Genomic DNA, 72,089 nt, shown 5'->3' on the forward strand with positions numbered 1-72,089 from the left:
CTGTGTCTGAGAGAAAGATGACGTCATTAGGAGAAATAGAAAACTCAAAAAAAAAGTATCTTAGAAAGTAAACATTAAAAAATGGTTTTGAATATACAGTATTTATTCTGAAGTACTGGATATATAATAAGCTAGACATGTATTGTAGATGATTTATAGGACTAAAGAATAGAGAAAGTTAGAGCTGGAGATCATTCCAGTATCACCAGAACTGTGCATCCTTCTGCAACTGTCATTTTTTTTAATGTTGAAAAAAGTTTACAATTGATATTATGGGAAAAGTTGAACTGTCAATTAAGAAATGACCTAAAAAATAAGATTTAATCAAACTCAATTATAAGTTATGCTTGCTTTGCAAAACAAAAACAAACAAAAGGCAGTGTTCATTTGAAAAATTCTTAGACTCCCATAGCTCCATGATACTAATCTTCATTGACTATTATAATAATCAATGAATAATGGTTTAGAAATGAATAAAATTCCCCTCCAACTTATAAGCAATAAGTAAAAATAAAGGATGATTATTGAGGTGCCAGAAACTACAGCAATTCTTCAAAGAAAAAAAGAAAAAAGAAAAAAAAAATGTTACTAAGATATACCCTGTGTTTCATTTTCTCACGTATATGCTTGAGCATGAAGTTTCTTTGAGAGTAATATAAGTCTCTTTGGTTAGTAAGTTTACACTCTCTACCCACTCCTCAGCTGACTTAACTGACTTCAGTTAACAAAATCTAACAGCACAAAATAGATCAAATAGATTAGTAGCTGCATTCTCTACTTGAAGTATTTGATGTATAGAAACGATGATTTAGGGATCCTCCAAAGTACATTGTGGCAAAGTTTTAAAAACTGTCCTTTGTAACATCAGATGAATCACTCTCTTTAGTTTTCCCAATGGCAAGTGAAAAAAAAACATTAACTGTTTAAATGGAAAGAAATTAAGAAATTAGTGTTCTGAAAAACAAAAATGGAATTTACGTTGTCCTGAAAGGTTCTCAAACTGAACTGTTGGAGATTTTAGGCTCTACTTTCTGGCAGAGAAATCACTATTGAAAAAATTCTGTGGAAATATTGGAAGGAATCATAGTCTCCAATTGATTTAAGATAAGGAAATAAATGTTTTATGCTGTGTTACAGTAGATAACAGGGTTAGAAACACATGCAAATAGATGACATCAGGTGATGAATTTGAGTAAGACCCTTCTTCTTAACTAACCTGGCCTCATCACCTCCACCTAGTCTCAGCTTCATCTGTAAAATAGGGACACTTGACTAGCTGATCATAAAGCCCTCTTTGAATCCTACCATTTTATTAAAATATAAATTGTCAACATACGTTTTCTTCATTCTTGAAGAACTAACAAAGAGGGATTGAGTGAAGGAATTTTATATTATCTTGGTAAAGCTCAGAAAGGTTGAAAAAATCACATGGCTTTGATTTTTTACCCAATAAAAAAATAAAGCCTGTACACTCTCGAAGTTTCATTCTTCATGCAGTTTGGATGCTATGAAACAACATAGCTCGTAATCTTCATTTGAGATCCTGAGTGATTACCTCACTCTGAGGCTTTCTTTTACAGCACTTGGTTTATGGAAAGTATCCCTACTTCTTTGAAGGTAAACTATTTTTTACAAAACATTATAATAGAATCCCAACCAATAGTTAGAAAAATGCACAGAACTTGAATACACACTTCCTTTTTATTAGCTCCCCTTATAAATTATTTCAAGCTATTAGTGGGACATCGCATTCATTAGTACTTTGAAAGGCTATAGACAATGTGACAGCAAACTTCAGAAACACATAAAAATTGATTGATACTGCTGTTTCTGTATGGTGAATAGAAATTATAGAGAAAAATTCATCAGATTCTCACTAAAGGGAGCTCTGGCTATGCTAGGGTAAACAGCATAGCCAGATAAAGTTTAAATAGTTCAGATAAAGTTTAAAACCTGAGTATAATATCCACCAGAATAAGCAGGTAAATACAGTAACATTTCATGGTAATTTACCCTAAGCACTGTTAGGAAATTTACACATAATTTTTAAACATCTCTAGAGAAGATGTTAGATCCTACTCTGTAAATTAAAAAGAAAAACAAAAATCAAAATCTGTCAGAGAAATTAAATAAGATGCAAAAGTCCAAACTTCTGTAAATAGCTATGAGGGACATGGATTTGAGCCTTGGGGGTTGTCTGACACCAAAGCACTTCTTTGTGGCTAGTTCATCTCACTACTGTAATACAGCATAAATGTTTATTTTCTTATCTTCTTAAAGAAAGGGGAGATTTTAATTCCTTCCAGTTTTTCCACAAAGTTTCTTTTCAATACAGGTTTTCCCTGCCAGAAATTAAAACCTCATATCCCTCAACAGTTCAGTTTGAGATCCTTTCGGAAAGGTTAAATTCCTTTTTTTGTTCTTCAGAACATTGATGCCATAATTTCCTCTCATTTTAACCCATTTCCCGTTTAGAAAAAAAAGTGCAGCTCGCTGCCAGCATTAATTTAATTTTACATAAACACGCTCTTTGAGGTTGAAGCAAATCTTACTGGTTTTCGGTGTGAAAATAAAATATAAAAACTGTTCTTTGAGTTATTTCTAAACAGAACTTGTCTCTAATCCTGACGTAACAGAAATGCATATGACGATCAGTGTTTAATAATTTTTTCGTGTGTGGTAAATTTCAAAGCACAGAACACCACAAACCGGATCATGTTCTACACAAAAATATCGCATTTCTCTCCGGACCTTCTTGCCATCCTTGTCATGTGAGCAGCAAACTTTGCAGCGACCAGTGGATTCTGTTTCCCTGATGTTGTTGTGCTCTTGGGGAAATGTCTTCCAGATAGGCGAAGAGGTGTGACATCATCAGAGCACGGACGACCTCGAAGTCGTTGCTACCCTGGCCTGTGATGCTTTTCCAGCATTCTTTCGGTCAACGTCAGTCTGAAGTTTACACGGCTGATCGTGTGCTCAGGATCGTCCCCCTTGAACAGGATGGAGGAGTTCAGCACTATAAGGTTTAAAAGGTGGTGAAAGAATTTCTTACACCAAAATTTGTGCCTTTTGCACTCAGTCAGATAAGAAGTGAGCATCTGCTCAGCCGAGTCCATTGCTCCCATAGTCTCGTTCTAATCCACAATGACACGTGGCTTCTTAGTTTTCTTTCCATTCCTGTTGTCTCCTTCAGTCACCGTATCATTGTGGAATGGTGACAACATCGTCACCTCCTTCTTGTCACACCATTTCAGTGCCATAATTTCACCACAGAATCTGGCTACAGTCATCCCCTTGGCAATTCCTTTTTTCCAGATCATGTGGCATCTGTTTTCTGTTCAAACGAGCTGTCCCAACTGCATCAGTCCTGTTCTGATGCAATTCTCTGAAAAGCATGGGAGATGTACAAAAGTTATCAAGGAAGACACACCATCCTTGGCCAAGATGGTCATTGACTAAAGTACAATGCACGACGATTTCAGACTGCCAGCTGGATCTTTCAAATTCACACTGGGCCCTGTGTGAACAAGCGCATTGCACACGTAGCCAGATTGACTTTCACAAAGTACAAACAGCTTGAGATCAAATCGTGCTTGTTCCGTTGGGATGTCCTGCTTCATGGCTAACCGCCCCTAGACCAGCATCAGTGATTCATCAACTGCAGTGTTTCTGTTTGGAATACATACAGTTGAAAACTTATTTATGAGAAAGTCGAACATGGGTTTGATCTTTTGCAGTGAAATCTGGGCCTTTGATTGACCAGTGAATATGGAAGAATTATTGACAAAATGCAGGCATCAAAGAAAAAGTAAAAATCTTTCACCAGTCATAATTCGCTTGAAGTAAGGTATATACGAAAGGGGCCTTGTCGACCCAAATGTCTCCAGCTCGGGTTTCTGCACACTACCTCTCAGTAACGTTACTACAAAAAAGACTCTCAGTTCGTCATCATCCGAGCCTTTCCATTTATCCACTTGCAAAAATCCTTTTGGACCAGGTGGCTTGGGAGCCAACGAGGCAGCTTGGGCATTCATTTCCACGGTAATTTTTTTAAACTAATTTGTCAGTAAAGAACCATTCAAAATACTTCAGTGGGTCAGCAGTATCATTGACATTAACTTTTCTGCCAGATGTGCCAGCAAAGTCATACCTTTCACATGGAATCATAACACGAGTGGAGCATTTCGGAGCGTGACCCGAGTCAGCTGACATAGGGCTATTTCCATCCGATTCCGAATAGGTCAAAGGCCTGACCGTATAGTCTCCCGAGTACTATCTGAAAAATCATCAGAATCATCTATTTTGGAAAAATAAGATTCATCAAATGAATCTTCGGCTAAAACTGTTCAAGAATGATATTAACATCACATGTAGGAATGCTACGTTTTCTAGGATTTGACATTTTCAGTAATCAAGAATTATTATTATTTTATAAATAGAAATGTGACTAGTAAAAACAGAATGCTATAAGTAGAAAGATGTCATTTGTTTCCAAAGACTATTGGTATACTAGAGCGAAGAGAAAATAATAATAAAAGCTAGCTATTTCTTGGCTGACTTTGGGGGTAAGGTTAGGACTGTCAGCCATGAGTTATCTCAGGAAATGGTGCAGTTGCAAGTGCTGCCCATGAGTATTCTCGGGGCAAAAAGGAACTAAGTTAAATGATTAATGTTCATCTCAGTTGCCATCAAGGAGTCTGGAGAAAGTGATTTGCCTGATGCTACCGACCAAAGACAGTTCACTGGGAAGTCAACAGGGAAAGTTAGGATGGAGAAGGTGGGAGAAAGCGGGCAGGACAAGAGCCTAGGGACTCACCCAGGCACCCAGCACAGAGGTTAGCAGCATAATATGCCTGTCACTGCTGGAGCCCTTGGGAGCTGAAGCCTTGGCATCAGTGAATCATGATAAGAGGATGCGGCAAGTGTAGTAGAGGGACATATGGATTCTTCAAGTTGTGTGTGAATATTCTTGGCAGTACTCAAGGAGTTCAAGTGGGAATTGATGGAAGATGGGGTCAGAGGACAACATCAGGAAGAGGAAGGGAATTCAGGGCTGATGACTCAGCTAGTGGGAGTCAGGCCTCGGGCTACTAGTTTATGACCACTTTGCACCCTAATTATTCCAGTAGGCCAGGGTAGCCTTGAGGAAATGCAAAATTTGCAGTCCTAGAGTTGTATTTTTGGGGTCCCTGAGACAATCGGTATTAGGGCCGTGGCCCACTGTAATAAACCTTTTTCTTTTATCACCTGATCATTCCCTAAATTAGATCATTCCCTAATAAGTCTAGGAGTCTTAGACCTAAAGTCAGATGTGCAACTCAGTTGTGATGCTGCGGTTTGAGTAAAAGTATTAATTCCATGATTGAAATGTAAGCATGTGATCTGCTTTAAGTTGCACATTTCAAAAAAGATTGGTGACTCACTGGAAACCAGGCATCCTGGGTCTGAATACCAGACCACCCTCCATTGATGTTCTCTAAGCAGGTCGGCCCCATAGAAAAGATACTTTGGCCATTTCTCCAGGGCAGCTCAAGAGAATGAGAAAGGACCATTTTCTCTGGCTCCCTAACTGCAACATCTTCTGGGGCCTGAACCTGGAAGGGTAGGGAACTGCAGCCCTACAGCTCTTGTGTCTCTCCCCTCTTCTCCCCCTTCTCTCTGGTCTTAGGAGAACAGGAGCTGACATTATACTTGGATTTATTCTACTCATGCTATGGATGTTGGTGATCTTGATGTAAGTAAAGGTCCACTCATTTAGAGAGAAGGGAACCTTCTCCTAGTTTGACTTCTAGAACTAGAAACAGTGACAAATCTGCATAGCCCAAGAGAAAATACATAAAAAACGTCTTGCATAGTAATGCAAAGTTATGACTTTTTTTATTTTTATATATTATTTATTATGTTATTATTAATTGCTGCATTATTATAAGATGTGCACTAAATATGTATACTCTGTAGGTCAAATATTATATAACTTTGATAAGAGAACCATAAGTCCATATAGGAAATGAAAGAAGATAGAAGTTAGGGAACAATCTTATGAAATTATAATAGGAGCGAGGGTGAAGCAGAAAGATAGGGCACGTCCAGTTTCAGCATGTTCTACTTACCAGATATCCTGAGAGGTATGGGACAGAAAATTACTACAAGAATGCAATCCATGCTCAGCGAGTGCCCTGGGAATCTGGTGGAAGCGTGTGCTGTTATGGCTACTATTTGTGAACACTGTATACAATAAATAAGGGCATAAAGTTACTTCGGTTTTAGTTTTTGTACTATTATCAATAAGTTAACTCTATGGTGCCCCCATAACTTGTTTATTTGGCAAGTATTATCTGCAATTTAATTCACATCAGTCCAAGATCTGCCAGATATTTCTTGAAGCTTCAGAGATGTGGAACGGCCTAATGAAGTGCCAAGGTGGCTTCTTTATTGGTGACAAATGCACTAGCGCATCTGAGGAATCCTATTCATTTTGATTGCTGCATTGAGCTCCAGTGGCAAAAAATGGGTTAAAGTCAATTTTTTTCCTGCTTAGCCAATTTTTCTTCATATGTTCAGCCGTGCAGCAAAAGTTAATTCATTCTAAAGCACATGGTTTTCCAGCAACATTGTCAATATTATAATGTTCCTTTGCAGCTCTGGCCTAGCCAGTTTATTAGATGAAGGGAAAATACAGATGGGCTGACAAGCAGGGATGTACTTTGTTGTAGTGGAAAAAAACTATCAAAGAGCTCCTCTGAATCATTTTCTTTATTCCAATGTATAAGCTTCTGCTAAAGTTCAGAAGTTAGTGCTTTTATTATTTTTTTTGCCCACCCCCTTCCTATTAGCTGATCTGTTTATAGATCTTTAAAATAGGCTAGAGCATTTTTGCCCCTTAAGATAGGCAAAAAGAAAGCCTACCAATTATTCCTCTATTGACTTCAATAAAATCTCTTTAAAAGAAAGAAAAAGAGTTCAATATGATTTCTTTAAAAAATGCCCTCCTACCAATATAGCTACGGCCAAGGCACAGAAAATGTCTGCTGTTTCCTACAATAGGAAATGAAACAGCCTGATCGTTCCTAAATGATTGATGGGAAATATAAAAAGGGCCTATATTATAGTCTATGATGTCTGCATTAAAACAAGCTCAGCCAGAATCTTCATAGGTGAAGGACAGCTTGCCTACATACTGGGTGCCGGGGAACTTGTGAGGGGGTGGCTGCCATCTTTGTTCCTTCCAGCTGTGCAGCGGGAGATAACCCACAAGACATTTGGCAGAGGAGAAGACTCAAAATCAGATCACCCAGATAAACATCCAGAAACTTGCAGTTGACCAGGACACTATTCTTCATTAACAATACCTTCCACAATGAAAGTCCCTGTCCTTTACTCTGTACGCTGTTAAATAATGTAACAACAACTCCAACTTAAAATACCTTATCTACCCATTTTATTTTGTATTGCATTTTGTTCTCTACCCAAACCCTTCTTTAGCTGAGATCCCAATAGAGTAGCAAACTGGTGACTTTTCTGTCTCAAAATTAGTTTAGATATCACAGCCTTTCAAATGAAAAACTCCTTTTATCTTCTTTAAGGCCCAAGCAGACTAGAAGTCATTCACTGAGGGATCCTTTTGTCTCTCTATAAAAATGTTTAGACATTCTCCAATTTGCTATAAAAGAAGATAAGGTACTTGGTTTGAATAAAGTGGCTGCCCAGGTTGAATAGAATGTTGATAAGCTAATCAATGTTGATAGATATCCATTACAAGTTGCAGAGAGTTGGATTGTAGAACCCGTGTGCTTGGTCATTCTCGCATATGAAGCACAGCGGGAAACCACGAGCCATTCAGTGCCTCAGTGCCTGCTCTGTGCTGAGTGCCACAGGACATATGACAGAGCTCCATACGTATGCCCTGCTTTCAGTGTGCTTATGTCCTTGAATAGGCGAGGAAATAAAATCATAACAGCTCCCACTAATGAGAATTAACTATGTGCTAAGTACAGAGCTGAGTAATTTCAGACATTATTTTATTATGTTTCATGTTCTTAGACGTGAAACAATGGCTTTGTAACTTGCCTGAATTTGAATCCTTGCTTCAGGATTCAAGTTGGCTCCAGGCCTGAGGAGCATTTGCTGACTTAATGAATGATACGAGGCAGAATTAAATGTGTACTGGAACACAAAGTCAAGGGAAGGCTGTTAGGTCATTACCGATATGACACAGGTTCAGAATTAGTTTTCCAAAACAATCTTACAGCAATGAAAGTTGGTGTGTGCCGGGACACCTGGAACAAGCCCCCTAGCTCCAGTGTGTACTTATGATAAGAACAAGACAAGATAGTTGGCTGGGTTAGATGTGCAGCTTGGGCTCTGGAACAGTGATTCTCAGAGTGAAGCTAAACACAACCATAGACGGAATCTTGCTTTTGTCTTTATTCATACTAAATGAACATGGCATAGATGACATGCTCTGCTTGCTGTTACTGTTGTTAGCAATAATCATGCTTTCATATCACCAAAAGCAGAAGCCAAGAAGCAATAAGAGTATCCTTGGATAATTCGAAAAATGAGGCTGCTTCATGAAAAAAGAAATGCAAAGTGGCCCCAGATAAGTAAAAAACACATAATTTTTGCTTTGTTGATGGCAAATTACAAGATAGGTGTGCTTTTTGTTCTTATTTGTTTTTTGTTTTTTTGTTTTTTGTTTTAAAGAAGCGTTCTGTTGTTGACCTAAATCAAGTACTGGGGAGGCAGGATGTGGTGTAAAGTGCGTAGGCTTAGGAGTGGGAGAGACCAGGGTTGAAATTCCAGCTCTGCCACTTATTGTTTTCATGACCTCAGAGAAGATATTCAATCTCTTTGAGCTTTTCTTCTAATATTTAAATGGATCTTTAAAAACTACCTAGTAAGTTTTTAAAAATATTAAATGACATAATAAACCAAAATGGCTTCCTTTATAATAAAAAAGACTCCTTCCTTCCTACTACATAAAGGCTCAAAACTGCCCCTTTCACTCAAGACAGAGAATACTAGGTTCTTAAACAATGGAAGCCAGTTTCATATTCTTGCCAAAGGCTGAAAAAGATGAAAGAAAGAGAAAATAGCACACAAATGTAAAGAGGACGCGCAGGAAATATAAAAAGTGAAAACGAAAAAGAAAAAGAAGTTACTTCTAAGCGCCAATGCAACCTGACTCAATTCTGAGATATTTACAATAATGATGACTAAGCCTTTTAATATATGCTACTGTGGAGCCAAAACTGACATACAGCAACATTTAATTTAGAAAGTAGGGAAATGCTACAATCTGGATAGGCATACACCAAGTTATCTCAGGAAAATTTATTTCCACATATGAAACTGGAATAAATCTATTTTAATGAAGGGTTCAATTGTCCTTTTCTAGATTAAACCATATGTAATTTAAAGAATTTAGATGCACTTCATGTTAAAATATCTGTAAGGCAACTCCCTAAGGTATCACACACTTTCCGAGCCTCCACAAGTGAAGTGAGATTCACATTAGCCCTCAAGCTGTTCAAATGAGGAGCTAAGGCTGAAAGTGAAGCCGTTCGAGGAGGAGGTGTAGGTATTCTAAAAGTTATTTATATCTTAGCGATAAGCCTGACAAAACGGATCAGAAAGAGAAATCTGAATGAACAGGTTTAGATTAACCAACGAACGTCTCTAATTCTGAAGAAAACTCACAATTACTGGGAAGATAAGTATTTCTTGTTCCAACCTGGTGGTTGCTGCAATCAACCTACCTGAAAGTGATCCTCAGGAAAATGGTCTTAGTCTCACGCACACTGCCATCAGAATCCAGGATGTGCTGCTTGACTGGAATCAACTTCGAACTGGCCCCACAGCCATTGCCATCTTCCTTTTCCCCTTGTGCGGTCCGCCTTAATTCCATAATCAGAATATTCAAATGATAGTATCCTTAACTTGCAATCGTTTTTTCTAAAGCTCTGACCCCTAGGAAATCGTTGCCGCTGTCTCCATGTAACTAACGGAGGAATTGTTACGGTGGCGTGGTCCTTCAAACTTAGGCATCGGGACACTCAGTTTTAGTAGTCCTCTAACCTTCAGAGGCACGTCACTTAACCTCGCTGGCCCTCCTCTCAGAGTGAAGGGGTCGACTAGCCCATCTGCACGCTCTTTCCTGCTCAATCATCCTATGATTCCGTACCGTACTTGCTAAGTGCTTTGCCTAATCACACAATTACCCAGTGGTCCTCCTGGACTGGAAGTGGATGATCACTTGTCAGGGGCGTTGTAGAGGGTACTCATAAATTAGCTAGAGGTCAGATTATAACCTCCAAAGTCACTTTTAATTCTGATTCTGTCCTGGCGCCTGGGTTTGCTGACTCTTAGCCCAATGTACTATCCATCAGAAGGACATTACCTCTTCTTGGAAGCAGCCAATTTCTAGTTCATTAATAGAGAGATTGCAAGCATTAAAAGCAGGCTGAGTGAGTGAATAATAAATATAAACCATTACCAACTTGTCCTCATACAAAAATAATTGCATACGGAATTCTTTTCATCTCATTGTAAAATAATTCTTGCCATGAGAAATAAAGAAAACAGAGGCATCATTTTGGTGCCCCCAAGTGGGGAACTCTGATGGCTGCAGTTAAATTACACCTTTCTAAGGCATTTAGGGGCATCCTGTAGCCACTTGAGTAGATCCGTTGGCTATTTGGCTATTGTCCATGCCTATTTTTGTTCTATAAGGTCTTCTAGAAACTTTTAGTGTCAGCCTAGAGAGCCTGCAGTAATCAAGGAAGACAAAAGCTGTTGTGAATATCCCCAGAAGTCTGGGGTCTCTTCAGGCATTCCAACGGACTTGGATAGGTTCCGAAGGGTCCACGCTGATCTAAGGAGTCTTCAGATGTCCATCTGAGCCTGTATGTTTTAAGAGTTTTGGAGCTATTTAGTCCTACTCATGCCCAGAATAATGGGCAGATAGAACAGTTGTCTCTTGGAATAGTTAAATTCCAACCCATTTCCTGGTTTCCACAGTTTGCATTCCAGAGGTGGAGCTTCTCTACTAGAGAGCTATAGGATGAAACCATGGCTTTATTTTGCTAGCATATCATCAGCATTTGAGAATGTTGGTTGTACATGCAGAAACCCCAGTGTCATTTTGTCACAAGAGCCAATGACCAAAAACAGCACTATGAGATAGCTCCTGAGTAATAGGGTTTTGTTTAAGAATGAGGCACGCTTTTCCATTTATTTTTCCAATAACAATCTTAGGACTTCTGACCTTCATTTGGAACAAGTCTCCAGCAATTACTGTCTGCATAACTTACCTTACCTAATTATTTTAACTTTAATATTTTTAAACCTCATAGCTTCTGTAAAACTTAGATACTGTAGTATATCATATAAGACTTTTACAAGGATTAAATAAGAATGCAGTAAAATGCATAATGAACTAAGAACTATCTATTAGCATTTGTAATTTAAACCAATATGTCATGAGCATCTACTATGTGAAAGGCAATTTTTTAGGAGGTAAATAGTTCCTCTAGCTTTGCAGATTATTACACATAGTAGGCAAGTATAAGCTTAACATAGGAAATGAAAACTGATACTACAAGAAGCATAATAGTTCACACACACACACACACACACACACACACACAAACAGGAAATATCCCAAGGTAGTATGCCTAAATGCCAAATGAACAGTTTAGATAACCTCTATCATAGAACTTCAGAAGACAGTGTTCTGGATTAAAATGTTCTGGGAAGGCTTTATGAAAATAGATGGATTTAAATTGAGAGAGAAGGGAGGTAAGAAGATTAGAGGAAGTTCTAAATTGGGGTAATATATAAATATCCACAGCATGAAAAGTTGGGAGACTTGTTTGAAGAACAAAGAATTTTCTGAAGCAAAATATTGAAAATATTATACAATAAATAACTAACACTGTTATTGAAAGCAAGTGTGAGCCATAAACCAAAGGCTTTAGTTTCTTAGGCTAATAAATAGAATGTTTATCTTGTAGGCCAGGAATGAACATAACATGAATGTTGCATATCTATCTACATTTCTTCTTCCCAGACCTATGACAACTATCACTAAACAATCATCACTCTTGTTCCTCCTGAGCCTTAATGAGACCTCAGAATCCTTCTTAATATTTTAGGTAGCAATAACCATCCTCTAGGGTTAGCTCAAAATATAAAACCAGGTTGCCATTTCTGCACTAGTTGATACAATGAAAATGGAAACATATCTTAAGGCAGGATGAAGAATCAATTGGATAGGAGACTGTTTGGGAAGATGGTGACCATTTAGAGGCTTATCATACTAACCTGTCAGCAAGATGATAAGATGTTCTCATTTAGCTCATTCAATGAGCACTCGTAGCATACCCATTGTGTGCTAAGTAATAGACTTGGGGCTGAGACCTTGCAGGAAATAAGGTGTAGGCAATACCAGACTAATTGAAGCTTTGTGTGGAGTGCCTGGAAAGATCATGATGACATAAACAAAATGGGAACTCAGGGGAAAACTGACCTGGAAGGAACATGAGTTCAATCTATGTTAGAAGTATCTATTTTTTCTTGAGAGATTGTACAAATAGAAAATCCAATGAATAAGATTTATTTATGAAGAAATACACACTAATAAGATAGTAAAATAATAGTGATCTCACGAAGAAGACAGAAAATTGCTGATCCAGGAACTAGAAAAAGAACAAAAATAATCTAGAATTCTGAAATGTAACCTAGGAAAGTTGTTATCAGTTGAGCACAATAACCTATGGATTGAATTGGATTTGAATTGAGGATTCAATTGGATTTGACAATTAGGAAATTATTGGTGACACAAAGAAAATTTTAACTTAAGAAAAAGTATATTTCGCTTGCAGGGGTGTAAAGAAAGAAACAGTGCTGAAAAATTAGAAGAAATGGATGCAGCAGCCAATCAAAACATTTGGCAACAAAAGGAAACAAAGAATAAGATGTTAGCCAAGTCAGCATCACAGGATAGCGGATGTCTGAATGTGTCAAAAAAAGAGAAAAACCGTGTAGAGGAAAAGAAAGCGAAGATGTCGGGAAGAGAACAGTAGGTAGAAGGAGCCAGACCACGAGACGGTAGCAGAAGGCAAGTTTCAGAAGCTATGGGGAAGGTTGGAGAGAAGAGAAAGGTGAGAAATAAGGGTGTGGAGATAGAAATAGTCAAAGAAAAGGAAATATTGAAAGATTTTATCGACTAGTCTCAGTGAAATCGAAAATGTAAATTTGCAAGAAGGAAGGAATGGAGTGGAATGCAAACAAGCATTAGATTCAGGTGTAGAATGTTTGGGCAAAACATTACGTTTTTTCTTATTTATTCACCAAATGTTTTTTGTATACTTATCATGTGTTAGACAGAATATTAGGTGCTGGGAATACAATAATAAATGGAACTGATACTGTCTCTGCCCTCAAATAGCTGATATTCTAGAGAAGAAGATATATTCAAATATAAATTAATTAATTAAGAATAAAATAATTGGAAGTTGTAATAGGTACCACAGAGAGACACGAGGACCAGATCCTATAGGTCTTTGTATGCCATGGTACAACAGTTTGGCTGTTAATCTAAGTGCCCTACAAAGCTTTAAGGGCATTAAGCATAAAAATGATAAATAAAAAAAAATGTTTTTTTTGTTTTAAGTGTGGAGAATGAATAGGAAACTGACAATAGGGAAAGCAGGGAGAGATGGTAGGAGGCTATGGGTAGCAGCAATGAAGACACAGAGAATAAAATGTGATTCAACATATTTTTAGAGAGAAGATGGATAGGACCTACTGAAGGATTTAATGTGACAGTGAGAGAAAGACTTCTGACCTAAAGCAGTGAGAGGTTGTGTCATATACTGTGACAGGGAAAAATATACTGTGACTGGCCAAAGAGGAGATCTGGGGACAACTGAGGACATATTAAGTTTGAGATGTCCGTGAGACAAATACAGACAGCAAACTTGCGGCTTAATATAAAAGGAGGAGCTCAGAGGATAGGTCTAAACAGAAGATATAAATTAGGGAGGAATACACATGAAGAGGTTTTTAAAATCCATGGAAATAATTGAGATCACAGAGTATGAAGAAAAAAGAGAAAAGCCTGAGACCTCTCAACATGTGGCTGGGACTTTGGAGAGACTAACGTTTAAGTAGGCTCGGCTGGATTTCAAGCTGGATTCTAAGTAGATAGACTCCAGATTTCACCAATATCCATTTATTAGAGGAGACGGAACATCCTTAAAACTGTTCAAGGGATGCCTGAACTCAGAGTTAAGAGGCTGGCCATGGCAGGAATTGTAATCCTGGTTATCTAGACATCGTGATGATATTCCTGGTGATTGCACAATGGACAATTTTATCCTGCCGGGGTCTTATGAAATGTTAAGTACTAAATTTTTCAGGTGGAGAGGAAAATCACTTTATCACACATTTATTGAGCATCTGCTGTGTGTCAGCCACTTGATGAGAGCCTAGGAACAGGGAGAGTCAGAAGAAAGATCCCTACCCTGAGTGAGCTCACAGTCTCATGAGGCAGGCAGGGCAGGTGTGGGTCCTCAGCATCTTTTCTTACAGCTAGATTCAGATTAATATCAAGGCTGTGATAGGACCACCTAATTTTGCTTTGTATAAAATGCACTGCAAGAATGATCGAAGTAAAGATGACAAAAGGCTAAGTAAAGGTAGAGGCCCTCGAAAATTTACTGCGAAAATAGAGCAGCTCTTTTAACAAAGAACTAATAAAAGCAAACCTCCCAATATTAAAAAAAGAAATTTTCCATATCCCATGGTTACGAATTTTTATTTAAGATTTTACTTGTACTATATATCCAACTATAATGGCTTTACTCTAGCTATTATATCCAATCCCAATACCCCAAGGTGTTTTTCACACTATAAAGCATCTTCCTGTATTATTAGAGTAAATTAGTTAGCAAAAGAATGAGATATTAATCCTGTAAAGGTCACATCATCTTGATTACAAGAAGCCAATAAAATGGAATTCTTGCCTTTAATAGATGAATGTCACAAGAGGGAAAAAAGAGAGCTTTGCACTTCCCTTTCTAATAGAGAGATTATTTTTTCTCAAAATTATATTTCTCTAAGTGTCGCTGGTGTTTTGTTTTTTTGATTTTTTTTTCCCCCAAGACAACTGAAGCAGCATGGTCCCTAGAGAGGTTACATTATCTGGGGACGAAAATCTTATGGCCGCCAGCCCTAAGAAAGACACTACTCTCTCTCCCTCATTATAAAACACTGAACATTTACATAACATTTTATTTGGGCTTTTAGTAAACTTCCTTTCTTCATTTTCTTTCTTCATGCAGACAAGGCAACCGGGGAGAGAGAAGTAAACTATTTATTCAACACCGCAAACTAACGGGACCTGAGGCCTGAAGTCCAGTCGGTCGTTGGGTTTCCAGTCCATTGCTAAGCCTGGGTCTCACTCCTTCCTGCTCACTTTAAAAGGGTGCTCGTAGAAGACAGTCCTGCAATATATTTAAGATTTCTGGATCTGGAATAAAAATTGAAAACAATTGCATTTTCTGCACTGTCTTAGAATCAGTTCAAGAGCATCACAACTGAAATAGAACCCTAGGTATAAAAATGATAAATAAAAAAAAAAATGTTTTTTTTTGTTTTAAGTGTGGAGAATGAATAGGAAACTGACAATAGGGAAAGCAGGGAGAGATGGTAGGAGGCTATGGGTAGCAGCAATGAAGACACAGAGAATAAAATGTGATTCAACATATTTTTAGAGAGAAGATGGATAGGACCTACTGAAGGATTTAATGTGACAGTGAGAGAAAGACTTCTGACCTAAAGCAGTGAGAGGTTGTGTCATATACTGTGACAGGGAAAAATATACTGTGACTGGCCAAAGAGGAGATCTGGGGACAACTGAGGACATATTAAGTTTGAGATGTCCGTGAGACAAATACAGACAGCAAACTTGCGGCTTAATATAAAAGGAGGAGCTCAGAGGATAGGTCTAAACAGAAGATATAAATTAGGGAGGAATACACATGAAGAGGTTTTTAAAATCCATGGAAATAATTGAGATCACAGAGTATGAAGAAAAAAGAGAAAAGCCTGAGACCTCTCAACATGTGGCTGGGACTTTGGAGAGACTAACGTTTAAGTAGGCTCGGCTGGATTTCAAGCTGGATTCTAAGTAGATAGACTCCAGATTTCACCAATATCCATTTAATGATGAACACTTTGGGTGGTGAAACCACAGAGGAGACGGAACATCCTTAAAACTGTTCAAGGGATGCCTGAACTCAGAGTTAAGAGGCTAGCCATGGCAGGAATTGTAATCCTGGTTATCTAGACATCGTGATGATATTCCTGGTGATTGCACAATGGACAATTTTATCCTGCCGGGGTCTTATGAAATGTTAAGTACTAAATTTTTCAGGTGGAGAGGAAAATCACTTTATCACACATTTATTGAGCATCTGCTGTGTGTCAGCCACTTGATGAGAGCCTAGGAACAGGGAGAGTCAGAAGAAAGATCCCTACCCTGAGTGAGCTCACAGTCTCATGAGGCAGGCAGGGCAGGTGTGGGTCCTCAGCATCTTTTCTTACAGCTAGATTCAGATTAATATCAAGGCTGTGATAGGACCACCTAATTTTGCTTTGTATAAAATGCACTGCAAGAATGATCGAAGTAAAGATGACAAAAGGCTAAGTAAAGGTAGAGGCCCTCGAAAATTTACTGCGAAAATAGAGCAGCTCTTTTAACAAAGAACTAATAAAAGCAAACCTCCCAATATTAAAAAAAGAAATTTTCCATATCCCATGGTTACGAATTTTTATTTAAGATTTTACTTGTACTATATATCCAACTATAATGGCTTTACTCTAGCTATTATATCCAATCCCAATACCCCAAGGTGTTTTTCACACTATAAAGCATCTTCCTGTATTATTAGAGTAAATTAGTTAGCAAAAGAATGAGATATTAATCCTGTAAAGGTCACATCATCTTGATTACAAGAAGCCAATAAAATGGAATTCTTGCCTTTAATAGATGAATGTCACAAGAGGGAAAAAAGAGAGCTTTGCACTTCCCTTTCTAATAGAGAGATTATTTTTTCTCAAAATTATATTTCTCTAAGTGTCGCTGGTGTTTTGTTTTTTTGATTTTTTTTTCCCCCAAGACAACTGAAGCAGCATGGTCCCTAGAGAGGTTACATTATCTGGGGACGAAAATCTTATGGCCGCCAGCCCTAAGAAAGACACTACTCTCTCTCTCTCATTATAAAACACTGAACATTTACATAAAATTTTATTTGGGCTTTTAGTAAACTTCCTTTCTTCATTTTCTTTCTTCATGCAGACAAGGCAACCGGGGAGAGAGAAGTAAACTATTTATTCAACACCGCAAACTAACGGGACCTGAGGCCTGAATTCCAGTCGGTCATTGGGTTTCCAGTCCATTGCTAAGCCTGGGTCTCACTGCTTCCTGCTCACTTTAAAAGGGTGCTCGTAGAAGACAGTCCTGCAATATATTTAAGATTTCTGGATCTGGAATAAAAATTGAAAACAATTGCATTTTCTGCACTGTCTTAGAATCAGTTCAAGAGCATCACAACTGAAATAGAACCCTAGGTACCAGACTGAATTCTAAGTGCTTAAATATATTACTTCACTGAACCCTTACAAAAATCCTCTGAGATACATACTAATTTTATCCCTATTTTAGAGAACTGGCAATTGAAGCAGTTTCACATAAAGTCACACAGCTAGTAAATGCTAGAACCAGGACTTGAACCCATTAAGTCTGGCACTGGAGGCCCAATATTCGTCACCACTTCACCACACTGTTTCTCTGCGGACCACATATATTATACCCCTGCACAGGCATGTGTACCCATACACTACGCTCTCCTCTGTCGTTGTGATGATGGCACATGAATATGCTGTAGTATAAATATAAGAGGATAGTAGGAGTTTTTTCAGAGTCAGCAAAGCCTGCAATCAGGCTACGGGCTCAGGATGAAAGAGATCTGGTGATATGGAGATAGCATTTTTCGTGGTGACTAACGGTGCTGGCTATGAAGTCAGATCACCAGGTGTCAAATCCTGGCTCTACCACCTGCTGCCTGAACTTGGGCTAGTTACCTATCTTCTCTGAGCCTCAGTGTCCCCATCTGTCAAAAGGAAGATGAATACCACCTATAATATGTAAAATTTTATTGTTGTCTTATAAGAATTCAATTACATAATTCATTTCAAAAACCTAGAAAGGTCTCAGACATACACAAAAGCATTAAAGATATGTTAGCTGTTATAACTGCTATTAATAGGAGTAAAAAGAATGGTAGTAGTTAAAATAATAATACCAGCCATTCTGTGCAGCATGAGAGCTTCTGACTATCACCTCCAATGAATGGGGTGGAGGTGTTGGGTTTTGTCCCATCATCTCCCAGGGCCTCCCCCTGCACTTAGCAATTCGTATCTATTCTACTGAAGATGCAAGAGTACAGAGGTAAATTTGAGGCATCTTCTCAGCTTTAAGCTCAGCATTTCCATTTTCCTTCAATTTCTTTTAGTTTGAGACAGTAACATGAAATTATATCTGATGCTTACAAAAACCCTTTAAGATCATTTATTCTAAATCCTCAAATTCCCAACGTGTGTGTGTGTGTGTGTGTGTGTGTGTGTGTGTGTGTGTGTGTGTGTGTTAAGGGGGTGGAGAAAGAATGCAAAAATAAATCAAACCTGGATCCTGTCTCTTTGAGCCCTAATCTTAACTGTGGTTTACCCTTGGGGTTGAGAGATGGGTTTTCTACCCCTTATAGGAGGGTTAAAGATGGATGAATACAGATTGAACTGCCACATTACTGCTAAGTGTCCTCCAACATTAGAGATGATTTGCACACCAAAGAGCAGTCCCACCCAAAATGCCAGCAGTGCCTCCTTTGAGTTATACTAAAATAACTATGGAACGCAAGTTTCCAAACTGATACAGCATTAGAAGTTTACAAATAAAATACTAAGAAGTTCAGAGATAGCGGGTAACTTCTTGCTGTGTAATCCTGGAAAGACTCAACAACTTGGACTTAAACAGAGTCTTGAAGAATGGATAAGAATGAAACATACAAAGAGGGGAGAAAGGCCCAAATGACTTTCGAATTCCTGACAATGCCTCATAACTAGGGTAGCCATGTAATTTATGTTCCAAACCAGGTCACTTATAAGAACCGGGGCCATAATAATTAGGAACTAAAAAAAACGAATACAGTTTGAAACTGCCCTGGCAAACTGAGAGGTATCGTTATTTACTTATGACACAAGCTAATGTCGAAGAAAGAAGTCCTGGCTTTACCCATGAGGAAACTAAAACGTTGCCATGGTGCAAGGTTCACTCAGAAGACGTGGACAGCACCAAGATGAGACTCAGTTTCTATGTGTGCGAGAAGAGCTGAGACAAGTGTCCCAACACGTGGGAACTGAGTCCAGTGTGTCGCTACTGAGCATGAGAGCTTTCACAATTCACCTACACCTTTTCGGTAATGTCCTCTCACCTAAATAAGGAATGGGTAGGAATATCTGATCTCCAAAATTCCCTTCAGCTCTGACACTATAAGATTTTTCTTGCCAAGATAGTCAGAGACTTATCAAACCATTTTTCCTCCCTCTACATGGGTTTACTCTTTTCCTCAGCTGTCTCATGTCTCTGTTTAACCAATACTGGCTTTTTCACTATCACGAAGTACATGCGTTCCTGAAGGAAAAAAAAAAACTCAAGTCCTGCAAAATTACACACTAAAAATAAGTATGTGATGGGGTGGGGGGGATAAGGCCATAGGCATAGTCTCAAACCTATGCAAGATCTTGGAACCAGAGCACTAACAAAATCAGAATAATCCCAATTGAATTCTAACTCAGACAAAAGACATATTGAATTTCCATTTAAATAATACAGTAGATTTAAGACTTTACCTTTAAATAAAGGTAATGATAGATTGATTGAAGGGAGTGTACAGAGGAGTTGATGCTTTTAGTTTGGAGATACAGGCAAAAATGCCTGGATCAGAGCAACCATACAGAGCAACCAGACAGAGCATGTGGCCAAACTGAGCAAGGAAGAAATGCTGAGGCTGGGGGCAGGGGGCGAGGGTGGCTGGAGGGAGGGTCCATGTCCTGCTTCTGCCTGGGGTAGGAGCTCTGAGCTCCGTTGTGCTGGTGTATTTGTAGATCAGCTGGTATCACTTGGTGACACAAATCATTAAAATGCTCCAAAAAACTGCTTAGGAACCAACACAATTTCCACATTATAATAACATGATTCTTCTATTTACTAACCGAATATGAGCTAATTTGCATTAGAGAAACATGCATTGGAGTAGAAAAATTTATCTGTGCGGTCCCATTTATCTGAGGATATTACTGCTGAATTCAGTCATTCATTTGTTCATTCCACATGTACTGTACACCTGCCATGTGCAAGGCACTATGCTAGGACTCATGGGAAGCAAAAACATAAATCTAAATGATATTAAATTGTTATTTGTTCCAAAGCTTGATCGCCATTTTTAGTAATGAATTCTCAGGTCAGAATGTGTATCAACCAGAAACACTGTGATCATTTTGAGTTGGGCACAGGAGCTGTTATCTTGACTCTTACTGCCTCATATGTAATATTCTGAAGTGGGCTGAGGTACCTTTTCTCCTTTTCTTTTTAAAGTCGTTCTCAGAAACTGATTTGTTTTGTGCTGCTTTCCATTCACATCACGATCCAATCAAACCACAGAATATAGGAAAGATCAAAGCAGTGCCGTCTAGCCATCTACAGTAATTCATAGAATATATGAGGCATTAAAATTTTCATTCCTCATTCTTGTAAGAAAGACTATAAAGGTAACCGAAAATGATGCAGAATATGAATTCATTCCAGAGACAATGATTGTAACAAGAATGGGGGAAAGCATAAACCAACAGACTCTTTTTTTCTGCCTCAGTCTTAAGCTCTTTTTGAAAACCAGTTCTTGCCTGTGTCATTCACACTTTTACTTTTATCTTTGATCTCTTCAGCTCTTCTCCTATCTAAATGGTATATGAAAAAAAAAAAAGCCCAGAGAAGTTTTCAAGTATTGGCTGACTACATTTTCATCCAAAGCAATTTTACAAGCATCCCCATAAACATAAGAAAAAATTTCCAAGGTTATGCCTAACAGATGCAGAAACAATTGATTGAAAAATGAAAACTCAGGCAAACAGAAAGCAGGAGGAGTAGCATGTAGTCTCCACCTCGAGAATTTTACTCTCCTTCGTGTATGTTTTTCTGTGTATTAACAAGTTTTTCCAGAATATAATTTTAATTCCATATATTTTGTTTCGTAAAATGAGTCTGACACTAATGGATGTTTCATCCATTTTCACGATTTTAGCCAGGAGATTATGGGACACAAACATTCATTACAATAAGAGATGTGTGCAAAATTGTATATATGAAACAGTGATTAAAGGAATGCGATCAAGAAATCCACATTTTTTTTAATATTTTTTTTCTTTCTATTAGCATACTCTTTCCACTAAATAGGAAAAGGGGAAAAAACATTTGCGACCAACTCCTAAGTGTCTAATGAGGCAAACGATGCTCTAAAAGAAAAGAAACTTAGTTTGTGAGTTTTTATTTTTAATGAAAAAGATTCAGAATGAAGGAGGGATGGTATTGTACGTAGCATTCTCTAAGCCACACAGGGTGCCATGAGCCTTCAACCATGTTGGTTGTCTCATACAGGGCAGGCGTTGACCTTCAAAGGCGAGGGACAGACGCAGGGACCTCGGACAACACAGTACCACGGTGATCTGAGACCCCTGTGCATCCCAAGTTGAGGAACTTAGTTATTTGGCTGCCTATCCTTCCTGTAGTGGTTTCTCACCTGCAATGGCAACTTCTCATGATTCATGAGCCTCCCAGGGCCCTCTGCAGGCGTAACCTATCACGCTGCAGAACTTGACATTGAAAAAGATGCCACAAGAAGGCAGTGATCCTGGGTTCACATTACAACTCTAACGCTGACCAACTGTGCTGATTTAGAAACATTATTTTGTCTCTCTAAGCAACAGTTTCTTCATCTGTAAAATGGGAATAATAAAGCTTACTGCATGGAGATTTTCGACAACGACAACAGATAACATGTGTAAAATGCCAGGCACAGATTGGTTCCCAGTACAGACTCTGAAATGCCTAGGGATTCAGACTCTGGTTCCACCATTCAACTACTGTGAGACTTGGCCAGTGGTCACTTCACTTCTATAAGACACCTACAACATAGGGTTTAATTAAGAGCATTCCTTACTTGTTTCTTTGTAAAGTACTTAGAAGATTGCCTGGCATACGATGAAATTGTGGTGTTATTTTATCAATATCCTCAAGGTCTGACACTCAGCAGCTGTGCATGATGAGTGATTCTAAAGTAAAAGTTCTTGCCAACAAACAAAAAAAACTTTCCCTCCAGGCAGAGGTTTGGTATAGATATGGGGGAAAACGTGAAGTTTTGAAGCAAGACATGTTACTATTGGAGAAGGTGACTAATATAAGAGAGTGGGGATCATACGTGAGCATGAGAGACTGACTTGGGTTAGTGCAATTCGGTGGAGGAGCTGCAAGGAAAAAAAGAGAAATTTCAGAGAAATTAGATACAAAAAGAAAGGGAAATCTAGTAAATTGCTGCTCTAGATCAGGCACTCAGTGAGACTTCAATGTAATCCACAAAAGTTACAGAAAAATCACTCTGCACTCAACAACAAGGGTCCTATGCTGAGAGATAGAAATTCAAAACTGCAGCACACCGAAGGCTGGGTGTGCCCAGCAAAGAAAGTACGTTATCACTGACATCGTGCACAACACACGTGATGAGAACGAAAAGCTGACCAGCTTTCACTCTGTTATTACCACTTACATACTCCCTACAGATAATTCACCTAGCACCAGCGCAGACTACGTTCAGAGCCCCAACCCGGGTCCTCCACTGACACCAGGTGAGATACATCTGTCTGCAAGGACATGCAGACAATAAGAAACCATTGAGGTGAAATAGTCATAAACATTAAAAGGGAGTCATGCCTTCTACAAACTATCAAAGTAAATTTCAGTTAGTAGAGGTATTTAAATGTACAAAGTGAAATTACTTTGAAATCAAAAACCAAAATCAAAAGTAGAGGTTACAGGTAAACTTTTATCTTACCTGAATGTTAAGCAGATCTCTCTAAAACTTGATAGAATTGCCAGATTTAGCAAATAAAAAATATATGCTATTTAGTTAAATTTGAATTTCAGATAATCAAGAAAAAAACTTTAGTATAATAATACCCCAAATATTGCATGAATATACTTAAACTAAGAATTATTCATTATCTTAAATTTAAATTTAACTGGTGTCTTATATTTTATCTGGCAATTCTACAAGTATGGCAAAATCTATGTGATAAACATTTAATTTAATGAATCTGCATTGGGTTCCTATTGTGTGTCCAAGGACATTGTAAAATTTATGTAAGTAACATATTGGTAACAATCGGTTCAGACCACTGTTTCTCATCACTCTGATTTCCCTTCCATAACACTGGCCTCTTATGTGGTGGTGGTGCAGCAGCTGTAGATAAATTGCAATTCTTCTGTGGGAAACTTAGTTAGAAATACATTTAGTTTGTGTTTAGTGGGATATATTTTTGTGGTGTTCAGTCACTTCTGAGTATAGTTACATTATTGTTAGCAACCTAAACGTGGCTAGTTCTTCCAGCAATACTCATGTTACCCACTATATTAGTTCATGATCTGAAAATGTCTGCAGGCTTTCCACACCGGAAATATGTGTATAGAGGAAGAAAAATTAGGATTGAAATGGACAGGGCCAGAGACTAGCATGCAAAAATTCTTCCAAATCAGAAAACTTCTCTATGGATGAAACTCGAATGGATTTCCCTAAATTTGATAACAATTCTAAAATTCTGTGATTTTACTGATAATAATATATCCTAGTATGTGGATGTGTGTGTGTGTACGTATGTATATATATACACATATACTTGATACACATACACAAATTTTATATATATACATATGTACATATATACAAGTGATACATATATACTTGATACATATATACCAAATTTTACAAATATATTAAAAGATGTCTGACCAATGAAGTCATGAGTTTAGAAAGCAGAAAGAAGTAAAGACTAAGTACTGACCACTAAGATGAAAACTACCAAACAAATACTTTAGGAAGTTCTTCAAAGAAATACAACCTTCAGGAAGAGTCCTTATATGTACATCTACACTTCATAAAACTTGATAGCAAAAATACCAATTGACAGAGAAAGGAAAGCAAATTTGCACACTGCACCATTTTAAAGCACATGGTTCATTAACATAGTTCTGACTACAGTGACCACTATTTAGTTACAATCTCTCCCTAACAAAGAAATCATCAAATTTACTCAGGGCACTAACAGCCAATTTCCACTAGTCATGCCAAATATGTAAGTGGTATCTGCAAGTGAATAAGGCAAATGAAAACAAAAAGGAACTTCTAAACTATTAAAAATATAAAACAAATTTCAGTTGATTGTGCTACAGGTTTTATTGTTTTCTCTACTGAAATTATATTTAATTTTCTCTACTGAAATTCTTATTTAATGCTGCTTAAAGAGCATACAACAGAAAAGTTTGGACAATTAATTTTTTAATATTTATTTATTTTGTGGTGTTTGCATTTGGTAGCTTTTTTGAAAGTATAATTTGGTTGTAATATTTCTCCTCATTCTAGATAATTACCAATTTTCATGCCGGACTGTATGTTTTAAGAGCTATCTACAAACTGTACGAGCTCCAGGCCTCACAAAACCTAGGTCTGACTCTAGAAAAAGTAAAAAAACAAAATAGATTAAAAAAAAAAAAAAAGAACTTGTATGATGCTTAAGTCCTAGTATGAGAAATAGCCAATAAATAAATCTCATAAGTAAAGTAAATTGTATGTGAGATGGTGATAAGTGATATAGAGAAAAAGACAGAGAGAAAGCAGAATGGGCAATGCTGGAGGAGGACAATAGTTCAATTTTAAATAGACTCAATGAAGGAAACATTTGAACAAAAACCTGAAGGAGGTGAGGGAGTGAGCCCCCTGGATGTCTGCGGGAAGAGGGAACCACGAACAGAACATCCCCGGGCCTGGTGTGTCCCAGGAGCATCAGGCCACTGTGGCAGGAGCATAGTGGAAGACAAAGAGAAGAGAGAAGGCTTGCAGGGCTCGCCTTGTGGGCCATCCTGAGCGTTATGGATTTTACTGAAAGTGAGGTGACAGACAATCTGAAAGTTTTGAACAACAGAGTCTGACGAGCTGACAAGGATTTTAAAAGGACTACTCTAGCAGGCAGGCTGTGTGAAGGCAAGGACAAGGGAGGCCAGTTAGGACGCAACTGATTCATTCAAGGGATGCCAATGGTTTGCCAAGGGTGGTGAGAAGTGGCCAGATATGGGATTTATTTTTAAGGCAATGACAGTGGATTTGACAAGTAAGGAAATGTATACTATGAGAAGAAAAAGAGAATCAAGGATGATAGTGTGGCCACTGATACGAAATGGGAAAGAGGAAGTTGCCACTTACTACAATCAGAAAGACTGAAGAGAAGCAGGCATTGAGGAAAGACCAAAAACATTCATTTCAAGATGTCGGTTGCATATCCAACCAAAGATAGAAAGCAAGCAGTTGATTAAGCGAGCTTGGAATTCAAGGGAAACATCTAGGTTGGAGATACAAATTGGTAAGTCATTGACATTAAAAAGCTATGAAACTACAGGAGCCCTCCAAGGGAGTAAATGTAGAGAGAGAAAAACCACCCAAGGACTGAGCGTGGGCACTGTCTCAGTGTGAGAGTCATGAGGATGCCACAAAAAAAAAAAAAAAAAAAAAAATTGGAGAAGAAACTCTTGGTGAGACAGGAGGAAAACCAGGAGAATCTCTTGTCCTGGAAGCCTGGGAAAGAGAACATCTCAAAGACGAAAGAGACATTAACTTGGTTAGATGATGCTGAAAATCAGTTAAGATAAGGATGGATTACTGACCTAAGATTTGGCCAAATAGAAGTCACCGGTGACCTTCATAACGAAGTTTTGGTGGAGCTGAGAGGGAGGAGGCCTAATCTGATTGCTTTCAAGAAAGAATGGGAGGAGAGGAATAGAAGGGGATGAGTTTAAACGATCATGGAGTTTTCCTGTGAAGAGAAGAGAAATGGGGCTCGGAGTGGAGGCGGCAGTGGGGTGAGGAAGATTTTTTAAGAACAAATGAAACTTCAAAATGTTTGTATGTTAGTGGGGATGACCCAGAAGGGACAGAGAAACTGATGATGAAAGAGAAGGAAGAAATTATTTTTCATCAACTTAGAACTTCGTTATTACTATGTATCTGTCATTTATTGAGGCTTATTATAAGTGCTATGTCCTTTGTTCACAAAAATATTACTTATTTCTCACTTCAGCTCTAGGAGTTACGTATACTATCACCATTTGATAAAGAAGTGTTTATTTTAATTTCCTAAGGTTACACAGAAAATAAGCAGCAAAATACACATTTTAATTCAGTTTATCTGATTCAAACATGGTGTGACTTCAACTCTTCCTCTGTTTTGTACTGCTAGCGATAAGACAAAGCACACAGTAAATATTTCACCAATATTCTGTGATGTAATGACTGTATGAATAAATGGTAAATATGTACATACATACAGACAGACAGACAGACATATACAAACATATACACAAACACAGGATTGCAGTGGAAACTGTGGGGTAAGTGAAAAGCAGGGAGGTTTAAGGATCCTTTTACTGGATTAGAAATTCCTCTCCCATGTCCTACAGAAGGTGCTGGCAGGGGCACCTGGGAGGAGCAGTGGAAGGCAGAGACCCAATGTTTCAATCAGTTAAGACAAGCCTCGAGGCAAAGACCTTTAACTAGCAAAGCTACTTCTGAAAATGGCACAGAAGTAAGCAACGGGGCATGTCTGCTTCCCTTTCAGACCACGGGATAGGTGGTGGTCAATACAGACTCTGAACAGGAAAAGTGTTAAGTAACATTTTAGCCACAAAAACCTCAGCAACAAGAAAAGGCATCTTCTCCATTAATTAGGATCTTATTCCCTCCTTCTGCACCCTAACTTTTCAAACAGTGTAATTTCTAAACTCACAGGTATCACATTAAACAAATCAAGACATTTCCCAGCAGAATAGAAGATGGATTTAAGTCCTGGTGAAATCCTATCTTCAGTTAACTGTTCATTACATTATATTCTGTAAATACAAATACTTGTAAGTACGAGGAATGTATATAATTTATAACATTCCAACATGTGTGAAATTCACCCTCAAAAGAAACACTAGCTCTTTGTGAGGAAACCCCATTGACCTTCTCACTTTCTGCTACAAAGAATCGTCATTTTTCAGCAGTAGTACTGAATCTTTTCTGGTAACCCACTAACATTTTAGTGCTGTAGAATCATGAGCGTATCTATTTCTATACATTTTTAGATAATATATTTAGCTCTGAATTGAACAAATTACACAGGCTTGGAGAGTCATTCTATTTTCTTTCCTCATTAAAATTTAGCTTCATTTATGCCATCTCTGATATTCGCAATCATATTTTCAATAGAATTCTGAACAGCATTATTTCAATTTCAGTGCACAAATAAGTGATATAACCAGTCTTTGCTGCATTATAATCTCCTTAGCTTTAATTACCGTTCCTTAGAATATTGTCTCTTCCTACTTTATGGGTTTTAAAATGTATTTCCATTTTCTATTCTAAAACAGTTCTTTCTAGTTGAGAAAGAAAAGGGCAAGTACATATATGCCATATTCTTTTGAAACTGTACTTTATCATTTCAATGGTCATTGTATCTAACCCATTAGGTATTGGAATATGATACTGTGCAATCATAAAAGAAACAGAATTTTAGAAAACCACAGAACTTAACATAAACCAGCCAGCAGGATGAATTAGGGATCAAATATTAGAAAGTGCAGGGACTCTGAAATAGAACTCTCATTTAGGTTTTGGATAGTATAGAAATCCTCAGTTCTTTGGGGGGCTCCTTCATACAAAAGAGATACAAATCATCACAGTGATTATTAGTGACCTATGAAGAAAGCATTTTGAGTTATTAAGTGATGATTCTGATTTTATAATGATTTTCTGCTTTCTGTGGTTAATATAAAAGCTAAATTAATAATTTTTTAAAATTTCAAACATCTACTGTTAGTTGAATATGAGTTTATCTCTACAAGTAAAAAGGGAGGGGATAAATAGACTGAAAAATATACATGAAGTATGAGTAATTAGGAAATTAACTAAAGAGTGATCTTAAAACTTTAATGTTCTACGAGATATGAGTCTTCTCTGGAAGTGTGATGCCTACAGCTTTGATCTTCTTTCTCAAGATTGATTTGACCATTCCGGGTTTTTTGTGGTTCCACACAAATTTTTAGATATTTTTTTCTATTTCTGTGGAAGATGTCATTAGAATTTTGATAGGGATGTCATTGAATCTATAGATCACTTTCTGATAGCTGCTAGTGTACAGAAATGCAATTGATTTTTGTATGTTGATTTGATCTGCAACTTTACTGAATTCATTTATTAGTTCTAACAGTTTTTCAGTGGAGTCTTTAGGATTTTCTATATAATAACATATCATTTGAAAACACAAATGATTTTACTTCTTACTTTCCTGTTTAGATGCTTTTTATTTCTTTTCCTTGCCTAACTATTCTAGGCTAGGACTTCCAATACTATGTTGAATAAAAGTGGCAAGAGTAGACATCCTTGTCTTTTTCCTGATCATAGAGGAAAAGTTTCTAGGTTTTCATGAATGACTATGATACCTGTGGGTTTGTCATACATGGCCTTTCTTATGTTGAAATATGTTTCTCATATACTCAGTTCATTGAGAGTTTTAATCGTGAAAGGGTGTTGACTTTTGCCAAATACTTTTTCTGCTTCCATGGGAGTAATCATATGATTTTTATCCTTCATTTTGTTAATTTGGTGTATCCCATTTATGGATTTGCATATATAGAATCACCCTTGCCTCCTTGAAATGAGTCTCACTTGATCATAGAATATGATCCTTTTAATGTATTTGTTGGATTCAGTTTGCTAATATTTGGTTGAGGATTTTTGCAGCTTGGCTCACCAGGAGCTAAGGCTACTTACTCACCTGTGTCTCTAGTTTTCAGAAGACTTTGATTGCTGGGGTTATGCTTTTTATGACTAATTAAATACCACTTCCAGTTCCAGGCTACATACTATTTTTAGCCTTGCTTAGAATCTTTGAGTCAAAGGCTACTTCTCTCCTGTGACCCAGGTATATCCAAACACGTTTTGTTTGTGATGACTCAAAACATCACATTAACTTGATCCCAGAGCTGGCTAACTCATTTCTACCCTAGGAGAACCTAAGTTTCTCTCCCCAATATGGAACAGCCACTCTATATTTAGTACAATTCTCTACTTTCTCCTAGTCCATTTTCTTTTTTAGAAAATCATCTTTTCCTTCTGAATATATAAATTATGCATACTTACTTAAAAATTATATGATGAACATTCTTCATGAATACTTGTTTGCAAATTTAATTAAGATAGAGTTACTGGGTGAAGCAACAAGACCTTAAAGGCTTTTGAAACCTCATGCCAAAATGCCTTCTAGAAATGTACTCATTTACTTTGTAAAGCAATGCCTAAGAGTATTGGTTTCATTACACCCACATCAACATTGATTATTAAATTTTAAAAGCTATCTTTTCTAATTTAAGAATAAAATACCATATCTTTTTAATATTTGCATCGATTTGAATAATCAGGTGAGGATGAACATTTTTACCATTTTTTATATTTATAGTTCTTATTTGAAATTGTTCATGACTCACTATTTTTAAAACTTGGGATTTGAAACTTGTCTTAATTATTCATAAGAAATGTTTACATTTAAGGTAATTAAGTAAATATAATTTACAAATTATATTTGTAATATAAAATAAAAGAAGTGGTTCCATAGTATAATGGTTAGCACATCTGCTTTACACGCAGAAGGTCCTGGGTTCGCACCCCAGTAGAGCCACGGTCCATGGTCTATGGCCATGCCATCCTGAACAAGCCCAATGTCTGATCTCGGAAGTTAAGCAGAGTCAGGCCCGGTTAGTACTTGGATGGGAGACCACCTAGGAAGACCAGGTGCTGTAGGCATCAATAATAGTTTAATATTCCAATGATTATATAAATATATAAATATAATATTACAGATAGAATATTACAAATTATATATGCAACAAAGGTAATAGTTTGTCATTTATTCGATTTTTATATTGATTTACAATACCCAGATCACCTTGAGTTTTTAAGGGACAATTCTGTCAGTAATTTTAGGTGTAATGTCTTCCTTGTTTTGAAAGGCAAACAAAGTCCCTTGCCAGGCAGGGAGTAAATATTCATGCATACTTTCTTCTAGGTTTTTTCTTTCCCTCTTGGTTTCTTTTTAAAATCTAATTGACTGTAGGTTATAAGACAAAGACCTCATTTGACTTCTCCCCCAAATAGTCCAGTATATTTTTACAGAAAATATACTGTAACATTAGTGCACTGATTCCTCATTTATTTAGCATTGTAACTTTATCATTAACTTAATACTATATTTCCGAATACATACACATATGCATATATACATATAAAATCCACTGATCTCTTCCTGTATCAACACTTTGTTTTAATTCTTGTAGCTTTTAGTGCACTTTAGTATCTTGAGGGCATATTCACTTGAAAGAAAGGTCTCTCTTTACATAATGTAAAAATTTATCTTTATTAATTCGATCTCATTAATTTATTATTCAATCCCTTGATATCCTTACTTTTATGTACTTACACATTATCTGTCAAAGCTAAAAGAAAGTGTAATGATCTCAAATAAAATTTCTAAGAGATTTTGTCTTTTACTGGGTAAGATTATCACGTTTGTGTTTATTTTAAAGATAGAATATGCAGTCTTCGTTTGAGCACCAAATTAACTGGAGTTCTTATTATGTATCAGTCATGCTTCTGGTAAATATTGGTAAACAAGACCAACAAGATTCTTGCCTTTAGGAATTTCTACTGCAATCAAGGGAGTCGACATGGGCACCATACTTTTTTTTCCAACTTCCTTTTTTTAATGTTCTATTATGTTTCCTTTATCTTCTGCTTTTTACACATAGACATATTCATTTGCTTTTATATTTCACAGGATTTGGAAGTTATATATTTTGTTACAAACTTGAAAAGATAACAGAAGTAGAATTTCCTGTTTGACTCCTTTTATATGACTAGAGCTCACTTTTACTCATTCCCTAAATTTCAGCATTGAATACAATCTGAAATTTTGATTGGACCATTACATGCATTTAGTAATCTTTACATTACATATTTTCTTTTTTAATAATAAATTTTAACATTTTGATTTAATTTTGTAATTCAATTATGTAAAACAATTATTTAATTTAAAATAAATATCTGGATAACTACATTTCAAATGTTTCATATCACCACTATCCATTAATGTTATGCCTTCACAAATCTTGAGTTCTTAATTTTTATCCACCTCTCCCTTAACTAGCATATTCTTTTCTTTCATTTTTTATGACAATTTGCCTTTGGAATCCTTGTATATCTGAAAATACTTGTTGTGGCCTTAATATACAACTTAGCTATGTATAAAATTCTTGAGCAATAAAAAACAAAATCATATGGTACCAAAGATCGCAGAGAAAAAGTATGAGACCAATCCGTTTCTTTCTTTGTAGATCATCCAATTTTCTCTCAACAGACATTTTTTAAATTAATGTCTGCTTAGTGAACCAGTATGTCTCTCCTTAGTAGATATTTTTTCATTTGAAATGACGGTAAACCATATCAAAGTGCATATACTAGTCTGTGCCATTGGCTTTGAAAAGTCATGTTCAATTAACTTCAAATTTTGTTGTAGTTTTAATAGGCCTCGCATTGTTGCTTTTTCTGTTTCAAATCTTTTGATGAGGTCTAGCCGGAGACACCGCTTGATAACTAGAAATGTGTGTGGTATCTCAGTATGGGTTTCTCTGAAAGTCCTTAAGACAAGAATTCAAAGGAAAGTGCTGTATTGACGATGAATAAACTATCCCATCCAAGGAATACAGGAGTTTCTCTCCCCAGCATAAAAAAATCATTCTCTGTAGACTGTGTCCTGGCTTTTCCTATATTAAATCGCCTCAAAGATGTGGTTTCCTTAGTCAAGCATTTTCTATTCTCAAATCGAAACAATTCATCTGTTGAGGGGTTCACTGTGGGACAGAGTCTAATAGTTTACATGATTATTTAATATTCACAATTCCTATTACCATCTCCATTTTCCAGATGAGGAAACTGAGATTTAGAGATTAAATAAGCTACAAAACTGCCACTGACCCAACAATCTGCTGATGAGCCCATATCCTTAACCAATGCTCCAGACTTATTTGCTGGGCGGAGGTGGTATCCACCCTGACCTTCGCCCCCTGGTTCTGTGACATTCTGAAAGGATGGCATTCAATAACACTTTTGATCTCCTATCTACACATCTATGAGGGTCATGCTGTCATTCTTCCACTCCTGTCTTTCTCTTACTCCAGACTCCAGCATGTCGAACCACTGTCTATCTCTTCCTTCCCAGTTGTTCTATGAGAATCGTAAGATCCAAAATGGCAATGAAAAGAGGCACCTTCTTGATATGGAAGTGATATCAAAAGGAAGTGATGTGCAAACAACTGCACATGCATGACAGAGACTTAGCTAAGGATTGACGAGTCAGTGGACAGACGCTGAGAGGTGGTCGTGGTATGGTCCTACTTTGGGAAGGTGTGTGCCGTATTCCTACTTTCTTTCCAGTAAGCCAGATGCTGTACTGTAGGTGTGGCTTCATACTTCATCTCTTGCAATTTCATTCACCTTCTTGCAATTTCATCTTATTGTCTTCTCACACTCTGGCAACAGTCAGCCTTATATTTGACATTGTGAATTGTCATTTATTGATCCTGCATCTTCGTTTTTACATAAGTATTTTATTGAGAAGCTGGGAGAGTCTATAACATGGAAGTGAACCAGACACCATTTCAAAAGGCCAGTCTCGTCCTTTGAAGAATACCTCTCACCTTTTCACCTCCTTCTCTGTGTTTCACTTACACATGAGGCCCAAATGCAAGGTCCCTTACCCCTTGAGCTTTGAGAGGATTCCTTTTTTATTATCCTCATCCTAGAATTCAAAATATCTATTTATATGTAAAGGCAGAACTTTCTGATCACTCTAACCATTTTTAAATACTTAAAACCCAAATGAGTTAACTCATTTCGTAATGGAACTAGCCTTAATATCACTTTGAGGGAGGGAATTATTTTCTAAATTTTTGACTGAATTAATCAGTTGTTTTTCTTTCAAGTGGTTGAATTCTTTGTTTGTTTGTTTGTTTGTTTAATATTCCAATGATATTTATTTTTTAATTAAGTTTAATGGGGTGATGTTGGTTAATAGAATTATATAATTTTCAGGTGTACATTATAATTTAACTTTTGTATATTCTATTGTGTGTTTGCTACCCAAAGTCCAGTTTCCTTTAGCTACCATATATTTGATCCCCTTTACGCACTCTACCCTACCCCTACCCCCTATATTTGACTTCTTAATTGAATATAAGCCACTAAAAATCTTTGTGGTTGGTGTAAATAAATAAACTAATAATTTAAGGTTATTTACCCAAGTCTTAACTTCTCAATCTACTTGAAAATCACTGTAAGGCCTCAATACTCTGGTGTTTTGGTTAATGTGACTTTTATAACAAAATATTTCAAACATGTCATTTTCCAGTTCTGTGGTTTGTTTTTCCTTTTAAGTTCTAAAGAGTCATTGTCAGTTGGTTTTCACATATTTTTACATATTATTAAAGCCAAACCCATGTATTATAAAATAAATGACCAAAAACACGTTTACCCCTGTTATAATTAGGTATATTTTTAACATACATTTTCAATTTTATTAAGATGGCATTGGTATCTATTGGTATTTAATTCACACCCAACATACTTTCTAACAAATTAAATCTTTATTGGAGACATTTATTCCAACTGTAACTGTGTTCTCTAATGAACTACCAATTCATTTCACCACACAGCATGCTCTAATTTGTACTTGTGGTGGTGTCTAGAAACATATGGAGACCAACTGTGGTTATGTTTTGGGATCTTCTGTTCAAAAACACGGTAATTGCTTTTGTTTTGCTGATTATTCTCAGATAGTCTCAAACCTCTTCAACTTTTTCTTTATCCATGGGGTTTTTAATTGCAAAGCTCCTTCTGTTTTATCAGATGAATTTCACATGATGAGTGTATTGGATGGGCTGGTTAATCTGTCCAGAGGTTCTATGATCTTTAGAAAATATCAACCCCTTGCATATAATTTACAAATTGTTCCCAGATATCAGACATCATTGGGCTTGTTATTTCCATAGTGCCATAAACACAAAAGCAGAAAAGACATGAAAGGTAAGAGGCCTTTTGCAACATAAAAGAGAAAGCAAGACTGGCATATCCTTTGCTTATGTTTTATTTGGGGGTGGAGGGTAGCAGCAAAAGATACAATAATACAAGCATCTTCCTGATTGATTAAAGAAGTGAAGTGCATTCTTTGGTTCATAAATAATGCTCTATTACTTTTCTTCAAAGACAAGTAAACCTTGACAGAGTGACCTTTTCCAGGGCAGGAGTTGTTTGGTGCCATAAATTATACTGTAAAACGAGTGGAAATGCTACTGAGAAGTATGTGACAAAATAAGATTAAAGATTACTATACACAAAAGATTGTTGTTTTATTAATGGATTCCTGTCAATGGGATGAAAAATCCTCAGCTTTATACTGGATGCTGAAATCACATCAAGCTGAAAATTAGGAGGGCATTTTCTAAAAGGTAACTAAATGTGTCAGACTAACAATATCCTGATTAGTTTTTTCGCCTGTATTACATTCGCTATTAAAGCAAATGTAGTTATTGTCAAGTAAGCTTGTACATCCACAGTCATTTGCTGGCGAAGAGAAGGATGGTGCCGTCGCTGGCTTCGGTGTTAGGTATGCAGCTGCAGTGAGATTCAGGGAGACAGTGCCGAACAGAAGGGGCAGTGCTACCTTCTGCAGTGTGCTGTGCATCACCAAGAGGACAAAGCATATGGTCACTCTCAGACCATTCATTTATCTGGTGAACACACAGTCTGATGGCTATCCACGTCACTTTGGAGAAAAGAAAAATAATCACAGAATGACTTAAGCTGTAAGTGGCTTTGAATTTTTTTTTACAATATACTTCTTTCCAATTTTATCAATTAGTAAAAAAAAACACAACATGAAATTATAGAAACCAAAATAAGACCACGTAAAATACAATGAAGGATTTAAGACTACCTAAATTGAATGAGATCCTAAGAGTTCAAAAGCTTGTCATAAGCATCCACATCCTTTACAGATACCTTATATGATTCCCTTTAACGTGATTACTACATCTTTGCTGTTGTCTTAATTATCCCTGCCTAATTTTTCCTTAAAATCAAGACTATGTGTTTAAAAGATTTCTTCCTACATGCCGGAAATGCCACTTTAATCTAATGTAAAAAAATAAATAAACCAATCAATATGCAGAGACAGCGGTAGCAAAAAGGAATTTTTTTAAAAAAAGGAAAAAATTACAAAGTATCAGATAAATATTTTGAATCATAAATTTCAATAGTAAAATTCATTCAAGTTTCATGGCCCTTCATTGTGTGGCACCTGCAGACATATAATCAAGTAAAACAAGAATGGAAACAAAAATCATCCTATAGAATTTAAAGTTTTCAAAACTTTCCTTGGAAATTGATCTAGCATGATTCACTTAAATAATAACCTCCCTTGTTAGATGCAGCATATACTCACATGGCATGTTGTTATAAATCACTCCTTGTCACAAAGAAGAATAGATACTGACTCTGTACTGCTTTGTTATTCTTTATAACTAGACATAGAGTATCAGTGTTACCTTCATTATTGGAAGAGCAGAAATGTATGCCTAATCCACACACACCATTGTAAAGATAGGTGTCAGAAAGCCAAATGATGAAACAACGAGATTAGTGTTATAAGAAGCATCCATCTACTTCTCAGACAAACATAAATTTCTAGTTAGTGCACATCACATGAACATGGTGAGCTGGGTAGATATTCTGCACGTGCTTTCATTGCAAAAAGCAGAAAGCCATTTCCTATTCTTGCATAAGATGTTTACTTAGTTTATGAACTATTTACAGAGAAATCCAACTATTCAAATTTTACATTGGTCTTGGCCCAAATCAGAATATATTAAATCATACTAGTTTTAAGAATATACCACAATTTCCCCTCTTTAGGCAAAATAAACAAACAAACAAACAAACAAACAAACAAATAAATAAAATTTAGAGTCCTTTTGCTAGGGAGCACAGAAGTCTCAGGGCAACCTTTGGCTGTACCTGTGCCTCCACATTCTCGAGGGCACAGCGAGGCTCCACTGTTCTTCACCCTGTGAGATATCAGACAAGGCAGAAGTGAACAGCATATATGCAGAGCCTTCAGGAGCCAATACAGTCTAAGAAAATATTTACAATCTAAGAGCCAGAACAACAGCAGTGATTCCAAATGTAGACATCAAGCTTTGGGGCATCCCTAATCTTGGTACCTAAAGGCTTGTGTTGGATGGCAATTTTTTTTTTCCTTAACAGCTGGTCCAATTGACCTACCCTTCTGTTTTTATCATTTTAAAAACTTATCTCTCCCATAGTCTCTTGTCCACTAGAATGTGGAGAAGCTAGTTATTCGTCAGTCATTTAATGAGCACCTGCTGGGTGCCTTCTATGAACCAGCCGGCGGAACTCGGAGCCGTCACGGTTCTTCTGGGCCACAAGAATCACTCCCTGACCTAGTCCCTCTGCTTACAATACAGAGAAGCTAATCCCTCCTGCAGCTTTAAACATTTTCCATAAGTAGAAAATTCTTCTTGTTTCCAAATTCTCAGTTTTTCAATTCCAAATTTGCCAAGATAGGGGCTAAAGTTCCCCTTGTCACAAAGAGGAGTCGTCTTAAACTATGAAAACTGTTTTTAGTATGATTCCATATAGATGTTAACTCATGAGTATCTAACTTGGGATCTGCAGTAGTGAGGCTGAATTCATTTGAGTTTCATAGAAATTCAGAATGCTTCAGATTTCTCTTGGAATATGTAACAAGTTACACAGAAACTGTATTTGCTTAAACATTTACACACATTTATATGCTTATACTCAGAACTACCTAAATTTTTGTCTTAGGGGAAATCTAATACAGTGCTATTATAAATATTGAACACATCTACGCTAAATTCATTTTAAGAATAGCCCCTTAATCATATTCTCCAGTATTCCAGGAACAACTAGGAACACAAAACACCCAAATTTTTTCACTTCTTGGTAAAGAGAGAGTCTCCTCAAACAAAGCAGCTCAAAGCAGAGATGCCATGTCTCTTTTCCAAATTAGTGTTTCTGCGCTTGTTTTCAATACCTACTTCTAACCGATTTGACTATATATCAAACTCTGCCACAGCAGTCACTGTAACGAAACCAAGACGTAGACAGGCAGTAGCAACATAACCCCAACATGTGAGTGTTTCAAACACTGGGAGAAGAAACTAGCTTTATATCATAACATGCAAAAAAACAAAATCAGGTTCCGGATGAAGTAAAAAAAAAAAATCCAACATGCGTTTTAAAATCTTAAATATAGTAAAATAAAATATAGGAGAATAGTTCTGTTAAGGATATGGAAAGTCTTTTTCAGGGTATACAATTCAGTAGTCGTAGAGAATTATATTGGCAAATTTGACCTCACTGAAATTTTAAATTCTATAAAGCCAAAAATATTATCAAGAAAGTGAAAATGGAAACTACAGACTGAAAGAATATACTTTTAACATATATAACATAAAAATCAACATTCTTTATATAGCAAAAAAATCACCTCAAATTAATTAAGCCAGTAACAATACAAAAATGCTTAAAGGACACAAACACCCAAGTCACAGAATAAAATAACAAATGAATATAAAAATAGTTATCACTCATTGATAAGAAGAAAAACATAAATTAAAGGAGATCTTTCTATCCATCAAATTCGTAAATAAGTAGAATATTAACTAATACTGACTTGGGTTTAGAAAGACCATTTGGCAACCAGTTACAGTTGATGGGAAGAAATACTGGCTTAGGTGAAATGGTGAAAATATTCACTAAGCTTCTCAAAACCTCACAGTATTCAGGCCAAGAAACTCAGCTCAAAAAAGATTCGGTGATTAATCCAAAGTCATGTGAATCATACATGGTATAGCCTAGGCTTGTACTTGGCTCTCTGACTTCTGTCTTTCCAAACCTCTAGACTTTCCAGACCTCTAAACTCCTGCTTAGAATTTAATAAGCACTTCTAAAATTCTTCCTTTTTTTCACTAGCTGTTAAACATTGGGGATCATTTTTTTAGCAATATACTGCCATTTCACATGCTGCTTCAATTTATCTGAGAAGTTTATTAGCAATGTTTAGTATTAGTTTCTTCATCTGAAAATAAAGGGCTTAAACTAAATGCTCTCTTTAAGATTCCTTACATCTCTAAAATACCATGATTCTATTATTTTATGGATATATAAAAGTACTTGGGGTGTGTGTATGCGAGTCTTCCCTATGCTCTTTTTTGTTAAGTCCAACGAGCATCTCAATTCCAACTTGTGAAACCAAAATTTAGGGACATCACTCTTAAGAGTTTTCATTATATTTCATTCTATTTAATGAAAATTCAGTTTACATTCTATATTCATAAAAATCTTTAGCTCTAGGATTCCTTATAGAAATAAGTTGTGGGACTCCATTTTATTACTGTACAATACTATAAGTTTATTATATAATGTTAAATATACATTATCCATTTTAAAAAAATAAAACTCTGTGACTTAAAAAAAATACTAAGCCAAGAATATTTCTCTTTACAATAAGATACAAGTATTCTGTAAGAGGAAGGACCTCCATTTGAAAATATTTGCACAAGATTATACTTAAAAAATAACTGATGCTAGCTGTTGAAATTTAGAACAGTACATTAAAAGATTCCTTGAACCTTTACTTTTTTATAAAATTATGAATTAGATAATTTTTCTTTCTTTTTGTACTTTGGTCCTTTGGAGTTCATGATAAATAAATCAAGCAAGCGTTGATAGACATGTTGGGTAGGATCGGTAGTTGCTCTCTTTCCTGTGCAAATAGTCTCTTAACTCATATTGTTGCCGTTCAAAATGATGCTGTCCTTGCTGGCATATTCTGTGACTGATTATGCATTAAACGTTAATATCTTTTTATGCTGTTCATCTCTTCCTGCAACTAATATTAGCTTACTAACACAAAACTTGACAAGGTAAGTAGCCACGGTCCCTAAACACATACACTACATTGTTTAAAGGATCAGGAGCAGCTGTGCCAAGTTGAAAATGTGTTGATTCAGCGCAGTCTCTCAGGAAGACTACTGAAATATGATATAAGCTTCTAGGGTTTGCAAACTTCTGGAATTATTATAGATCAAACATGGCAACCATCTTAGGTCTCAGCATGATAGGGTCAATCTAGTACTTGAAGGATTTATGGATTTATGTGTATTTCTTCTGTTTATTTAACTAATTGCATATCTTACTTTCAAGTATAAATTTCACAATACCAACTAGTGTCAATCTTAAATTGCCAAGGGTCCATCTGATAAGCAAAGTCTGAATACAAAATTATTTTCCACCATGTTCCATGATAGCCACTGTACCACGTGACCTTATTCTAGTTCTCAAACTTCTGCTTGGATTTTCCTTCTTCACTTTGAGAATCTCATCCCCAAATTCCCCGTTTTGGTATTTCAGACCCTCTCTGGTTTGCAGAATACAACAGTTCCATATTTGGAGCTCAATAGTCAAAAGCAAACAAAGATTTGTCCATTCCTTTTCTTATAATAGGTTTCAATATTTGATTCATGACATTTAGGCTGAAAAGTATTCTCGAGATTTTATCACTAAATAGGCATTATTATAAAATACCTAATGTAGTAAGCTGAATAATGGCCCCCCCAAAGATGTCTACATCTAATAGTTGTAATCCCCCAAATCTATGAGCATGTTACCTTACATGGCACAAGAAAATTCGCAGATATGATTAAGTTAAGGATCATGAGATTGGAGACTACCCTGGATTAATGACCCTGTGGGCCCCAGATGATCACAAGTGTCCTTGTAAGAGGGAAGCAGGAGTATCAGAGTCACAGAAAGAGATATGATGATGGAAACAGAAGTTTAAAGATGTTATGCTGCTGGATTTGAAGATGGAAAAAGGGGCCATGAAAAAAGGAATGCAGACAGTTTCTAGAAGCTGAAAAGGCTGGGAAAGAGATTCTCCCTGGAACCTACAGAAGGAATCAGTGCTGCCGACACTTTAACTTTAGTCTAGCATGACTTATTTTGGACTTCTGCTCTCTAGGACTGTAAGATAATAAATTTATGTTGTTTTCCACCACTAAGTTAGTGGTAATTTATTATATAAGCAATAAGAAACTCATATACTACTAAATATGTTTGATTAATCTTCAAAAAATTCATTAAAGCATCCAACAAGAAATACAAAATTAGCAATGGACAATTTCTGAAGACTGTTGTCACATTAACGAGACTAGGAGCCAAGGCTACAGCGATACATTGTATTGCTGAGCCTAAAACTGTGAAAATGGTTTCTCTTTTCCACAGAAATGTGTCATCTTGGTAAACACATTCTGAATTATAAGAGACTGCCCTGCTTTATGAATTGATGTCCAGAGTCTTCTGGAAGCCTACATATCATCTTTTGGGGGGAGTGCTATGAAGCAAACAGCAGCAAAAAGTCTCTGAAATTAAGTATTAGCTGTACACAGAATCAAAATAATCAATATAATACATCATAAAGTGACAAATGTGTGGTATTTAAAGTTATTTGTAGGATCAATTAATACATATACCAATATATTAACTCTAATAAGATTTCTAGCTACTTTTTTTTCTTATTTTTTCTTCTCATTTAGAAATTCTCATTGTCCCTCAGATGTCACTAAAGCAATTCTCTAGTGGTTCCTCTGGCCCCTGAGATACTGCGATCACGGTTCCTCATCTCTAAGATGTCATAATCTACCAGAAACACAGACAAGTCATCTTTTCTAAGCCTGCAAAGAAATCACTAATTAACAAAAATGTTTAAGAATAGTATTAACTAAAGAAGTGTACATTTTAAACAATAATAACATTTTTTCAATACTAACTTGGCACTTCGGAAATATAACCTCCTTAAGAAAGTCATGGAGGATTCAGAGTAAGCTTGGGCTCAGCTGGTGAGCTGAAAAAGCTACTTCGAGATGAAGTGGAGGGCATTATAGACACAATAGAGAATGAACAATGAATGGCACAGAGGCACAGACGAGTGTAGCATGTTCAAGTAATTAAAAGTCAGTACTAGCATAGTGCAAACAGGATACAAAAATCCTAAGAACTGAGGTGAGAGTTTTACAGCAGTCAGATCCAGAAGAGCTTGGTATGATATGCCATGGAGCATATACTTTGTCCTGCTGTCCCAGAGAGGAGGAATTTTCAGAAGAGAAATCAAATGGATGTATTTGAAAGAAACAGGCTACATTATTAGCAGTGTTAAAAATGGGTTGGAGGAAAGAAAACAATCACACATACAGATGCTTAGAAAAAGACCACCGCTATAGTCAAGAGGAGAAGAGATGGAATTAACATCTGCCCTAGAATTTATTCAGATTAACTGAGAGAATAAAAGGATGAGATGGAATCAATACAATACATAGGAGGCAAATATATATATTATTGATTGCTTGTGAAGATTAAGAGAGATGTAAGAGAGATGATTCCCAGAATTACTAGTTGAACAACTAGACGGCTTGTGTTATTTGCAATAAGGAAAAGAAGAGGAAAAAGCCTTGGGCTTCTAGAGAGTGCAGTAATTTGGGATAGCTACAGACATCTAGAATACTGTTGGGTATAGGAATCTAAAACTGAGATGAGAAATCTTGACTTGAGAAAAAGAGTTGAGACTCATTAGCATATATGCAGGTGGTATTTGAACATGTGGAAGTAAATTAAATCACTTAGGAAGCATACACTGGATCATTTTAAAGAGTAAATTTGAAATAGCTACGGTGGGGAATTAGAAATGATTTTTTTTTTTTTTTGCAGTTACTGAAAAGATTATTCCATTGGCAAGGTTTTGTTCATCTCGCCTATATCATTCTTGCTAAAAAAAAAAATAATAATAAACTGTCTCTTTCAGGTGATGCTAAATAAATTTGGTTGGTTCAATCTACTGATTAATTGACTAGGTAAAAACTTATTTAAGCTATTCAATTGTGGCGAACTTTACACCTTTTAATTACACTGATATAAGTGGAGCAGCACTTCTCCAAAATGTTTCCTAGTCATTAAGACTTTATTTTACTAATTGCAATTTTAACACTATAAAATCATTTTCATACCTGGTACTTCTCTAATTTCCCCACATTTGTCTTGTCTTCTGCACTTCTTAATGTGACTTTCTACTGAAGTAAGGTGCTATAGATATAGATGATACATATAGATGTATGGATATAGATATAAATATAGGTATAGATAGAGATAATATAGATATATAGATATAGATTATAATATATAGTATATAGCTAGGATTTTACATATTTTACTAGTAAATTCTAAATTATTTTTATTTTTCAGTGTCATCCTTGTACAAACCTTTCCCTTACATTTAGTGATAGAGATTTGGGGCCATAAACTCTGTTGTGTTCAGTGGTTTAGAAGGTTTGCCTTAAACAAGGTCCCTCATCTTGACCTTATTTACATCAATCAGTACAGGTATTTACTCCTAAGGAAGAGGAAACATTTACTCTGATTATCTTTGAAAGCGGATATATTAGGCTTACATATTTCCCCTATAATTATGCCTTTGATTATGTTGTCTAAAATTGACAACTTTGTTTTACGATTGGAACAACCAGGTTAATTAGGGTTAATTAAGATGAGCCCTGGGAAGAATAGAAGCTAAACAAGGTAGTAGACATTTCATCTCATGCCAAATAGTAAAAACGTTTTTTTTTTAATAATTCTGTAGCAAAACATTTTCTACAAACAAGAAAGCTGTACTTTACGTGGCAAAGGAGATGTTCAGTCATTTTTATTGATGTCATCTCAGAGCCACATGGCCTAATTTCTAAGTCACTTTAGCTAATTTTGTTATGCTAAATAGCTGGAGCAATTATAAATTACATAATCAGGGGACTGCCTGTGCTCACAGAAAACCCAATTTCTGACTTCCAATGGGATAGTCTCAATTTAAGAATTAGAAGTGGAAATTGAAAATATAGTTCCTATGAGTCACTCTTTGAAACTCTTAACATCTAGAATTCTATGAAAAGTCCATGTTTAAAAAAGGAAAAAAAAGACAAAGGAGGTAAAAGTATAGTCTACTCATTCCCGATTCTAAAGGAATCCTCTTTCAGACAATTTTCAAAATGTATTTTTCATTACCCTAAATAGTCAAGACATTCTTAGAGCTCTAAGGAAAATAAAGGTGTCAGGCTATTTTTTATAACTAAATTAAGAATAAACTAAATATTTTGGCTAGTTTGTCGTGTGAAACTATGAACTATTTCTGAAACTTAAAGAAATAATTTGGTGTTTATACATTTTCCTCTAATCTATAATTTAAAATACATAATATTTGATATGAAAATGATGATCTACCATGATGCTATAAAATAATTTGCAGACTTTTTTCTACAAAGCACTACAAGAATGCCACCATGAAGACTGTACCACTGAGGGAAAGTAGACATAAAAGCAAGCAGTCAGGGTCAATAGTTAGAAATCATCACTATTACTGGATGCTACTACATCCTCATAACACATATCTGCCTGTTATGTACTTACTGATTCAATAAAAGTATATGAAGCTCTTATTCAGAACTCCACCGAAGATGTGAGATAGAAATGTAAACAGATTAATGTGATGTGCTAGGCACAATAACAAAAGTATTTAACACAATGAGAAATAATAACAATTTCATCTGAAGACTTGAGCAGAGCATGTGAGAAAAGGTGTTCTTTGAGTTAACTATTGGTGAATGTATTATGCATTTCTTCTGTGCCCACAGAGAGGGTGAAGAGACGTTGAGTCTAGACCCAAGGGTCCAAATCTAATTCTGCTTCAGAAAAACTCTGAATCTAGGGTGGGATCCAAGAATCTGTATTTTTTCCAAAGCTTCCCAGATGATATTATGTGAAGTTTATGTGCTGCTAATATAGCGAACTGGGTAGGAGGTGATATGGCTGGAAATAGCTCTGCGAATGTGTGCTGGGCCTCATTTGTGAAGACCTTTTCTCTGAAAGAATCTAAAGTGGTTTAACTCAACCTTTAATGTGCATGTAAATCACCAGGAAATCTGGGAAAGGCAAATTTTGATTCGGTAGTTGATAAGACCTGAGATTCTGGTTTTCTAAAAAATTCCCAGGTGATACATACTGATGCTGCTGGTCTGTGGATCATACTTTACTGCTTTTGTTTGATGCATTGATAAGTAAAAAAGGCACACATAAAAATTAAGAATTAAAGGGTAAAAAGATGGCAAGAACTCTCCTTTGATTTCCGAGCTGATGGATTTATGCTATGGAATGTTTATAACTTGTAATATTTCTAGTTTGGGGGTATCTTAAATAGTCAAGAGAAAAATAAGTTGTTTTATTAACTCTGCAAATTAAATACCTATCAAATAGACAATACAGTGTGATGGGGAAAAAAAAGATTCTGAAGCCAGACTAGCTGTGTTTACACTCTACCTCCATATTTAACTAGCTATAATAGTGTAGGTAAAAAAAAAAAAAAAAAAATTAACCTCTTTACGCTAAATTTTTCTTATAAAATGGAGGCAGAAAGAGAACTTATTTCTCTGGATTATGAGCAGGTTACTGAGTTAACAAACGAAAAGCATGTAGCATACGGCCAGGTAGGAGTCAAATGACACAGACATTGGCCACTTCTTTATTTTTGTTTTCACAGATATCAATATAAATAAAGTCATACTGAAAGGTCAAAACAGAATTTTGCCACTTGCTGTTTTTATCGCAACCCTTCTAGATTTCTGGTAAACCTGGCTTCCAAAACTTCTTCCTTTTCTTTACAACATGATGAACTTGTCTTCCACTTATTCCTCGCCTATCTGTCTGGACACATCATATTTAACAATATTCCACCTTTACCAAGCTTCTTTTTTCTTCTCCCAGTTTTAGAATGCCTAGTCCTCTGTAAATCTGTGCAATTCTGCCACTCCCAAGATTCCATCAGAACTGTTCTTATCAAGATCATTGAACATTTCCTCTGGGCAAATTTTTTTTTTCAAGTTGTTAATCACATCCTTCTAAAAATTCTACAGCCATTTCAAAGTAGCAGAAAAGAGAATTTCAAATACAGATTATATTCACCTGTGCCATTAAAATTCTAAACAAAGCCAAAGCCTCTGTAATCTGGGATTCAATGGATAATCTAAATTGAGGAGTAAGTATACAGATTGGCAAAGAGAAGGTCAATAAGTATTCCAGATATATCAGAGAGCATTAACAAAGCCTGGTTGTAGGATGAATCAAATGACTGCAAAGTGAAGTAAGGAAACCAGTTCGAGAGAAGAGAAAAGGCACCTGAGATTGGGAAAGGAGAAGAGATAAGACTGATAGTATCATAAGGTGTGGCAACTTTGTACTACACCAGCTTGGCAAGGCTGAACTACACTTCACGGAACTTCTTTCTACAGTTTCAAGTTAGAGTTGACCAAAAGAGAAATTTGCACGAGATTAGGAAGATGGATATGAGTCAAAAGCCACGACTTCTGACAGTCATTAAGGTTGGAGATGGGGAGAGGCAGAGAAGTGCCAGCGAGCCCTACCTTTCCTCCACTCTGCATCCAGCTCTTCTCCCTACCTGCCAATTCTGTTAACCAACAGCAACTTTGGACCCACCACCTGATATACAGGCAAAGCCTTCCATGGGATTCTCTAGCAGCCCTCCTCGTGGCTCCATTCCAGCAGGGATGCATCTGACGTCAGGAGGGCTTCTGAGGGACTTTTCTCAGGCTCCAATTCACCTTTCAGACTCTCATTTGCCAGCTTATTGCACAATTATTTAGGTTTTATTTTTAAAATGAATATCTTACCTGGTGATACACGCAATAGTTCTGCTTCCCTGATTGACATTGATACCAGATTTTAGAATTAAGACTTGATCTCAAAGAAAATGGTTGAACATGACAGATTCTTGAGCAGAATGTGAGATGGTTAATGTGGTCTTTAGGGAGATGAATCTAACAATGATTTTCATCCTAATTTCATCCTGGATTGTGAGAGTAAGCAAACTGAAAGCAAAGATAGGACCAGACGGGCTATTGCAGTATTTCAAGAGGAAGATAAATTAGATCCCCAGACTGGAGACAGAAATAAAGAAATGATCATCAACTCTTCAAAGTCATTGCCACTGGTGTTCCTCTTTTCAGAGCCTTCATGATGCCATGCAATTCTGAGCACACAGTAGAAACATATCAAAAGATTACAGAGTATGAGAAAGAAAGATATCCATAAAAGATGTTGCGCTTTTCATTTATTAATATAATTTAAACCAAAGGACAGACTTCCTGATGCCCATTGAAATGTAAATTCCATAAGGCCATGAACATTGGAGATTTGCCTTTCTACTACTGTATTTTCAATGCCTAAGAAAGTGTTTGGCACATATTGAGGTCTAAATGTATATTTATTGAATGAGTAAATTAATGACTGGTGTCAGTGGACATAACAAACCCTTATTTAAATAGATCTAAATTTAAAAAATCGTGTGTTCATTGAGTTGAATTGTTCATTTCAAAAGAAAGTTTCCAAAATCAGAGTTTACAAAATGCTTCATAACCACATAAACATCTCCAAATATTCAATCTACCAATTAAACTTAACTCGGAATTTCAGAGTGCAGCCTCCTACAGAAAATAATTTGATGAAAAAGTTTATGTTTGGGGGTTTACCAAAAAAAGAAAACGTACATTTAATATGTTTCTGTCACAGGATTCTTCATTATTGTTGCTCTTTTCCCCCTGGTCAAGAAATGATATGGAGGGGTTTTTTTCCACCATTCAGGAAAATCATTTTTTGGCTATAAATATTAATGGATTTAGTAATAAATTACACACTTGAATGGCATTTTATTACTTAAAACTAAAATATTAAAAACCTTATTTGAAATGCACAGAGAAATCATGTAATTTAAATCACCTTAGACTTGGAAATGGACTGCAAACCACTGCTTAGAAAGAAGTATAATTTTTAAATACATATTTTGGTAATGAGCCAACGTATTCCACAGAATTATCTAAAAAGAAAGTGGATAAGTCCTCTGGTCCAGTATATTTTCCTCAGATAAGCAAACTCCTCATTTGCTTCCTCAGGCCATTCTTTAAATTTAATAACATAAGCACTGAAGTTAGAATTGATAAAGACTAATTTTTCTAACTATTAAAAAAAATGTTTTCTTCTCTCTAAAAATGAATTTACCAACAATGTTATAAGCCAAGAGTATAATCTTCTCAAAAATAAACCCTATAGATTGGCCACATGAAATAATATATACTAGAAAGTATGTCTCCAAATCATATTTCTTCACTTGGAAAATTTGGAATTAATAATTTAAGCAATGATATTAATTTATTTCTTGACTGTATAATAGATGAATTCCTCAGGTTAATTCTATCTGATCATTTTAGAGATAGAAATAATAATTTTATTCAGGAATCAATCATTATGATTATACCTTCAATCAATATTTATCAAGACCAGAGCATAAAATACTGTCCTTGCCCTAAATAGTTTTGTCTAAAATGCCTTAATTCTAATTAGTTACAAAATTACTCACTAAACATGTGTTTGCTTTGAGATGCTTAGTGTAGTAGTAAGTTAGTTTACTTTTATGTCAGGTAAAATAGGTTTTAAATTTAGATTTTAAATCTTGCTCAGTTCACTAATCAGAGTTATTTTTATGTCACTTCCCCATTAAAAACTCTCAGTGACTCCCCACTGCACACAAAGTAAAACCTAGTTTCCTTAGCTTGACATGCAGGACCTCACTAACCTACCCAAGTTTTCTTTTTTAATCTAATTCTCATTCTTCTTCAGGTTCCACTCTATACCCACCACACCAGAGCTAGTTACTGTTCCTGAAGCTGTCTGACCTCGACACCTACAAGGTGTCTGTGCAGCATGAAGGGGACATTTGGAGTGTGCTCCTTCTTCACCACTAACTCCTCCCATTCTTGAAGGCTAGGCCAAGCCCTCAGGTTTACAAAATTGTTCCCTTGCCTGTCTACTCACTTCACAGTTTGTACTTCTTTGCCACCCTGTATTAGAGTTTCTTATTCGTCTGCCTTGCCTGCTAGGCTGTGAGGCTATGATGAAGAGGGATTTTGTCTTATTCATATTTACATTTATTATGTAAGTAGATAAGTGTTATTAATAGTTATGAGTTGAATTAAATTGAACTGAATTGAAATGAATTGAATTGAATACAATTGAATCAAATTGAATTGAAACTGGGAGCCAGGGTAGTGGTGGGGATGGGAATACGACATCAGACCAAGTTCTTCGCTGCCGCCACAAATCGATTAGCGATTACATTCCGAGCCCCACTGAGATCTGAGATCTCCATTAGTCACCATCAGAAGTACATATACAGGAGAACACCTTCAAGAATCCTCATAATGCCTTAAATTATCTCATCGAAGGAAGAGAGCTAGATTTGATGAGATAATTTATATAAAGTGCCATTTAATCTTCAAAACAACATACAAACGAGACATTACATTCGTTTCTAGAAGGGTAGAAACAATATTTTTATTTTTGACTGGACAGTTGTATAAACATGTAAAACTGGGGCCCAAAGTCATACAGCAAGTGAGTAGCTGAGTAAGAGAGCACACTCACACCTATCAGGCCCTGGGGACTATGCTCTCTCAACCATGTCAAACTGGTAAAATGTCATTCCTATTTTTATAATAAAAAATAAGAACATATTAGCTGCAGAACTGACTCATAATCCCAGAGATAACCAAGTAACATTTTTTTTGTTTTCAGTCTTTTTCAAAGAATAAACAACATATTTATATAAAATATTAGAAAAATGATATATATAGATAGTATTTTTTAATGTTAGATCACTCTATGTCACATGGTATAATAATGTTTTACTTTATACACTCAAAATTTTCCTTATTATTCTAACGTTCACCTACGATATAAGTTGTCATGCTATAATAGTCCAATAATATATTAACATACAAATCTATAAATTTTGCATTGTTAGACATTTAGGTTTTTTTACACCTTTTACCTTTATAAATAAAATTTGATAAGCATCCTTGTGCTTAAATATTTTCGTGCATCTCTGATTGTTTATTTGGTGTTTAAATTTCAACTTTTATGGAAAAAAAGAAACAGGCACAGAGACCTTAACTGTATCTCATTTCATACTTCTCAATAGTAATAGACCTTAGACTTCAGTGCAAATCATCTAAAACAGGATTTCTCAGCCTAAAGCACTGTTAACATTTTGGACCAGATAATTATTTGTTGTGGGTGATATCTGTACATTGTAAGATGTTTAGCAGCATCCTTGACCTACATTCCTAGATGCCAGTAGGAACTTCCAACCATGAACTCATGACAATCAAAACTGTCTCCAGATATCACCAAATGTCCTGGGCGGGGGGGTGATTGTAACACCTCTCCTCCACTGGAAGTCTAACATAATAGACTCAGTCCCATTATATCAATCTAACGCAATAGGCTCAGTCCCATTATATCAATCAACATTTACACACTACTGATTTGGGAAGAAGAAGAAAATTTGACATATAAACATATTTCATTCTCAAAAACTGGTACAGGTCCATAAAAAAATGCAACAAATATTTTACATTATATATAACTACCAAAATACTCAACTTCAAGGACATATAACAAGCATTCCTGAACACCCAAACAATATCCAAAAATGTATAGAAAACAAATACCAGTTTTGTGCCGAGAAAGACAAAGCTTCATGAATAAAAGTCAGTATTGTAATAGCCTGCAATATAAGACACTTCACAGTAACCAGTTGAAAAATGAAGATAAAACCTTGAATAGAGACAGATTGATATGTAAAGAAAAAGAAGGAGTAGAGGTTAATGAATTATTTCTAAATCAATATAATGTAATAAAATTCTATCTTCTGTGAAAATGTGAAATTTGCATTTATGCCCAGTGAAATATAGATGAACAGTGATTGTGCTTATTACACCTGTCACAGAGAAAAAAAATCAGGGCACATTATCTACTAGTTACATTTCTTCAAAACTGATTAACCCTAATACATTTCTCCCTTCACTGATCTTACAGAGTTTACTGAATATAGCATGTCTTGATTAAAATTGCCCACATCTTAATTCAAGTCACCCCTTTCTCTAACTCATATATCTCCGATCGTTTCTTTAAATTAACTGTTTAACTAATGGAAATAATGCAATCTTCGTCACGCTACACTTAGAAACTCAAACAAGCAGTCTCCAAAATGAAATTCTCAAGAAAACTAAACAGAAGCTAGTAAAATAACATTTTCACCCTTCTGTATCTATTTAGGAAAGAAATTTTTTAAGGGTACCATAGAAGTATTTGTAAAGACTCAGAGACAAATTCTACTGGTGTTCGATGGTGCTGTGTACTCGCAGTTTGCATCCAGCACACCCCACTCTCCATCTTACTTTCTCTCACTCTGGCATTTTTGAACTTCCATTATTTGATACACAACCTTTGAATGGATACTTTTGCTGTTAACTGAGTGTGGAGTTGTATTTTTCTATGTGCCTACTTAGCAATCGATTGGGTTTCTCTGACAGTTGATTTGATTTTAGCGTTAAGAAAAGTAATGACACCACATTACCCATTTGTCAGTCCACGGTGTATGAAGAAAATTGACAGCTCTTACCTTTTCATTTAGGTCAGATCTACTACTATCATGGCCAAACCTGCACAACTGAAATGTTTGGGAATTCATTTTCATTAAAAATCTACAAGGTAATATAAAGAATAGAGACATGGGATCAAGGACCCATGCCACACAATGGGACCAAGGAATCTCTCGTCGGCTTAGTTCACTAGAATAGCGGGCTCTAAACACAGCATTTCTTTGTAAATGGAGGCTTTTTGATCCATTTACATAAAACATATTTGTCTCCATTAAAAGTTTGAAAAATGCTCCATCAGAATTATTTTTTGCAGCTTTCTAAAAATCTTGAGCTTTAAAACCAGTACTTATGCTTTTAATTAATGATCTCTTGGGTCTATACTTTACAATATTTTTACAGGGTAGATTTGTTTCCTGTTTATGCACATGTAAAGTATAATATAAAAATGAAATGGTCTCCCTGTCATCTTAAGTGAGAATGGTTGACTAATTATTTGACTCCTATCTACAGTTTCTTGACTGGCACACGTATCATGAGACTCTCTATCCCATACTCACCTCAGTCCAACTCTAGCCCCATCTAGTCCCAGAGTTAGACTACTTTCTGCCATGTCTCTCTGAAAGGCAAGCATGTGGTATATTCTTCAGAGAAGGAAAAAATTAGTATATTGAAATGTGACTAAAATTGTAAATATTCTGCTTAGATGAACAAACAATGACTTGTCCGTGGTATGTCTATCAAATGTCATACAATTGATTAAACATAATAAACATAAACCATTTTTAGAAAAAAAAAAAACTACTTATAAGAAGAATGCTCACTAGGTTCACACACACGCGCACACACACACACAAAACAGCTTTAAAACATGTCAAACATTCCTATCTTTAAAGCACACTGAAAATAGTTTTAGAAGCTTCTTTAATTAATTTTAAATATAGAGTATATATGGAAGAATGCACATTATAAAGTGATAAATGCCTGTGTCTAATATAAGAGAAATTCTACTAGAAATAAGTAAGAATAAACACAAATCTAGATGTTTTTAAAACCTGCTGAGATTCAGTTCCTCTGCCGCAGATGCAAAAAAGTGTGAGACAGAATAAATATCCTATTTTCTTTCTTGTGCCTGGAGATTACTTTAGTTGAATAGGTGATTTCGTCTTTTTTCTTTTTTTTTTTTTTGTACTTTTTGTAATTCTAGGACAATTGCCAATGACACGTTTTTCTCAACTATTCTAAGGCATCAATTCTAACTTGTTTACACAAAAATTTCCAGGAAAAATATTTAGCTAAAATATAGTCTGTCTGTCTGTCTGTCTGTCTCTCTCTCTCTCTGGTCAGTGCTCCCCATCAAAAGGCATTAAGATTTTTTTCCTGTGGCAATTAATATGAAATTGCCAACATCCATCATTTTTAATGCAAGTAATATTCAAACCCATCAGGGAAATATATGAAAGACAAATATCCAGATTGTTTAAGGTTGGTCTCAAGGTCAACCTTAACGATTCACCAGAAACATTTTCAGGCAGCTGAAACTGCTTATAATTTTTTAGTAATCTTTTAGAGCACTCTTCAGCAGATAAGTTGTATCTCTGTAATTTGAAGTGGCCAACACACGTTTGACTCTAAGAGACAGATCTGGACTGGGTTAAATGAAAGAGAACATTTTTGTGGCAAGGGAAAGCCAATGTAGACATCTTCCCCCATGGTCTTTTCCACTAGACGGTTTGATATACCTCTTTGATTTAATACAAGATTATCTAGAAATAAACCTTGTACTTATTTTTGTTTATGGAAGAAATAAACAGTGTGAGGTTTGAAAAATATTTCGCTTCTGAATTTTTTTTATGGAAGAGTTATCAATTGAATAAATCTAGAAGATAAATTCCAAAACTGTAGCGAATTTCTAAATTGGATATCCATCCAATTTTACAACAGACTTTGAAGATGTCAGTATGTTTCTTACATGAGATGGTGAGCCCTAAGTACAGAAGCCTTGAATATAAACTAAAATAAAATTTGAAACCAGGACAAAATATCCTCTTATAAGAAATTAGTGAAAAAATGCTGACAATTTAGCAGCATAGACCTTAGAAGAAAAATAAACGTTATTTTTTTTTTTTTCAGCAGATGGGGCAAAAACAATAAGGGAACCTACGGATTAAATTTCCAAGGAAGTCAGTTAAAAAGAAAGGGCAGGTATCAACGCTGTCCTACAATTTTATAATAGTATGAGATTAAAAGGAACCACCAGGTGTTTTCATGCTTATTTTTTCCATGAAGAAAAGTTGTATCAGGTCTGATGGGGCAGATCAGATGATCTGAGAAACCACATCCTCATTACTCAGAACCAGATTCCACCTTTCGGTATTTCAGTATTATTAGTTCTGTCCCCAATTTCTTCCCTTGAAACCACTGCGTCTGTTCTCAGTGGTCCAGTGACCACTACTGATGTTAATCAGGTCCCTCATTTTCATAACCATAGTGATGTTTAACACGAAGTAGGTCAGGCAAAAGAGGGAAAAGTTATAACTGGGGAGTGGGTCAGCATGCATTAGAAATGTTAAGTGCGCACACACTCACACACATTCACAAACACACTAACCTTTCTGTGTTAAAAACGGCTGTTAAATTAGAGTTAAAATTAATTGTCTGATTTCTCTTTTCTGAGTTTTTAATGATACCTGCTCACTATTGGTGAACACTTAATCCCATTTCGCTATTTTTATAGTAGTTCACATACCTAGACGTAAGCGCTTCCTGCTTCCTTTTGCTTCTGCGCTCAGTCCTCTCTGTGGTAGAAGTGACTTATCTGATTTGAGATTGGAAAGAGGCTGCATTCTCCTTAGACATTAAGAGTTGGGCCATAATAATTAGACATAAGTCACTCCGTGGAAACAAGGACACTTCCCCTCTCCCTCTCCTGTTGCCCCCAAATATAGGATAATCTCCCATTCCTTTTCCATTTGTAAGGAAGGCCAAGTGAGTTAGAGCTTCTTCACTCTGAACTCAGACTGTGACTTGTTAATTCAGGGTGCCGTAAAGAGGCTCTCCTTTGTGTAATCTAGTTTTATCAATGGGTCAGTTATCCACAGCCACAGAACAAATCACCTCCAAAAAACACAATCACCATTTCTAATCTTTCACAGTTTCTGTGAGTTAGAAAGTCTGACAGAGCACAGTGAGGTCAGCTCACCTCTGCTCCATGATGTCTGAGGCCTTAGCTAGAACTTGAAGATTGTAGCTTTAATCAACCAAAAGCTCGTTCACTCATGTGTCTTGCAGTTGATACGGGCTGAGACTATAGTTGGGCTGTTGACTGAAGCACCTACACATGGCTTTTCATGTGACCTGGGCTTTCTTGTAACATGGTAGCTGGCAAGTGTCCCAAGACAGAGATAAAGAGACACAGATAGAGAGACACAGAGATACAGAAAGACGAAGAGGCAGAGATGGGGAAAGGCGGCTATATCCTTTTACGACCTAGCCTCTGAAGGCACACAGCATCACTCCCACTATACACTATCGGTCAAAGAGTAACAAGAGGAGGGGACACAGAATGGCTTCCAGTGGGAAGAGTGTCAGCCACATTATAATAACAGCATGTGTGATGAAACATGTATTGGATGCAACATCTTTGAAAAACACAATCTGCCACCACTAGCAATAGAATGATACTGTATGTTCGACCTCAGTTGAATTATTAGGCTCTCTTAATCTCCAACTATTTTCAATAATTATTTTAGTTTCATGAGCATGAATTTTCTCCATATACAAAGCAATATGCTAGGTAATATTACAAGAATATTTTTATACTAAGATATAGACTCTGCTTTCACAGACTTGATCATTTTTAATGTCTCACATTTCCATAGTGTTTTATCTTTTCAAAACGTATGCTATTAACTATCTTACTTTATCCCTTAGAGATTTTTATGATTGATTATATCTAATTTGTATATGAGTACGTTGAAACTAGGGAGTGTTCGGGGACTTACCCAAAGTCATACAAGTAACATATAATGGAAACAATATTCACATTACAGAGAATACTTTCTATTATTTCTTTATTGTCTAGTGAGGTGCTTTTCTATCTCTCCTGCTAGACTTTAGAAGTTTAATTTAATCCAAAAAGAAGTAATTTTATTACATAAAAATAGTAGTTCGAAGAAAACTATTATAATCTTGTGTTTAGTACTCCTCAATACACGCTCTACTCCCCACATCAAAAGAGATAGAAGAGTAATAGAGATAACTACAGGTAGAAACTGCTAAGGCAGAGATGGCCAATAAGGAGAACCAAGTCAGAGAACCATTGGGCTTTTCTCTGTCTTTGGTTGGAACTGACTACGTACGAGTCAAAGTAGTGGCTATTTCCACTGCCCTTTGTGCTTTGTGGATACACCTTGAAGGAGTAAAGCTTATATTTCACTAATGTAAATTTTAAGAATGCTTGATGTCTGCACAAAGGCAAAAATAAAACTCAACACAGTAACATCAATGAAAAGACATCTAATATTTGTCTGAAGTTTGCATTCATTTTCTAGGATTGCCATAACAAAATACCACAGACTGGGTGGCTTAAACAACAAAGATGTATTGTCTCGCAGGTCTAGAGGCTAGAGTCTAAGGTGTCAGCAGGGTTGGTTCCTTCTGAGGCTGCTCTATTTGGCTTATTAATAGCCACCTTCTTGCTGTGTCTTCATGTGAACTTCCCTCTGTGTGTGTCTCTTTCTCTTCACGTGGTGCTCTTTTCATAAGGACACCAGTCACACCGCATCAGGGCCCACCCTAATGACCTCATCTTAACTAATTATATCTGCAATGACCCTACTGTCAAATAAAGTCACATTCCGAGGTATTGGATTAGGGCTCCAAAATATAAATTTGGGGGGAGGGTACACAATTCAAGTCAAAACAGAATTCCATCATCTCTATCGCATAAGAATAAATAGAAAGGCCTTGCTAGTAACATTTAAGACAGGCGGCCATTCAGTGGTACGCTGATCGGGATGAAGTCACATTTCACCGCACAGAGCAGAGCTCTATGGTGAAACAAAAGACACAACTAGGGCCCTGGGAACCCATCGCTGCTCGCGGGTGGGCTGAGTTATTGTAGAAGAAGATGGTATTTATATTTTCATTCTGGGGCCAGAGCCAACACAGAAGCATTTTTCTATTACTTTTTAGCTCATCTATCTACCACAGTCTATTTACCTGGGTTGTCTCTATAATACCCTTTATGTCTGGGTTGCTATGAATGATTCCAATAGAGGAAAGGACAGGATCTACTCAGAAAGCTAGTTTCATAATGGTCTTGCTGCCCGATGAGCAAGTAGAACCCAAGGATTTATGAATAAGGCACTTTCGGGTGCCTTGCCAAATGAATTCAAAAATATTCTGAAAGCACCAAGAGAAAGGAAAATAAATTTTGATTCAAGACTAATCACAAGACAATGAATTTAATAACAATTCAGATTTGACTTTAAAATGTTAAAATTGATCTAGATCATATCTATTTTCAGTACATTTATCATTTCATTATGTCTCTTCTTATTAAAAATATAGGAAGGAAATAAGCTTCCTACTACATCTTTCTTTTAGTTTTTGCAAAGTCATTTAAGTAGCGACATAAGTGCCTAAACACATTAAATTTTAACAGCAACTTGGTAAATCCCACTTTAAAATACTTTTTTATGAAAAAATTTAAAACATATGAAAAATAGAATAAGATAATTTATTTCATACTTATAACGATATTCAATAATTATCAAGAATTTGCCACATTAACTTCACCTATTGCTCTCTGCCTCTCTCTTCCCCATCTCTGTCTCTTACCCTTTCTCCCCACTTTCTCTTTCCCCGAGTTATTCCTTGGAGACCCAGGCATCATTTTACCCCGACATACTTCTACGCAGATCTCTAAAAATGACAAACATTTTCTCACAATGCTCAGTGCTGTTACCAAACCGAACAGAATATGACACTCCTTAACGCCACCTCAGACCTCATATACAAATTTCCCAGATTTTCTCCAAGAATGTTATAGTTGCTTTGTTTAAATCAGGATCTGGTCTACAGCCATGCCACCCTGAACAATCCCGATCCCGTCCGATCTCGGAAGTTAAGCAGGGTCAGGTCTAGTTAGTACATAGATGGGAGACCACCTAGGAAGACCAGGTGCTGTAGGCATAAAAAATTAAAAAATAAGGGATTGTAAACTGACAAGGTCCTTGCAATCTGTGAGGTCAACCAAGGGTTGCCTCGCCTAAACAAAAAGAGATCAGGATCTGAATAAGGTGCTTGCATCATAGCTACTTGTTGCATTCATTAAAGTGTTTTGAAAACTGAATTAAAGGTTTTAAGCAATGAGCTCATAAGACTTATATGAGGCTTTTCCTTATGTACCCCACTTAGAGAACTTCCCCACCCAGCACTGTCTTGACTTTGTTCCAGCATACGCTCTGACCCCAAGTCAGGCCTCAAGTGGCTCAACTGAGAAAATCTCACACACCAGGGAAGGGAAGAGAGAGAGAAATCACAGCAGGACAGGAGAAGGGAAGGGATATTCTGGGGCAGGATTTGTGAAATTTTACTTTTGGGAGAAGAATTAAAATTTTTCAGAAGTAGGCAAAGAAGAAATATTGACAACCATACCCCTACTATACCTATGAAGATACTATTTCTGGACTCTAAATTCAATTTGTAGCATTTATCTCTTACACAGAGTCCGTCGTAGGAAATTATTTTACTTCTGTGCTTCTGAAGTGCGTGGTGCTTATCATACTAGAACACGTAGAGGTTTATGCACTGAAGGCCGAGGAAAGAAACTCTCCTGTCTACTAAGTAAATCTGCATGGGCATGAACACTAATATAATTATAATCACAAAACACAGATGTATTTTGGCAAGCAGCTTCCAAGATGGTCTCTCCCTGGTGTAAACATCTTGTATCCTCATCTTCCCTTGAGTGTGGGTGGGATCCGTGCATATGATGGGATAGTTGCTCTCTTGATTAGGTTACATTTTGTAAGATTCCCTTGTTCCAACCTGGGGAGGGCTGGAAATCAAAAGCATTGTTAGCCTGGAAAAAGTGCCCGTCCATGTTTTAAACTATCTCTGGGGGTAACGGGATGGGGAACTGCCACAGACTCTAAGAGCAGGGAGCCATTCCTGGCTAACAGCCAGCAAGAACATGGGTACCTCATTACTACGCCCACAGGAAACTGAATTCTACCAACAATTTGAATCAGCTTCAAGGGGGACCTAGAGCTCTGGATGAGAACACTGGTGTGGCCAACCCTTGACTATAGCTCTGTGAGACCTTGAGCTTGACCCAAGCAAGATCCAGCTTGCCTGGAATCCTGACCCACACAAACTGTAAGATGATAAATATGTGTTTTAAGAAGCTAAATTTGAGATAATCTGTGGTGCAGCAATAGAAAAATATTATTCTATGACTATTTATATATTATAGCTGCATATATTTACAGATAAGAATAACAGATTACAGTGAGTCTGGGGTCAAGAGGTAATTACAGTATAATTGTGATGAGTAATATTAGGAACAACTGTTTAAACTTCTTCCTGAATTACTCTTCCTTGCTAAGAAAACCTTGATTTTATCCAACATGTAGGTGTGTCCTTTGGGGAAGGAGCCAGCAGCCTCAGAGGATGAATCCAACTTGGTGTGAGCCTATCCTGGTGGCCTCGTCGTCCTGGTAATAATTAGTTTAGATGAGCATGGGGCAAAGTTCTGAACAGTCGCCTGTGGGCGTAGTAATGAGGTACCCATGTTATTTTTATTCTCCGAGACTACCTGGATATGCTGGCTGCAACTGCATAAGCTTTCTTGGGTTAGTAAAGAGAGTCAGCATAAGAAATAAATCCAAAATGCTGAAGGCAGCAGAATAGAAAATTAAAATATGAAGCTATGACCTTGATGATGTCATTGACCCCTTAATTAAAAAAACATGAAGTCACCCTACTATAAGACCTTTTGTTGTTTGAGTTAATAAATAATAAATTAAGCCATTCAGATGTATTTTTTATTTGCTACCAAAGTCATTTTAATTTATGCTTCTGTGAAGTATTACACAGTGTGTGTGCGTAGAAAGAATACATACCTGATGAGTGTTTATTATCAAGATGTCCAAATAAATTGCCCAAACTTTCTTCTCTCTTAATATATTTCAGATCCTTTCTAAATAATGTGAAGATGATTTTTTACTAGAGCAAAGAGAGTCTAACATTCAACCCATACTCTAGGCAAGGCTCTATGTTCGATACTCTCATATACATTTCTTACTTATTCCCCAAAATAGTTTTTCAGTGTAGATATCATACATAAACTTGCACAGTGTTTCCCGGAATTTATGGTTTGCCACAAGAATACTGCATCCTCAAACTCTTCTCCAAAGAGTTCTTCTTGTTCTTGCACTCATTGAAAGCTAATTCTCGCCTGTAGACAGTGCTTCTCCTTTGGCTTTCTCAAGTAATGCAAGCAGTTTCTCACTCAGCCCCTATCAGTAAAACTACATGTGGGGTAGCTATCCAGCTTGATCCCGTGGCTGCTTCCAGACCATCCTCCTTGCTTAAAACCCCATGAGATCATACCACCCACTATTCATTATTCCCGCTCCTTCTCCTCATTTCTCTTTTGATTTCTTCTCACTTCTCATGGCTCCCTGTCACTCCAGAATGACTCCCATCCTACTTCTTGGCCATGTCAGTATGCCCAGCGATAATCCTTCCAATATTCTCAGTCTTTCAACTCTTGTCTTTCCATTTGACCGTCTTATCTCAGTGACTTCCTCTTAAGCACCTGCATCAGACTTTGTCATCATCAATACCTGCAGCCTTTCCACAGTCTCAATTCCATGAATTACTCTAAGCCTCACCTCTTTTCACTTCTTTTCTTTTATTCTAATGTCAACAATCTATCTATTTTACTAGGACTTTTAATCTATTGATCCCATCACTATTCAATGTTTTTCACCTCCGTGATTTCCTCTCTTTCCTCCTTACCTGGATTAAATTCCATACTCAATCATTTTAAACATTCCCTAGCATAGACATTCAATTTTGTTGCCCATTAAAGCCTTCGTTGGACTCTGACAAAACCACAAACGTAGTAAAAACCAATCATCTGTGCCCTTTGCAGCTATATAACAAAAGAACATAGTAAAAGAAAAGCACAACCATACTACCTGGTACCATTTATAATCATAATAATCAAAATCCTCATAATCATAAATAACCATAAACCCCAAGTGTGCTCTGAATAATAGCCAGCAATCATACTATGACTCTGTAGTCCATTTACTCTCTCACTGTGGTAACCGCCTCTTTCACACCTTCTTTTTGTTCCTGAAACCTCCAGCATTTCCTCTCCTATCCTCGTGCACACCTGATGACTTTGCTTCTGACCAGACTAAAAAAAGAAGAAAAAAAGTGAAGTAATAAATGATTTAATTTCAAGTGAAAAAGGACTAGACAATTCCTCCATTAAAAATAAACCATGAAAGCTGGAAAAAATATGTATGGAAGTTTTTGAAGGCAAGAAAGAACCAATAACATAGTGAAGAATTGTGACATATGATCCAAGAGGAGAAGAAAACCCAGATAGTTGAGCCTGCCATTTGTCCCAAGGATACCTGCCAATTCGGGATGAGGAATGTAATAAGATGAGAAGCTACATAGCACTTTCAATATCCTTTCTGGTCTAGGGAGACAAATGGAAAATAAGTCCTGCCAAGAAGGAGAGACCCTGATAAACTACATACACTTTGAGTTGAGATACTGAAAACCAGTTATACCAAAAAAATAAAGCAAATTCAGAAATAGACAATTACTTCAATCTCTGTAATTGGATTACTTCAATCTCTGTAATTGGATTACATGATTTAGATTGCTGGTGCCCCTAGATGCCCACCAGAAACAAAAACATATCCTTCCTGAAGGGAGGCATCATCTGCAGTAATTTTTTTAAAAATTATTTTGCATGCAATGTCCAACACTTAATCAAAATGGCATGCATGAAAGGTGATAATACCACATGAATAATAATAATTAAGAACAGAAAAGAAAATAGATACACAGAAAACCCACAAAACTGTTATTAAATGACTATGCTTAATATACTTGACGAGATTGAGAATTTTATTTTTTTAATTAATTAATTTTTTTGGTGACATTGGTAAGATTGAGAATTTTAAAAGAACACTGAAAACAATAAAATAAAATTTTAGACCTGAAAAATATAATGACCACAATTAAGAATCCAATGAAGAACTTTAGCAGCAGATTAAACAGAGCTTAAAAGAAATATTGAACCAGAAGGCAGACAGAAGAAAATATTCTAGACAAAACAAGTAGGAAATATATGCATAGAAAATAAAAAAGAGGGAGAGAAAAAAAAAGCTATCTAAAATATATGTAAATTCCCAGAAAGAAAGAAAAATAGGGCAGAAGTAATATTTGAAAATATAATGAGTGAAATTTTTCAAAAATTGATGACCATTATGAAAAACAGATTCAAGAAGCACTGTGAGACATAAGCATTATTCATTTTTAAAAAATAGGTACATCATTCTAAAATGTTGAAAATCAAAAATTGAGAAAATCTGATAATCACACAAGGGACAAAGAAAGGACCAAGAATTAGACTGCAGGAGACTTTTTCAACAGAAACAACAGAAATCAGAAGACACAAGGTTAATGTTTTCAAAGTATAGATACAGAATGCCAACACAGAATGCTACACCCAAAGAACACAGTCTTCAAAAGTGACGGTACAACAAAGGTATTTTCTGACAAAGGAAAACTGGGAAAATTCAGCTCCAGCAGACTTGCACTAAAGGAAATACTGAAAAGTATTTTTCAGACAGAGGGAAATGAAACCAGATGGAAGCTCAGAAATCCATGAAGAAATGACAAGCAATAACAATGATAAACGTGTGTAAAGATTTGAACGGATATTGCTTCTAAAACATAAGAGTATAGTGATATTTAACAAATATATATGTACATATGTATATATGTGTGTATGTGTGTGTGTATGCGTTTGTGTATTTGTAAAAAAAAATGTGTGTGTGTTTGTGTACACACAAAGACAAAAAATACCAGTATAAGCCAGGAGGAGAATAAATAAAGTTGAAGTGTTATACGGCTCTTGCTCTGCTTGGGAAGAATATAAAAGTCCCAAATACTCTGATACGCCAAGGATACATGATGTAATTTCTAGCACAATCACTAAAGGAGGAGTGGGAGCCTATACTACATAAGACTAATCAAGCACCAAAATGATAAAAATAGTAATAACAATAATCCAAAGGAGGCAAAAAGATAAAAGGGGAACATACAATAATGGGGAGTTAAGAGAAAAGAAATTGTAAGATAGTGAATTTAAACCTCAATATATCAGTAGTACATTATTTACTGAATGTCTCTATTTAAAAAAAAAAAAAATCAGGTCCAATTCTATGCTGCTAAAAGGTAAATATTTATAGTATAAAGATATAGAAAGGTTAGCAAAAGTATCTCCCAGAGTGATTACATATTTCACTATTTCTCCATATAGTTTTGCCAAATTTTACTTTATATAAATTGAGACTGTGTCATAGGTGAACATATATTCCTATAATACATTTAAAACCCATATTGAACAAAAAGAAAAGTTTTCGATTACCTAACAACTTGACCTAAAAGATATACACACTGCTACCAATAACTGCAGAATATTTTATTTTAAAAAACTTTATTTTTTAATAAATTTCAAGTTATAGAAACATTTCAAAGATAGGACAGAGCATTCTCATATAACTTCTATGTAAGTTCACCCAGTTTCCCCTATTGTTAACATTTTACATGTTAACTTGTAAACTTGTACAATAAATACCATTAACTAAACTATAGAATAAGGTTAACCTTCACCATTTACTTAACATGGTATCTGCCAGTTTTCTTCACTATAAAGTTACTGTTTTTCACCTTCTGAGCTCTATTCTTCAGAAGAAAGTCGCTAAATCCTGACCACACTCAAGGGTAGGAGAATTAATTTCCATTTACTTATATCATTATGGACTCATGAATATTTATTTTATTTGGGGGTTTATAATCCAATTTCATGATTACTTATTGTGTTATTCAAATTGTTCTGCGTTGGCCACTGGGCAGTTACTCAGAAGGGATCCTATGTCCCTTTGACTTGCCTTTATCTTTATGTTTGGTTGGTTTTGTTCTTTGAGCACATCCTTCTTTCTGGCACTACAGGAAGCTCTAAATTCATATTTTTTCTGTCTCAGCAGTAGAAATCAACCACTTTACCAAGAAGTCCTTCTTCCTTTCATTGAAAAATGGCACTTAAAAAACCAAGATCTGGGTGCTGGATGTGTACACTGCTGCTGGGTTGTCACTGCATCTAGGTCCTTTATGGGAGAAAGCTAAGAAGTATACTTATATATGCTGCCTCAAATACACATACATGAGTTCATACTGATTCCTCTGACTCTAACCCAATACCGCAGGGTTCATTCTCGTCTCTCCTCCTACCTTATTTATAACTTCTTACTCTAACGGTGAAAAACCTAGCTTTATTCTAAATGTTATTTTTAAGCACATAAAAAAATTATAAAAATGATTATAAATTGTCCCATGAAATGTTTACTAAATTACACAGAATCAAAATTATGCAGAGCATATTCTCTAACTCTAGTGCATATATCCTATACATAAATAACAAAAAGGAAAAGTCTTCTAAGTTTGGAAATTGAGAATCTCATTTCTAAAAGTAACCCTTGGACTAAAGAAAAATCAAAGTGAATATTAGCAAATATTTTGAACAAAATGATAATGAAAAGAAATATATCAAAATTTACAGTATGTAGGAAAGCTATGCTTAGACAAAATTAAATGAATACATTAGGAAAGCACAATTATAATTAATTGAATTAAACATCCAATATGAGACGTTAAAAAGCAAATAGCAAATGAAACTTAATGAAAGTAGAAGGAAAGACATCCAGAAAAATAATAAAATAGAAAATCAATAGAATCAATAAAGCCCAAAACTTGTTCTCTGAGATTAACAAAATTTGCAATTCCCCCGTGAGACTGATCAAAAAATAAAGCACTAATATATAATACAAAGATTGAAAAAGTGACAATGCGGATTCTAAAATACTTAAACGATTATAAGGGGATACTATAATTTTTATGACTAAATTTGAAAAATATTGATGAATTGCACTAATTCAGTCACCTAAACAGAAACAAGAATAAATGGAAAAATCTGAATAATCCCACAACTATTAATGAAATTGAATCCGTAATCACAAACCTTCCCAGAAAGAGAATTTCAAGACCAGATGGCTGTACCTATATTCTATCAAACATTTAAGAAAAAAATAATGGCAGTATTACAGAAACTATTTCACAGGAGATAAAAAAAGAAAAACTTCAAAAATCATTATTATAGGAGATGAGTATAACCCTAATACCAAATGATGAGGACATTATCAGAAGGGAAGATTATAGACCAACGTTACTTATCAACATTAGATGTAAAATTCCTTTTAAAAATGGCAAATGTAATCCAGCAGTATGGAAAATACAAATAAAATCAAAACTAAGTAGTTATTCCGGAAATGCAAAATCAACTTAACCTTTAAGAATAAATCAAGATAATTCATTTTTGATGGTTTTGAAAGCTGAAAAAAAATGCATATAATAAAATTCAACATCCATTCAAGATTAAAACTCTCAGCAAACTAAGGCTAGAAGAATATTTCCGTAATCTGTTAAAGAGAAAACCTACAAGAAACATCATAACCATTGGTGGAATGTTGAAGTTTTCTTCTGATAAATGGCATAATCATTATCTCCATTTCACTACTTATATTCAATATTTTGCTGAAAATTCTAACCAGTGCAGTAAGACAAGAAAAAAAATTAAAGAAATAATCATTGGAAAGAAAACTGTCATTATTCATCACAATATATGATGTACATGCAAAAAAGTCTAAAAACTCTACATATAAATTATTCAAAATATTACTAGAATACATTATTTATTTTTATAAATGTTTCTAGATGCCAAAATAAACTATTAGAAAATGAAAATCAGTAAAATACCATTGATAATAAAATAACATAAAAAATTACATGCCTAAGAATAAATCTAATGAAAGTTGTACAAGGTCATTAATACAGAAAATTAGGAAACAATTTGAGAGAAATTAAAGAAAACAATATACCAGGCTTATAGTTTGGATGACACAATTTTATAAAGATGTCAATTTTCCCAAAAATTGACTGACAAATGCAATGTAATCTTCATTAAAATCCCATATGCTTTTGAAATTTAAAAGCTACTTTCAAATTTATAATTAAATGAATAGGGGTGTGTATAACCAAACACTTAAAGAACAAGCAGCAATGGTAGAAGGACTTCCTCTTTAATTTAAAACAGATTATAACACAACACTAATCAGATAGCATGGCATTGATTAAAATGGAAATGCAGAGACTAATAACATGGAATATAGACCAAGAAACCTACTCAATCATGTATAGATACTCAGTTTAAGACTAACGTGACACTTTGGAGATATGGAAAAGAAATGGTCTTTTCAGTAAGTGGTGCTAGGAAAATTGTTTCCTTATGAAAAAAATAATTAATTTTGACACTATTTCACACACACCATACTCAATTCCAGACCAGTTATAAATCTAAAGGTGAGAAACCATCAATACAACTTCTATAACATAATATCTTTTTAATCAGGCCTAGGAAAAGTTTTCTTATAGTATGTAGAAACCACTAAGCGTAAAAGCAAAAAGTGATAAATTGGACTACAATAGTCCCCACTTAATCACCACGGTTTTAGTTAGCCACACTCAACCGCAATCCAAAAATATTACATGGAAAATTCCGGAAATAAACAACTCATAAGTTTTAAATTGTGCACCATTCTGAGTAGCATGACGAACTCTCACAGCATCCAGCTCTGTCCAGCCCAGGAGGTGATTCATGCCCTCGTTTCTAATATCAGCCCCAGTTGAATATTCAACATAAATGCCCCACACATGTACAATAAATTTCATAGGAGGCTAAAACTTCAAAACAAGAAGCAATCCCAATGCCCATCAACTATAGAATGGAAAATCAAAATATACAATCTTACAACTGAATATTCAATAGAAATAAAAATAAACGTACTACAGCTATGTGCAACAAAGTGGTCAAATTACATGAACACATGTTGAAACAAATGCAAAACATTATATATTAGACTTCAAAGTTCAAAACTAAACTGTAGAGTTATAATTCTAGATTGCGGTGGAGGAGAAAGTGCATGAAGATTATGAAGGAACATGTAACGCTTTCTGGGACGCCGATGATTTTCTAGTGTTGGACCAAGATGAGAGCCACAGAGTCTTCTTGTAGTAATAACTTATTGAGCTGATATATTTTTCTGTGGGTTAGTCTCAGTAATAAAAAGTTTTTAAAATATTAAAAACTTGTTGTTTGGTATATTTTTCTGTGGGTTATTCTCGGCAATAAAAAGTTTTTAAAATATTAAGCAACCAGAAGAGAATTTTCAAATTTACCACCACCAAAACAATCCACCTACCTGTGACTCTACTCATATACAGTCGATCCTTCGACAGCAGCGTGGGTTTGAACTGCATGGGTCCGCTTATAAACAGATTTTTTTTTTCAATAAATACAGTAGGCCTTTCCCACCCTCCAACTTTGAGTCCTCGGGTTTCTGTCCCCAGGTTTCGAATCTGCGGATTAAATCAACTGCGGATTGAAACAGTATTTTCACATTCCCAGCAGCAGATTTGCAACCCAGAGCAAAACCTGTTTTTCATCTGAAGTTGGTTGAATCTGCATTTGCGAAGTACCAATTGTAGAGTCAAGAGTTATACATGGATTTTCTACCGTGTGGGGGTCAACACCCATAAGGCCCTCATTTTTCAAGAGTCAACTGAACTGTCTTCTCTTTTAATACTGTTGATAAGGCCAGACCCACAACCCATGCTATAAATTTCATCCCTGCCTGCCTCCTCAAAAACATCACTCTAAAAATTCTTTCCTATCTCTCCAGCATTAATGTTTTACTCATTTATGAATCATTTCATCAACATTTAAACAAGTTATTCTACTATTGAAAAAAAAATACATTAAATTGATGCTATTTTTCCCACCAGTTAACGCCCTATTTTTCCAACTTCTCTTTGCAGTCTGATTTCTGGTAACAGGTGTGTCAATGTGTTGCCTTCCCTTTCCTCTCCTTTCATGTTCCCTTAAATGCCCTCTCAACCAACCTTTTCCCTCACTCCATGAAAATTATTATCTTGTCAAGGTCTCACTAATGACCTCCCTATTGACCTTCCGATGACCTTCATCCTCATCTTGTTTAACTCATCTGTAAAACTGGATAAAATTGATCTCTTGCTCCTTGACATTCTTTCTTCCACTAGTTTCCAGAGAGCCCCACCCTGGCTTTCCTTCTACCTCACCATGGGTTTCTTAATTTTCTTTTCTGTTTCATCCTCTTTTTCTAAATCACTTAATGTTCTAACTGAGTCTTAGTTCTCTAGTCTACATTCCATATTCTCTTTATGACCTTATTCAGTTTCGTGGATTCAAATACCCTCTGTAAGTTAACACCAACTCTCAATTTAAATCTCCAAACCAAACCTATCTTTTGAACTCCAGATTCATCAACTCGACTACCTACTTGATATCTTCATTTGGATTTTGACATCTTAAATTTCCAAAGCTGAACTTTTGATTTGATTCCCAGTTTGCTCCACTGACTTCTCCCCTATCTCAGAAGCGATCCCATCCTTCCAGCTACTCAAAACAAAAATCTTCACCATCCTTGATTCTTCTCTTTCTCCGAAACTCCACATTTAATCAATTAGGAAATCCTATTAGGCTCACTTTTTAAAAATCATCTAGAGCTTGACACTCCCTCCACATGTGCCATCTTGTTCCAAGCTACCATCATCTCCCCCCTGAATTACTGCAATGGCCTCTTAAAGGTCTCCCTGCCTCTACTTTATCTTCCTCAAACTACTCCAAAATTGGCGTCCAGAGTGATATTTTAAAACTACTGATCAGATTATACCACATATCTCTTTAACCTTTTTCAGTGGCTATTCGTCTCATTCAGAATAAAAGCCCACGTCCTTAGATCTTGATGATTTGCCTCATGTTACTTCTCTGTCCTCATCAGCAGGATGCTCCAATTTACAAGTTAAAATCCTCTATCTCCTTCCTTTGATACAGTCTGGAGCAATATTTTCTGGGGAAAAGAAAAAGATCTCTTATCCATGCTCAACTAAGGGACCTTTTTTATTTCTCTAAATGGTCATGCCTCGTTAATTCCAATCTTCATCCCCTCCTACTCCTCGTTCATCCCCACCTGCTCCTCCTCACCTGCAACAGCTCCTTGCTGTTGCTCACATATGCTGTACATATCAACATTCCAGGGCCATTGAACTTGCTCTCTGCCAGAAATGCAAATTTCCAGATATTCGGAATTATTTCCCTCACCTACTTCTGTCTTTGCCCATATTTAATCTTCTTGATGACTCTTACTTTCAGCCTTCCATTCAAATTGCAACCTGCTTCTTTCTACCTCACACTCCTGATTTCTTTAGTCTTATTGTATTTTTATAGCACTGATTATCTTTATAATACTAAATAATCTATATTTATTTATTGTGTTTGTTATATACTGTCTGCTTCCCTCACTAAAATATAAGGTCACAGGGTAGCAATTTGTATCTGTTTTGTTGATGTATTCCAAGTGGCTCACACATGGTAGGTATACAATAAATATCTGTTAGATCAATGAATAAATTTATACAGTCTGGATATGAACCCAAAGCTCTTTTACATGCTTCATGAATATATTCAAGGAGAGGAAATCCACTGAAAGATTATGAGCAGGCGAATATTTTTTTAAAGCACAAAAAGAGAAAATTAAAACTGATATTGATTTTTAAGAGTATGATGAACAAGTTACGATCATTTAGAGAAATAAAAAGGTCTGTTAATTGAGCATAGATAAGAGATCTTTTTATTTTCCCCAGAAAATATTGCTCAAACTCTATCAAGAGAAGGCGATAGAGCATATTAAGTCTAAAATTGGAGAGAGTGGGGGAAGATAGAAAATGGTAGAATACTACACAATCATAGAGCATTAAAAAAGTAAAAATAAATAAATCAGGTGGCTAGTACAGAGAAATTTCCATCATCCCTTACTTTATAAAGAAAGGAATGCCACTACTCCTAGTATGATGTGCTAGCCTCACCTGTGACATTCTCACTGATTGCAACAATGTGATGTATGCTCAGCACATTTGCAAACTTAATTTTTATTAACTACAGAATGTTGTTTTATCTAAAACTCTAAATCTAGATTATTTCCCTTCATGATCGCTAACATTCACACTTAAAGACAAGCTGTTTTATAAAACTATGTTCTCCCCAACACTAGATATTTGGAAACAAATGACAAGAAACAAACAAACATCCTACAACCTCATAAGTCTCAGACCTCAGGCAGGAGGAGGGCACCTGGACTTGCTCTAGGACAATCTTTAATTTACCAAATAATGAGAATTCTTCTGTAGCTGGTTTCTCAAAATCTGTACCTATACTCTCTGTCACCAAGGGTTTACTTTGATCAGAATAGAATGGTATAGGTAATACTATTACTGAGAAGAATCAAAGAGAAATCAATACCTTATATGGAAAAAAACATGTATATAAGGCATACAAAATGCTATAATTATTTCATGATATTTTTTGGAAAGGAAAGAGACTTCTGCTATAACATTTAGAAGAAACCTAAGATAATTCCACTGAGGCCTTTAAAGAACAGACTCAGATCTATTTATTCATTCATTTGTTAACACTGTATATTGATTGAACACCTACTGTGTGCTGGGATCAAAGACAAAGCACCTCAACAAATTAACAATCTATTTCTGAGAGAGATAACTGTACCAATATTTTGAGTGAAGTGTTGTAAATATTATGTTAAAAATAAATAAGGAATAATTCATGGACCACGGGAACAAAGAAGAGAAAAATAATCTAGCTCAGATTAGAGATCAGTTAACCTGTCACAAATTCAAATAGAGAAAATAGAGAAAAGGGAGGACAAGAGTCACAAGGGAGGAAAGAACAAAGGTACACATGCCAGTGCCTTTAACAGTGAGCCAGCCGTCTGTACGTCACATTGTCTGTGGTGAGGCTCGCAGATGGGAATGAATGATAGTTAAAGCTAGAAAGAAAAGCATGGACCTGATTATGAAATGCTTTGTTTGCCAAGCTCAGCAGTTTAGACTTTTCTGAAAGCTATGACAAACCGTTGACAGAATTTAATCATGGAAATGCCATAATTTCATTTTAATTTAATAACCCTCTGTAAGTCCTGTGAAAATGAATTGTAGAAAAAAAAGTTTGAGGGCAGGAAGAACATTCAGGAGATTATACAATCATCAAGGCAAGAAGAAATAAAACAGTAAACTAAAGCAGTAACAAGTAGGAGAGGAGAGGGTGTGTTCCAAATAAAATATGGGCAGTAAACAAGAAAGAATCTGGTGACCAAGTGATGGTGAGAACAGGAGTGGCAGAGAAAAGACTTAGACTGATTTCAGGTTTCTGGTTTAAGAGACTGAATGTGATGGTATCGGAGACAAAATAAAGGAAAGAACCGGTTTTGAGGGGAAAGGATGGAGTCCAGTTTTTGCCATGTTGATTTTGAGAAGAGTGTAAGACAACCAAATGAGAAAGATCAGCTAGTAGCTGTGCTTATGATTTTGAAGTTAAGAAAAGAAATCTGGGCAGTGGATATAAATTTGGGAATCACCAGGTGTAGGCAAGTTTACTAATAGGGAATATATAGATAAGAAAAGCAAAAGATCAAAGATTGGAGGCTGGGAAAGACTAATTCAGAGTTGGATCGAGAAGGCAAGTTATCAAAGGAGACTGAGAATGAGATGCTAGAGGTTGAGAAACGTGGAAGTCAAAGGAGGTGAAAACTCAAAGAAAGAGAGGATGGTCCACAAGATCAGATATCGCAGAGCAATTCTGTGAGATGGGCACAGAAGAAAATCTGCCTTATCTGGAAATCGGAAAGTTAATGACTTTGGTCAGAGCAGTTTCCACTTGTGATGGGAAGAAACTCAGGTGCATTGGGTTAACAGGTGACAATGCGATGAGGTGGAAATGAATATGCATCATTTTAGGAAGTTTGCTTTCAAGTGGAAGGAGAAGTCTCCTTTTCCTTCCTTAAAATATAGGGATAGAAATACCTATCTCATTGGGACAATGCAATAATTATTATGATTGCAGATATAAAGCAGTTAGCAGATATAAAGCAGTTAGGCCCTGTGATAGTTTCTGAGGACTGGTCGAGTAGTTCTTATTATTGTAATTGTCATTGAAGCCGCTTGTTAGCTTTCAACCCTCTGGTAATGATGACCACCAAGGGCACCCTATTGCACTTTTCACCAAGCCAGAGTCTGTAACTCATGTACTTGAGCAAAAGCAACAGGAGAAAGGGAATGATATCGTCAGGTTTTACCCTTGGAGGAAGCAAAGAATAACTAAGATTTTGTTTTTTGTTTGTCTTTGTTGTTTTGTAATTATCTCAATTGTTACTCTTGGGGTCTCAAAAGCGAACATCCCAGATCATTCCTGAAAACTGGCATTCATTTCCGTTTCACCTCCAACAGGGGTCTCCCTTGACAGCCTTAGCATCTGGATACAGGTACAGCCAAAAGTAAGTGGGGGCTTCCTTTCAGCTCCTTAACC

The 72,089-nt window shown here is 36.0% G+C and overlaps 3 pseudogenes; 2 read left to right on the forward strand and 1 right to left on the reverse strand.

Moving 5' to 3' along the window:
- Positions 1-2,658: 2,658 nt before the first annotated feature.
- Positions 2,659-4,402, reverse strand: LOC102884202 (annotated as a pseudogene).
- A 25,760-nt stretch (positions 4,403-30,162) lies between these two features.
- Positions 30,163-30,278, forward strand: LOC112472703 (annotated as a pseudogene).
- Positions 30,279-57,314: 27,036 nt separating this feature from the next.
- Positions 57,315-57,433, forward strand: LOC112472752 (annotated as a pseudogene).
- The last annotated feature ends 14,656 nt before the right edge of the window (positions 57,434-72,089 follow it).

This window comes from Pteropus alecto, unplaced genomic scaffold (assembly GCF_000325575.1).
Source record: "Pteropus alecto unplaced genomic scaffold, ASM32557v1 scaffold87, whole genome shotgun sequence".
Taxonomy (NCBI): Eukaryota; Metazoa; Chordata; class Mammalia; order Chiroptera; family Pteropodidae; genus Pteropus; species Pteropus alecto.